Source organism: Dermacentor variabilis, chromosome 4 (assembly GCF_050947875.1).
Source record: "Dermacentor variabilis isolate Ectoservices chromosome 4, ASM5094787v1, whole genome shotgun sequence".
NCBI classification, from domain to species: Eukaryota; Metazoa; Arthropoda; class Arachnida; order Ixodida; family Ixodidae; genus Dermacentor; species Dermacentor variabilis.
The window spans coordinates 59,639,649-59,705,296 of record NC_134571.1 but is presented as its reverse complement, the minus strand read 5'-3'; the positions used below and the strand labels follow the sequence as shown (position 1 = coordinate 59,705,296).

The following is a 65,648-nucleotide window of genomic DNA, read 5'->3' as shown; positions in this document are numbered from 1 at the left end:
CAACATACTTTCCTTCGCGTTTATTTTTTTCATTACGGTGCCCCCGCTCCACAAAAGGGGAAAAAAAGAACGTTGCGGCGCAGCGAATTATCGCATGGTGAAAGTTCTATTTTGTTACTTCTTTTGCGGAAAGTAATGGGCCATGCATGGGGCGCTTCAGCTGCCGGATGCTCTTATTATATTGCTACGGCACAATATGTGCGATCACGAAAGGCGAGCAGTGTGAAGACGACGACGACGATTAGAAGCTAGCGCGGGCTGTTGCCTCTTGGCCAAGCGCAGCGTATTGCCTTGTCAATATACTTGTAAATAGCAATTACATGGACACTCTAGGCGCATTCCTGCCGTCGCCGTCGCCCTCATGTTCCGCATAAAGTCCAAGGGCGATAACACCGTGACCGTGCTCCGCATGCTGCATGTGCGAGTGAAAGCGTAGGGGCGGGGAGGGGGGGGGGAGTGCAGGGGTGAGCCGACGATGGTGGCTCAGTCTTGTGTGCGCAAGGGAGAAAAGCGGGGAGGAAGCGCGCCGCCTTCCACTGCGCGCGATACATCGGGGGGAGTGGATGGAGGGGCGGCGGGCCTTAGGATTCTGTGATCTGTGAATCTGTGATTGGCCCAAGATATTTATTTGCCTTGTTTGATGCATTATATACAGTGACTTTTTCGTGGCTACGTGGATTTTTTGGAGACTTATACATATATTTAAATATCTTGTTGTGAGGTTTTGTGTATACGTGCAGTGAACTTTGTTTCCAGTGACGCTTTTTTGCTCTTTATCAAGCTGTATTTTCGCATTTGTATATTCCATTGTATCTTCGCTTTTTTAATGTACGAGGGCGAGTCAAATGAAAGTGAGCCTACCCACCCTGCGCAATTATGGTTCTGTTCATTATCTGCAAGGCCTGCGCGTAGCACACAGGCATCTCTCATTTACAAAAGTGACCCGCAGGTGTGAGGATAAATGTTCTTTAATGCGCTCATACACTGGGTTGAAAATGGTTGCGTGACGTAATGGGCGCTCCAGAAGTTGAGCAGCGTGGTGCCGTGAGGTTTTTGACAGCTGAAGGTGTTCCCCCCCCAAAAGTTAGTCACCGTATGGCTGCCGTGTACAATGAACATTTCATTTCATTGGCCACTGTGAAGCGTTAGAACAAACGGTTCAAAGAAGGACGTGAGAGTTGCAAAAGCGATCCCAGACAGGACCAAAGCCATCGTGCAATCACCCTTAACAAAATTGCAAACGTTGATAAGCTGATGACACAAGAACAGATCATAAGCATTGATGAACTGGCAGAGCGTGTGAACATCAGTCACGGTTCGGTTCACCGTCACCGTTCACGCCACATAATTCATGAACATCTCGGTTATCGGCTCTTGTGTGCGTAATGGATGCCCCAGATTTTGAACCACCGCCAGAATACGGAGAAGTTCGGCGCTGCCTTTACTGATCTAATCCAGTATCACAATAAGGGTGACGATTTCTTGTCTGCAATTGTGATCGGGGAAGAATCATCATGCCACTACTTATGAGCCTGAAACAGGGCGGCAAAGCTTACCACGGAAACATTCGAATTCACCACCCCCAAAGAAAGCAAAGGCCGTCATTTCCGCCGGAAAGGTTTTGTTGACTTTTTCGATCGTCGAGGGCCATTGCTGACAGAATTTGCTAAATGTTGAGAGACTATCAATTGTTTCCGATATTGTGAAACGCCGGATCGGCTGCGTGTCGCAATCAAGAACAAACTACGTGAAAAATTGACGAATGGGGTCATCTTGTTCCACGACAATGCCCGTCCCCACGTCGCTGATGTGGTTAATACAAAACTGGAAAAGTTCAAGCGGGAAACGCTGCAACATCCGCCACACAGCTCAGACCTGTTGCCTTGCGACTTCCACATTTTGGGGCAACCGAAAAAACAGCTCAAGGAAACAAGATTCGTCTCGGACGATGACGTGAAAGTCAGTTGCAGACATTTTGAAGGAACAACCCAAGGAGCCTTATGAGACGGGAATTACGGGACTCGTTAGTCAATGGGACAAATGTCTAAATGCTCATGGAGGCTACTTTTAAATAAAGTACCCCGTTTGTCATATATTCTCATTGGCTCACTTTCATTTGACTCGCCCTCGTATATTCTGCAGAACTCCTGCTTGTTATACGTGCTCTCTGTTGCGACTATAATTTCGGTGCAATTACTCACGATACACGACCGGTGACAGCTGCTCATGCGTAATACATTGGAACAAATGACAGCGTCATTGAGATTTTTCACTGGCGCCGTTGCATATGTACAAGAATGTGAACAAGGATCTTGAATGACAGTTTCATTAACATATTTGTCCTAAATTTGTTCATTTCATGCCCTTTACATTTTTCATATCAGCGGCATGCACTGCTTTGCTGGTTTCGAACTGATGTAGTTCTAAAGTTCGTGTGATATTTTCTTTGCTTACTAAATAGACAAAAAACATGGAAGCATTGGCATCAGTTATGTTGGGCACAATTTTTGGCACATACGAGTATAATATTTTATGAAAAAATACATATTTTACTTGTATTGACAGTGCACAGCGTTCGAGAATTCGCTTGCAGCATCTCTGGCAATGGCAATGCAGTTATTATTCATGTATTTGATCCCCAGGCGAATAGTTTAAGAGGAAGCTTTAGCTCGGGCCCAACTCCGACGCGGCCTATTCAGATACATGTAAAACGCAGAAACGCTTTTCTGAGATAACTCCTGGATTGCTTTTAATGAAATTTGTTGCATTTGAGAGAGTAAGTTATATTCTAGTGTCTGTTGGAAGCGGAATTTATATTTAGGGCCCGAACTTTGTTTAAAATATTTTGAAAAATTCGAAACTTCGAAAAAAATAGAAGCACAAAGTTTACAAATGAATAGCTCTGCATCAAGAACAGATATCGCGGTTCTGTAAACGGCATCCAGCGGACAAATTCGATATGTCTATTTGTATCTTATGTGAATTGGTTATGTTTAAGTACAAGGGTTCTGCAAAATCCGTATTTCCATAATAATTAATTTTTTGAGACTCATGTGTAACATCAATTTTGTCCGCTGTAGATGTACTATTATGTGCAATTCACAGAATCGTGATATCAATTTTCATTGCTGATTTACAGAGTTATAAACTTCATTGTTTCGTTTTCTGAAAATTTTCGGTTTTTGCCACTTTTCAATAAAATATTGACGACCTAAATCGAAAATTCGAAACAAACAATCACTAGAATTTAAGTTTTTCTTTGAAATGCAACAAACCTCATCAAATTTGTTGAAGTGGTTGCCAAGAAAAACGAATTCTCCTTCTGCATGTATTTAGATAGGAGCATCCGACCTAATGTTTCCTCTTAGGCGGAGGCCGAGCTGCATTGTGAGACCCCCCAAACGAAATTTCTGGCTACGCCAATGGTGCCGCCGTGTAAGTAAGCTCGAAGCGCTTGTGTGAATATAACATTCAGACGAGTTTGTACTTACACGGTGTCTTTCTTTTTTTAGCTTCACAAAATTAAAAAAATTACCGACGATTACGTTACTTCCTAATGCGAAATTTGAGCGCAGCAAATAAGCTGTTTCACCTTTTCGATAGATTGAGGCAAAGAAATCGAGCAACACATGTATGCGCTATCACAGAATTTTTTTTTTTATTTTTCACACGTATTCTTTTAACAAAGACTCCACTAACAGTTCTTGACAGTCATGAAGGAAGCTTTGTGGTCGGAGAAATAGACTGATATATGTTCGACTTGGTACACCAATGCTTGATTCTCAAAGACGAGATCTATACAAGTGCCTCGCGAGGTTGTCACCGCCGTGGGACGCGTTACGAGCGAGAGGAACGGGATGTTCTCCTGCATAAGTGTTAGGAAATTGCTGTTTGTCTTTATGTCAAGCCGCCACCGATCTGGCTCTCTGATTGCCACCGCACAGGGCGAACGGCAGCGGCAATTTCGGCTCGGGCGGTGCACATATACAGATCCGCCGCCACCGATCTGGCTCTCTGATTGTCACCGCACAGGGGTTGCATTGGAGGAGGAGCGAAGAAAGGAATTAAGTTCGAGCCGGCGCTTTGACAACCGGAGACTCGCAGGAAGAGGGGGGAGGGGGGCGGCGTGTACACCCAGCGGCAAACGATGGGGGCAGAAGCGCGCGCAGCAAGCGGACAACACGATAAAGGGAGGAGGAAAGAGATAGCAGCGACTGACTGATGCCGCTGACGCCGATAGTGAGTCAACCCCAGCTGCGGAGTTGGTTTCAGGCGGCGACGGTGTTCTATGCAGTCACGTTATCTTGACTCTCTAGCGGCGTCAGCGGCATCCAGCGGTATCAGTCGGTCGCTGCTAGCGCTGGGGGGATGAAAGGGGGGCGGAGCTGGTTACGAGGCCGACGACGACGCGAAACCCAGGAACGGACGCCAAAGAGCTGCGCTCTAAAAAAAATTGCCTGTGACAGCACAATTCTAACCCTTGATATAAGTTACTCAATGAAGTGCCCATTACTTCTACAGGAAATAAAAATGCTTAATGTAGAAAGAAGTGCGAGAGAGGAGCCCGGTTGCCGCATGACGCGTTTCTCAGAGTTGGCACGCACCGGTGCACCACGCATTTCGGAGGCCACCCACTGGCTTCCCACAGTCGTGCGGACCTTGGCACTATACCAAGTGCGAACGCAAATCTAAAGCAAGGGATGCCCGGCCTTTGATGCAAAGACAGCAATGGTGAGATGACGTGTAATGCAATTCTACGCACTTTCTTTTGGGGCATAAAGGTTCTAATTTAAATCGGGCAGAAGTAATGTACTATGACTACCGAAACAACGGTTTCTTTCTTTTTACTGACTTGTTTTCCCTTTTCTCTTCTTTTCTTCATTTTTTCTTTGTTACTGCACTATCTTCGACATCTTCGCGTCAAGCTGCGCGAACGAGCCAATCACGACCGAGAAATTCCATCCGGATCAAATGTACGCCGTATGATACCCGTATTAGATCCTCGCCAAAAACTGTGTTGGCACGGCGAAGAATGATTCGCATTAAGAAAAAGCACAAATATATCTTTGTGACCATTACGCGATTCTGTCGTTATGGGCACGTTTGAGAAGGTAAATGTTGATTATTGAAGGAAAATAGTGCGCTTTGGTTGATCCTTTATGCATGGAGAAAAGAGTTTCCTTCCACCAAGCCTTTATGGCTGCGACGGCAATCACGGAGGCTCCATACTGCGTTGTATGTTGTTTCTTGCGTCTCCTTTCTCTAGAGGGCGCGCAGCTATACTTAAACTCAATCTTGTACGTTTACATCACGCTATGAAAAATATTTGTTTTCCTCTCCCCGTTCCCCGCGCTCTCCTTGACCGTGTTGTCTATGGTTGTCTGTCGCAGAGAGGACGGGGCGTAGCTGTTGCCGCACGTGTGCAAACCAGTGTTTTGGTTTGAGTTCGCCAGTTGAAATTGTCGAGAAACTAGCAACCGGACCAACTATTCATCATGGCTTACTTTACCCATTGCTGCTGCGGCTGTATGACTGTCAAGACTGGCACCAAAGTGCTGGCAATTCTGAGTGTGGTGAGTGGCTGTCGTGCATTCTGCGTTAAGTGCGCTTCGGGAGCGTCGCAGCAGTATGCGGAGGTGCAGCAGCCTCCATCTTGTATGTCGGCTGTTGGAGCTGTACTGCCTTGAAAAAAAAAGGTTTATTTCTCCCGCCATTTTGTCAAAGTTTATATCACTGATAAACATGTTAGCCTCCGACGTGATTACGCCGTGGCGGGAAACGCCTCCTCGTTCTTAAATGCGCCCAGTAATCTGGCATTGTAGTGTGAGCGTAAACATTGTAGGCGTTGCCTTGGACGCAACCTGACGCCTCTCGCTCCTCAGTGTAAACATGTATTTGCCACGCTGCCGGGTGAACCGCAGCAGCGCGCGGAGTGCTCTGCGTATTTACGGTTGATGTTTTGGTGTTTCCTCCTTTCTCAGTCTGTCTCGGCACGCGCTACGTGCAGCCTCCATGTTTTCTTTAGATAATCGCGCCTTAATGCACTCGCTTGCCTTGTATCCACAAGGAACACACCGCAGCTAGCGTCGTTCGCATTCCTAGTTCTTGGCGGCGTTCATCCCGGCGTCTCCTAACAGCTATGCACGTTCTGAGCATTTCGAACTTTGCAGCGTATTGCAAGCGCTCCCACTGTACCGCTCTCTCTGCTCGCCAGTCTGCAGTTGAAGGCCGCCACAAGTGGTTGCGCAACGGCGTGCAACGATTTTCACGAGGCGGAGCACGCTGCTCCATCCGGCTCGTCGCGCCTAGCCTTTCTTGTCTGGTAAACCGAGCTTCGGGAGGCGCGGCACGCGCGCACTATGGGCGCTGGCCGAGAAACGACGTTGTCGCTTCGTCGTCCAATCTGCTCCAAACTGTCACTAGTGCCCTGAGATATACGAACCGCACAGTTTTAGAGCGTATGTGCTGTCCAGTTAAAGCGATCAACCTATTTGTGGAGGGCGTTGATTCAACCCCATCCGTGACTCTTACCCTTCGAAGTATTGCGCACGGTTGCGTGCAGGCTGGTTTTCAGCGCGTTCACTTGGCTGATACGCGATTTTCTACTCACAAGCCTTGTACTGTGCTATGCTTCACTTCCGAGAAACATCAAGCACTTCGCGTATGAGAAAAAGCTTGTTTCTCAGAGCAATCTTTTACTTTTTTTTTTTATGGCACCAACTTAGCTATTAATGTTTTACTGCTTTGCGTGTGATGCACAGAAAATAACATGAAAACAAGGGCCTTATGTGGCTACAAAAACTTCATGTAAGGTCTTTTGTAGATTTCCTTAGTATTTGTTTGTGTGTGCAGTGGTGTTTGTGTGTTACATTCCACCAGCATGTTGTGTTTCACCCACCTGTGTATCAATCAGTAGTGCTTGGCAGTCAGCATCTTGACGCTGTCAAGGAGCTCGTTTGTTTATCTGTGCATAGTAATCGCAGTAGACCACACATGTGGCAGGACTTCTGAAGTTGTGAACAGCATTGTATGGCCACTGTTCTCGAATAGCATGTAATTGATGCATCCTGCCAGAACTAACTCATGGAGTAGAAACATGTATGATAAAGAAAAGAAACTTGTGAAGCTAAGGACTGCACAAGAGGAAGTGGCATTGATAATCAGTGGTGTAATTATAAAGCTGCAGTATGAATTAGAGAGTCAGCATAGACAGATGCTACAGGTGATATTAAGATGAACAAGCAGAGTTGACGAGTTAATATAATGCATAGAACACATAGCTGGTGCCCTATGAGAGCAGCAGAATTGGTGCTAAGGGAAAGAAAACAGTTGACAGTGGCAGTGGATTAACAGCTAATAAGATTAGAAAATTTGTAGGGCATAATCTGTAGTTGGCTAATCAAAGACCCTGGCAGAGATCTCTGGGAAAGTCCATCATGCAGTAGACATAGAATTACCATGGTGGTGGTATTCAACAGGTCTCATGTTATGGGTTCCAAAGTAGAAACAGCTCTGTATTTTTTATCAGGCCTCTTTGGAGCTGCTTCCATGAAAGAGTTCCAATTATCTGCAGCAGCCTGTGAGTTAAGGGGCTCTCATTTTATTCCCCCTCCCCCCCCTTATGTTTGCAAAGAGAGCCATAGAAAAACCTGGATTGAAAGTTTGTATTGAAGTGATTCACAGAAAACAAAGGTACTGAAAAGGTGAATGCAAGTACTTCATCAAACCAGTATTTTTTATTTGCATGCGAGCTAGCTTTAGCATACTCCACAATTACATGAGTACTTCTTTTAAACTGGTGAAGTGACTTAGTTGTGTCAGGTTGTTACAGAAGGCAAATTGTGATGCAGCTCTTATGACTGTGCAGATTAGTTGGCTTATTCTGAGCTTGTCGCACCATCACTTTTTGCGTCTGTGCATTCTCTCCTGTTCGCATTTTGCCCACTTTGGAAACGGTCCTTGTAGCTTCCTCGGGTTACACAGGGGTGCTCATTTGATTTCCAGCCTAGGTAGCTAAATTTCAATAGCCTTAGAATGCGTAAACTCCTGTGAACTTAGCCTTGCACACGGATTAAAGGCCCCAAGTGGTCATGGTTAGTCCACAGCGTTCTGCTTCAGCTTTGTGACATGAAATTGAATTGGTTATTGACTCTGTGCACCTCCTGCACTGTAAGCGAATGCAACAAATAGTAAATAATTTTGTTGTTAGCTTTTTATTGCAAGGCACTAATGTTGCAGCATGTGATTATTGTTGCTGAGTAACCTTTTTATTAGCATGCCGCTTCCAGTTGGCTTAGCAGACTCTATTGCAGGCAAATGAATATTTAAATTGTGGATAAACAAATATGCTAGCCCGTATGGATATAAGATTATGCGAAGTGGGGTTACTTGCGAAGGAAGAAAGGGGAGGTGTTTCCGTACCTAGAGCATGCGATCGAATGTGCCAATCTGCATGAGAGGCATGCTGCTGCACTGTACAACTCATGCAGTAAATTTCTTCAGAGCATAGATGGAGCATGCACCTCTTGCGGCGCCTAATCTCACTGATACATCAGTAGCTATTAACCAGAAAGCACAGAAGCTTCCAGAAGCACGGAAGGACCAGAAGCACAGAACTAGAACCAGAAGCACAGAAGGACAGGCCGCCATTGGAATCTGAACCTGGCAACATTTAACGTTAGAACGTTATCTAGTGACGCGAGTCTAGCAGTGTTATTGGAGGAATTAGAGGGTAGTAAATGGGATATAATAGGGCTCAGTGAGGTTAGGAGGACAAAAGAAGCATATACACATCTAAAACGCGGGCACGTACTGTGCTACCGGGCCTAGCGGAGAGACGAGAACTAGGAGTCGGGATTCCTGATTAATAAGAATATAGCAGGTAACATACAGGAATTCTATAGCATTAACGAGAGGGTGGCAGACCTTGTTGTGAAACTTAATAAGAGGTACAAATTGAAGGTTGTACAGGTCTACGCCCCTACATCCAGTCATGATGACCAGGAAGTCGAAAGCTTTTATGAAGACGTGGTATCGGCGATGGGTAAAGTCAAAACAAAATACACTATATTGATGGGCAACTTCAATGCCAAGGTAGGCAAGAAGCAGGCTGGAGACAAGTCAGTGGGGGAATACGGCATAGGCTCTAGGAATAGCAGGGGAGAGTTATTAGTAAAATTTGCAGAACAGAATGATATGCGGATAATGAATACCTTCTTCCGCAAGTGGGTTAGCCGAAAGTGGACGTGGAGGAGACCAAATGGCAAGACTAGAAATGAAATAGACTTCATACTCTGCGCTAACCCTGGCATCATACAAGATGTGAACGTGCTCGCAAGGTGCGCTGCAGTGACCATAGGATGGTAAGAACTCGAATTAGCCTAGACTTGAGGAGGGAACTGAAGAAACTGGTACATAAGAAGCCAATCAATGAGTTAGCGGTAAGAGGGAAACTAGAGGAATTCCGGATCAAGCTACAGAACAGGTATTCGGCTTTAACTCAGGAAGAGGACCTTAGTGTTGAAGCAATGAACGACAATCTTATGGGCATCGTTAAGGAATGTGCAATAGAAGTTGGTGGTAACTTCATTAGACAGGATACCAGTAAGCTATCGCAGGAGACGAAAGATCTGATCAAGAAACACCAATGTATGAAAGCCTCTAACCCTACAGCTAGAATAGAACTGGCAGAACTTTCTAAGTTAATCAACAAGCGTAAGACAGCTGACATAAGAAACTATAATATGGATAGAATTGAGCATGCTCTCAAGAACGGAGGAAGCCTAAAAGCAGTGAAGAAGAAACTAGGAATAGGCAAAAATCAGATGTATGCGTTAAGAGACAAAGCCGGCAATATCGTTACTAATATGGATAAGATAGTTCAAGTGGCTGATGAGTTCTATAGAGATTTATACAGTATCAGTGGTATCCTTGGGTACCACTGATATTGTATAAATCTCTATAGTAACGCCTTGGGAGCTATGCAAAGGGGGAAGGCATCTGAGGAGGATCAGGTAACAGCAGATTTGTTGAAGGATGGTGGGAACATTGTTCTAGAAAGACTGGCCACCCTATATAAACAATGCCTCAGGACCTCAAGCGTACCAGAATCTTGGAAGAACGCTAACATAATCCTAATCAATAAGAAAGGGGACGCCAAAGACTTGAGAAATTATAGACCAATCAGCTTACTGTCCGTTGCCTACAAAGTAATCGGTAATAGAATCAGGAACACCTTAGACTTCTGTCAAGCAAAGGACCAGGCAGGATTCCGTAAAGGCTACTCAACAATAGATCATATTCACACTATCAATCAGGTGATAGAGAAATATGCGGAATATAACCAACCCTTACATATAGCTTTCATTGATTACGAAAAGCGTTTGATTCAGTCGACACCTCAGCAGTCATGGAGGCTTTACAGAATCGGGGTGTAGATGAACCATATGTAAGAATACTGAAATACATCTATAGCGGCTCTACAGCCACCGTAGTCCTCCATAAAGAAAGCAACAAAATCCCAATAAAGAAAGGTGTCAGATAGGGAGATACGATCTCTCCAATGCTATTCACAGTGTGTTTACAGGAGGTATTCAGAGACCTGGAGTGGGAAGAATTGGGGATAAAAGTTAATGGAGAATACCTTAGCAACTTGCGATTCGCTGATGATATTGCCTTGCTTAGTAACTCAGGAGACCAATTGCAATGCATGCTCACTGACCTGGAGAGGCAAAGCAGAAGGGTAGTTCTGAAAATTAATCTGCAGAAAACTAAAGTAATGTTTAACAGTCTCTGAAGAGAACAGCAGTTTACGATAGGTAGCGAGGCACTGGAAGTGGTAAGGGAATACATCTACTTAGGGCAGGTAGTGACCACAGATCCGGATCATGAGACTGAAATAACCAGAAGAATAAGAATGGGCTGGGGTGCGTTCGGCAGGCATTCTCACATCATGAACAGCAGGTTACCACTATCCCTCAAGAGAAAAATGCATAACAGCTGTGTCTTACCAGTACTCGCGTATGGGGCAGAAACCTAGAGGCTTACGAAAAGGGTTCTACTTAAATTGAGGACGACGCAGCTAGCTATGGAAAGAAGAATGATGGGAGTAACGTTAAGGGATAAGAAAAGAGCAGATTGGGTGAGGGAGCAAACGCGGGTTAATGACATCTTAGTTGAAATCAAGAAAAAAAATGGGGGGGGGGGGGCATGGGCAAGACATGTAATGAGGAGGGAAGATAACCGATGGTCATTAAGGGTTATCGACTGGATTCCAAGGGAAGGGAAGCGTAGCGGGGGGTGACAGAAAGTTCGATGGGTGGATGACATTAAGAAGTTTGCAGGGATAAAATGGCCACGATTAGTGCATGACCGGGGTAGTTGAAGTATGGGAGAGGCCTTTGTCCTGCAGGGGGCGTAACCAGGCTGATGATGATGATGATGACAGATGCTACTGCTGGCTGTAAGCTCTGTAATAGAGGTGTGTGAATAGGGACTTTTGAGACTGAATTTAATACAAATCTAATAGTGACAGAAGTGAATTGAATATCGAATAGCTTTTGAATAATGAACAGCCATTATCACAATTAGTATAAAACAATGTTAGCATTCTAGTATTAAAGTTAGCAAGTTTCTGTCATTACATAGTACGTTATGAAGCATTGTTTATTAAAAGCACAAATGGAGCATTAGGAGCAAACAAGTAGTTTCTTTACATGCACAGGGCTCTTCAGAGTGTGCAAATGATCGCTGTGTAGCCTGTAAAGTATGGCCACTTAAGCATTGGGGGGCGTAGCCAGAAACTTCTTTTGGGGGCGGGGAGGCTCACGTTGCAGCTCGGTCTGCTCCTTATGGAATTTCTCGAGCGATCAAATACATGCAATAACTGCATTGCCAGCGCCAAAGTTGCTGCAAACAAATTCTTGAGCACTACGCACTGTCAAGACAAGCAAAATATGTAATTTTTCATAAGAGAATATGCTCGTATGTCCCAAAAATTGTGCTTGAAATAACTCATATCAATGCTTCCATGTTTTTTGTCTATTTAATAAGTAAAGAAAATATCACACGAACTTTAGAACTATATCAGTTTGAAACCAGCAAAATAGTGCACGCCGCTGATATGAAAAATGTAAAGCCCATTAAATGAACAAGTTGACGAATATTTTAATGAAACTGTCATTCAAGAACCTTGTTTACGTTTTTGTACATATGCAACGGCCAGGGGAAAATCTCAATGGCGTTGCCCTTTGTTCCAACGTATTGCGCAGGATCAGCTATCACCGGTCGTGTATTGTGAGTAATTGCGCTGAAATTATAGTCTCAACAGAGAGCACACATAAAAAGCAGCAGTTCTGCAAAATATATGAAGGCGAGGCAAATGACAGTGAGCCAGTGCGAATATATGACAAACGGGGCACTTTATTTAAAACTAGCCTCCATGAGCATTTAGACATTTGTCCCACCGACTAACGAGCCGTATGATTCCCGTCTCGTAAAGCTCCTTGGGTTGCTGCTCCAAGAAATCTGTAACTGACTCTTTCATGTCGTCGTTCAACACGAATCAGGTTCCCTTGAGCTGTTTTTTCAATTGCCCCAAAATGTCGAAGTCCCAAGACAAGTCAGGGCTGTATGGCGGATGTTGCATCGTTTCCCGCTTGAACTTCGCTGTGTTGACCACATCAGCTACGTTTTGACGGGCATTGTCATGGAGCAAGATGACCCCATTAGTCAATTTTCCATGTCGTTTGATCTTGATTGCAACACGCAGCCAATCCGGCACTTCAGAATACCAGAAATGATTGATATTCTCTAGGTTTAGCAAATTCGATCAGTAATGGCCCCTGACGATAGAAAAAAAAAAAAAAAAAAACTCAACAAAACCTTTCCGGCGAAAGTGAAGGCCTTTGCTTTCTTTGGGGTGGTGAATTCGAATGTTTACAATGTAAGCTTTGCCATCGTGTTTCAAGCTCGTAGTAGTGGCACCATGATTCGTCCGCGGCCACAGTTGCAGACAAGAACTCGTTACCCTTATTGTGTTACCAGATCAGATGAGTCAAGGCAGCACCAAACTTCTCCATTTTCTGGCGGTGGTTCAAAATCTTGGGCATCCATTGCGCACACAAGAGCCAGTAACCAAGATGTTCGTGAATTATGGTATGAACCAAGCCATGACTGATGTTCACACACTCTGCCAGTTTATCTGTGCTCATCCTCCGTTCTTGTCTAATCAGCTCATCAACCTCTGGAATTATGATGGGGGTGATTGCACGGTGGCTTTGGCCCGGTCTTGGATCGTCTTTGCAACTTTCACGTCCTTCTTTGAACCGTTTGCTCCAATTCTCCACAGTGGCCAATGAGATGCTATGTTCAACGTAAAAGGCAGCCATACGGCAAATAATTCCTTTTTGGGAAACACGTTCAGCTGTCAAAAACCTCACGATGCCACGCTGTTCAACTTTTGAAGCGTCCATTATGTCACGCAACTATGTTCAACCCAGTGTATGAGAGCATTAAAGAACATTTATCCTCACACCTGCATGTCACTTTTGTAATTGAGAGATGCCTGTGCGCTAAGCGAATGCCTCGCAGATAATGAACCGGACCATTGCGCAGGCTGGGTTGGCTCACTTTCATTTGACTTGCCCTCGTACATTAGAAATGCGAAGATGCAGCTTGATAAAGGGCAAAAGAGTGTCACTGGAAACAAAGTTCGCTGTACGTATACACAAAACCTCACAACAAGAAAATTGCATATACTTAAAGGTCTCCAATAAATCTAGGCATCTAAGAAAAAGTCGCTGTCTATAATGCTTCAAACAAGGCAAATAAACATGTCGTGAAATCACAGAATCATAAGGCCCACCCCGCCCCTCCCTCCACTCCCCCTGATAATCGCGGGCGACGGAAGACTGCACGCTTCGTCCCCGCTTTTCTCCCCTGCGCACACAAGACTGAGCCACCATTGTCGGCTCACCCATGCCCCCCCCCCCCCCCCGTACGCTTTCACTCGCACATACAGCATGCGGCGCGCGGTCATGATGTTATCGCCCTTGGACTTTATACAGGACATGAGGGTGATGGCAGGAACGCGCCTAGAGTGTCCACATAATTGCTATTGCAATAATATAATGAGTTTCTGGCAACTGAAGCGTCCCGTGGCCCTTTACTTTCCGTAAAAGAAGTAACAAAATCGAGCTTTCACGATGCGACAATTCGCTGCACCGCAACAATGTCTGTTTTCTTTTGTGGGTAGAGGCACCGAATTGAAAAAACGCAAAGGAAAGCATGTTGGCCACGATCAAATGCCTACTTTGGGCACCTACCGATGGAATATCGAACAAAACGTGAGACGCTTGGTCCACAGAGAAACATACGCACATTGTTCGGCATCCTACACTGACGAGACCAGACTTTCCGGAGAGGTTGCGCTCATAGTGAATGCGGTGCAATCCGTGGAGTAGCCACAGTGATGGTGGCGAGCGACCATTGTTTCATTTTCACGTCTGCTAGCCAGAAAGCATCCAAAACTCTGCCAGGCGAAAATTTACTTGGCCAGAGAAGTGCGCCGCGCAGTGGTCGGGGCAACTCGAGAAAAACACATGTGCTCTTGCTGGCTCTGGCAACCCGCGGGTAGTGAGAACAAGAACATTGAAGTGGCTCAGTGTGTCCTCGGGAATAAAAGTCAAAGGAGAAAAAAAAATAGATAAGAACGTAGTTACCTTTGCTGGCTTTAGTGTCTTCAGATGGATGCTTTGGCGCAGGTGAAAAATATGTTGATGTTCTTTTCCGTGACATGACGGCACAGATGAACCACCACAATGCTTCGTCTCATCAGACTTCGCTGGGTGCTTTGTCCACTTGTCTGATAGTGCGCTGATTTGGCTTGTCTCGTTGTATGATCGGATGTACGACTTTAGAAAACGTAATGCACCTTTGGCGTCAAATGTTTATAACAACATTAAACCCACAAAGTTCCAGAATTGAAAATCTAAAGAACGACTTTGGAAATGTCAGTGCACCTTTCGCATCATTATAGAACCTTATACCCATAAAGTTTTGGAATTGGAATCCATGAGCTCCGTAGATTCCGCGGCCTCTGCAAGATGCTGCGACGAGCCCACTCGCCATCGAAATGCCCTTGAAAAGTTTATGCTTGGATGGGGCTCCTTTCGTTATGTGACTCCCGGTGCATGGGCGTTGCCGCGAAATCCAGCCCTAGTTCGCAATGTCCACGCTGAGATGTCTTTTCGAGTGTGAAAGACACTCTAGACCAGAATAATTTCCATGGCGGCGGTTGTTTTGGCTGGCGATGCATGACAGCACGAAAAAATATCGGGGTGGGGGCTGAAGCCCCATAACTCCCCTGCCCCCCCCCCCCCCCTGCTACACTTCGGGACTTAAGCAATGCAGCCTGCTCCACTACGCCAGTTCTTATGTTTTGTCTATACTATGCCCATGGGGGCGAAAATTTACCATACTTTTGCTCCAATATTATGTTTAATTTTAGTGCAGTTGATGTTTAGAAATATTCTAAAAGTACTATGAAAATATTTGCATTTGCAAATAGTGACTATTCAATTAGGTCTTCGAATTGGATAGAACACTATTCAATTTGTTATTTGAAAGTTTCAAATATTTGTGCACCCCCCCACTGTAATATTGTTGCTGAAATATCTACAGAGAATGCTTCCGAATTCCAACCTCTTGCTCATAGAATCTGAATGCGCCTATGCTTAATATAATTAGTAGCGGGAATGTGTACTGAAAAGACTCAATTCTTGTCTGGGAATTTTTTATTGCAGATTGGTTTTGCAATTGGTTTGGTGACCTACTCAGCAGTCTGCGCAAACTTTGACAAAATCTTGGAGGTGTACGATGGGTACCCAGAGGTGCAGGATGCCGTGAAGTGTGAGTATAAATATGAAATACATTGAAGTTTAGCTTTTGAGAATTTGAAGTAGATACGTAGATCGTGGGCATTTCAGCATTGCTGGCAGTTCCTTTGTCTCCATGCCATAGTATTCTTTCTATGGGTAGCACTACAAATTTATTGAAGCCCTCGTTACCAGGAACTCTATTATTTCGAAATACTGGCCAAATTTAAATTCTTTTCTTTTCTGGCCATGGTTCTAATCCATGTTTTTATTTCTTATCTGAAAAGTTCTTGCGCAGGACTCCGGATATCTAAATCTCGACTTCGAAAATACCTGGGAAAATTTGGAAGATGCTTAAGCTTCGCCTTTATGGCGTTCAGAGATCCCTGACTGTTCCTCATAGTTGCTGGCAAATGCAGCTTATGTAACCGTAATGTTTACCGGGAAACGAGGGCGGCGAACGCTCAAAGACGAGCTTTCTGGTAGAAAGAGCTGCGATGCGGCGGAGGCGCATCGCAGCTCTGGGATGCCATGGCCATTCTGTGAAAAGTACAAATGCTGGAAAAAAGGTTTGTGTGTGTGTGTGTGTGTGTGTGTGTGTGTGTGTGTGTGTGTGTGTGTGTGTGTGTGTGTTTCTTTTTTTAGTGTTCGTGTAACAGAATTTTTTTCTCGTATATTAAAATACAATCACGCGCTATCATGTCTGTAGGTTGTGTGCAAGTTGTACTTTGTATTTTACCGTGAGGAATTAAACTAGTTCAGTAATTTCCTTGCGGCGCATGGAGGGCCTGCGTGGTTGGGTATGCGTGGTTCGAAAACGCCGACGCCGCATTTTCTACAACTCGGGGCCTTTGAGCGGAACCTTTAGCTCGGCCCCAACTCCGGCGCGGCATATTTAAATACATGTAAAATGCAAAAACGCTTTTCTGTGATATTCCCTGGACCGATTTTAATGAGATTTGTTCCATTTGAGGGAGAAAGTTAAATTCTAGTGTCTGTTGGAAGCAAAATTTCGATTTATGGCCTTATTTATGTGAAAAGAATTTTCAATAATTCGGAAGTTCAAAAAATATAGACACACAAAGTTCATAAATTAATAGCTCTGCATCAAGAACAGATATCACGGTTCTATAAACGGCATCCATTAGATCATTCGAAGCGAATAAATTTGATATGTCAATTTATATACGTGAAATTGTTACGTTGTGGACGAAGGTTCTGCAAAAGCTTTATTTCCATATTACTGATTTTTTTTTATGTTCGCGTGTAACATAATCAATTTTGTCCACTTTAGACGTACTATGATATGCAATTCACAGAATTGTGATATCATTTTTTCCTTGGTTAGTTAGAGTTGTAAACTTGATAGTTTCGTTTTCTGAAAATGTTCGATTTTTGACAATTTTTAATAAGAAATTAACCATCTACATAAAAAAATGCGACGCCAACAGTCACTAGATGTTAAGTTTTTCTCTTAAATGAAACAAACCTCCTCAAATTTAGGGTGGTGGTTGCCGAGAAAAACTAATTCTCCATTTACATGCATTTAGATAGGAACACCCAAGCTAACGCTGCCTCATAACGCTGTCGTGTTAAGGCAACGGGGCAGTCAGCAGCCTAGCCCAGGCACTCGTGTTGTACCCAGTGGCAGCTTGCTAGCCGAGCCAGACGCCGTGTCAAAGCCGCGCTTCCCGCTTATCTTTCTATCGCCGCCCGCGTGCACTTGCTCGAGCTGCTCGCTGCCTCCTTGTTGAGGCCTCACGCAGCAGTGGTAGGCTGGAAATTGGTCTTTTGATTTTTTTCCCTTGTTAAGGACGCTGTCAGTGACGCATCAATATGGTCACAGCGTGCGAATTGTGACCTTGTGCAAGTTCATCGGCACCTATGAGCAGGCGCGGCGCGATCAGCCGATGCGCTGCACCCAGAAGTAGCGAACATGCGAGCCCACAGTGTTTCAGCGAGATCGCAGCTTGATAAAGGACGCTCGCTTCATGCTCGCACCGCAGTGAAGCATAAAATGCAGTGTCACTCATAGGCGTCTGAAGGCGTTTCGGTTTTCGAAGTGAAATTGCCCGGAATTCATTACAATGCAGAAAGCAGCGGCGTCAATTTTTGAATGTCTGAAAATGGTTATGCCAGAATGACTGGCTTCAAAGCATGCTGTCTTGGCACAGTGCCAGTAATGCTGTTGGCCGTGGACACCGGCATCTCTGGTGCCGATGCACGCGAAGGTGACCGAAAATATTACTAGCCGTATTTTGGAAAGGCTCCGCAGGGTGTATGCGTGGCCAGAGAGCTTCTATTTGAGTGATTTCGCTTACCTGGAAACTCCGCTTATCTCTACATTTTTCCAAGCTTTTTGCAGCTTCAACTTAATGGGGTGTGCTACTAGGCTCCGAAAGATAGCAGGTTCGAACTGGCTGTATCTACAGCAAACTGAAGCCATAGGTGTTGTGGCAGAGCCAGCTGTAAACATAGCTTATCGTGGTGGTATGTAACTATACGTGCATTACATTCGAGACCATACATCATTCATTAGATGATGGAACAAGAAAAATCAAGGGAAAGACTGTGTACTTTGTCGCGGTCAGATCCCATCCCAAGTACATCAGGCAATGCAAAGCCCATAGGTGCCAACTACGGGGGGTGTTCCGGGGCGCTCGGGCCAGGCGATGCCAAAGGCTACCCCCCCCCTCCCCCCCGCCATTCCTTAAGTGTCATTACCAAAGTTTTGTCACCCACATCATTTCAGGTTTCTTTTGAGTTGCCTATGCCTTTTGACGTAAAATTTCATTGTGGCTAATAGCTTACTGCATCAATGTTGGCACGGACGTGCACGACTTTTAATTCATACTTTCATTTTATTTCTGCAAATCCTGAATATAGGAGGGAAAGTGCATTAGAAGCGCCAGCGGCGGCTGCCTCATCCATATTTTCTCACTTCAACATTGTTTTACATTTCTACTGTAAACATCATTTAGATCCAGAATATACTTAAGTATGTATAAGTACAGGAAAAAGTTTAATATATTTTTGAGAGGAGGTAGCCAATTAACAATAATTTATAAAGATATGGATAGCCTATGCTTTGAGAATGAATATGTTGCTGTATGTTCACCTGGCTTCAAATTGCTTTGGGTGCTTTCTTGGCCGTGAAAAAAACCTGCCGATTTCAGTGACCCTTTCGGCAGACTCTTTCATCAATGGCGTGAGAAATGCACGTGAATTATATGTGTTTCAGTATTACTTCTCTTTCCAGTAAGCAGTACTAACGATTCATTAAAAAAAACTCTTCTAATAATTTACATCTATCAGATGGAAACATCGCTACTCGCATGCAGAGGTCGCAAGTGTATACAGGGTGTTCCAACTATTGTGCACTAAGATTTTTAAAAATTGCACTTGCATTACTCGAAGAAAGCCTAGTGCGTATCGTTTCCAGTAGAGTGGAGTATCCGCCAGTAACTTTTTTGTTAATGAGATTTAATTAGGTAACTGTGATTAATTATTTAACTTGTGAAGTACTGTCCTAATTATCAAAATGTCACCAAGGAATTTGTAGGCACCCCCAAATGACGTCCAACTGCAGTATTTTCAGTGACACCCTAATTGGGTACAATTTTTTATGCCTGATAAACCCCACGAAATATGAAAAATACCATGTGATTGCGCTCCCACTCACATCATAAAGTAGCACCCTTGAACAGGCTCCCTCCAGCCAGAATAAAATAAAGGAAATAAAGAAAAACATGATCGAGCCAGTGCCTTATCTGCTGTGCCCCAGCTGAAGTGACACATCGCGTATTGTGTTGGGAACAAGCTGTAATATCTGTTGTCTTAGCATAGATAAAGTGCACGGGTGGTCCCTTTCTTTTTATGCCGCAGAACCTATCGCTACAAAAGCAAATTGACAATGTCAATGCAAAGGCTTAAGGGTGCGTTTTGTTTTGTCCCAGTCCCCATGTCTTCGTCCCCATGTCCCCATGAGCAGAAGGCAAAGATCATCCTTGCCTTGGGAGCTGCAAATGGCAGCAAGAGGAAGGCCTCATATATGTATATATGTAATGGAAGCCTGGCAGTGGACCAAACACATCGGCGATCATCAGAAATTATAAAAACATGAGACAAACCGGCAACTTCCAAAAACAGTGGCGGAAGACTCCATTTTGAGTGCTAGCCTACGCACAGATGTTCTAGCATTTATGGCCTTAAAACCTCATGCTAGCATGCGGGACGTGGCCGCCCAGGTACTTATTTCCAAGTCATCAGTTCGGACGATTCTAAATCACTGCCTTTCACCCACACCACCTTAACCAGCATTAATGCTTCGAAGATGGGCGGCTGTAGAATCTTCTAGATTTCTGGAATTGGGTCCTCACAAAAGCCAATGAGTCACCGCACTTTTTTAGCAACGTCATGTGGACAGATGAAGCAATTTTTGCAGAAACGGCCAGGTAAATTTGCATAATGCACACTTGGAGCGACTCCAATCCACACTGGGTAAAGCACACTCGGCACCAGTTCCAGCGGTCGTCCAGTGTGTGGTGCGGAATTTATGCCGGCGTTATAATCGGTCCCAACTTCTTCAATCACACACTGACTGACTGAACAGCGTGACGTGAACGAAATCCTTGGAGTGGTGGATGAGTTCCTTAGCGAAGTCCTGCTGTCACGTCTTCCACTTCTGTGGTATCTGCAAGATGTGGGGTGCCAGCACACAGTAGCAGCCGAGCACAAAACTGGTTGGATGCAACTTTTCATGTGCAATGGATTGGAAGGCATGGGCCTGTAAATTGGCCGGCTAGGTCACCTGACCTCTCCCCACTCGGTTTATTTCTTTGGGGTTAGGTAAAAGATTGTGTTTACATGATCGAGACGACGACTTCAGATGAGCTCAAGGAAAGGATAATGGATGTCTGCCGTAGAATTCCAACATTGGTCATCAAGAAAGCCACTAATGATGTGATAAAGCGGACTGAGTACTGCACATCTGCAGAAAGTCTATTCGAACACATCCTCTAGGCAGCAGCTGGCGTTCAACAGCGCTTACGAATACACAGATAGTAAGGGCGCACTGAAAGCTGATGCTTCTTTTCTGACATCCCGGTTGCCAATTTGGCACATTTATACCCATGCCACATGGGCACAGAAAGTGGCATTCAGTAGTTAGGGCCTTGAATTCCTGAATGACACTTTTTTTTGGCAGAGCTGCCACATGTCCAATTTTAATGACGTTTGACCCAATGATGCCGATAACAGCGTTTTCTGAAGCATGAAATTTTAAGGTAACAATAAAAATATAAACATGCATTTGCAAGTTTAACCTGCCTTCAAGGCTAGTGAAATGTAGAATTAAGCGTACTATAGTGCCGCTAGCTTTAGTTTGTTGCTGTCTTGCTGTGTGAATGTTGCCAACATTTAACACAGCTCCACTTGCACCAGCATCTCTTCTCGTGTTTTTTCTTTTTTTTTTTTTTGCATTATACAAAACTTGATGTGCTTGTTTGTGTGTGCTGCATGGCTTAAACACCTGAAAAATTTGTTTCCAGCTAAATAGGACGTTGTTTCAAATAATTTAAGTAAACCGCACTGAGCAAGCTATGGCCTCAAGAGTACGCATTTCTCAGTTGAATGAGTTCTGGTCTTCACTGACGAATGGCATTAAGGCAAATGCCATTTGTTTCGCTCATGTGGCACCACGCAAATGACATTAAATAATAAGGCATTAGGAAGTTTATGCCATTTTCTGTGCCCATATGGCACAGGTGTTACAAGTGGTACATTTACTTTCTTGAACGCATCGGTTTTGCCTTTTCTCTACACGTGGGTTGATTTCTGGTCTGTTTATTTCACTTTTACTATTTTTTCCATAAACCTACTTTTGCAGCGTGCATACACTCTCATGAAAAATAAAACCATCACTTTAATTTGCCTTTAGTCCAAAGCAAGTTTCTGGCACGAAATGTCGCTGCACGCGCACTCTTTTGATGCGGTGCAAGCAGAGCTGGAATTTTGAAACATTCTATTTTATTGCGTTGCTTTTTGCACTTCGTGCAGGGTCAGAGCAGCACTTCGGCTGCGTTATCAAGGGGCTTTTGGTATCAGTGTGATCAGTCTTCAGAGACGGATAATAAGTGTGACGTAGAAATGAGAGGACGGAATAGCTGTGAAGCCGGGAAACCTGCTGTTGGCGCTCCTTCTGTACCATTATCAAAGTGATGTGCTGTCTCTTCAGGTTTGTGTCACACAAAGAAGTTGCTTTCAGTCAGCTTATTTGAAGTCGCTGCTTAACAATGCGGGTGGGAGCGCACTCATATGGTATTTTTCATATTCCGCAGGGTTTCTTTACCAGTCAGAAAAAAAATATGCAATAATTATGTCAGGGAAATTACTGCATTTAATTGTCATTTGGGGGCGTCTACAAATGCCTCATTGACATTTCGATAATTAGGACTACTTCTCAACTTAAGTAATTAAATACAATTATATTAAATCTCAGTAACGAAAAAGTAACTGGAAGGTACTCCATATTGTACTGGAAACATATGCACTAGGTTTTCTTTGAGTAGCACAATTGCTTTTTTTTTTCTTTTTAAATCTTGGTGCATGATAATTGGGAAGCCCTGTATAATTCCCTCAGCAACCAAAATGAGGCCAAGCCGGTTTCACTTGAAATCAGAATCAACAGCTGTCGTGTGCAGCAGACCTTGTACTCGAACTCGCACACAAAAAAAGCACAAAAAAAAAAGAGGCTGCAGTTTCTTCAGAAAGGCAAAGGAGTGATAATGATAGTGAAGTATAAGACACTAATGTGAAAGAAGATTACACCACCGCAAGACACCTGAGTGGACTCTGGCTGTGAAATTGAACTGTGTCCTGCTATGAGGTCTTATACACATATAAGGCCGTCACTTCAGTGAACAATTCTTTGAGATCGCACAAAGTTTCTTCAAGTGCAACTGTTAATAGAGGTTATATATGTATATACATATGATTCAAAAAAGAAAGAAAAAAGACTGAACATTATGCTACGTTTTTACTGACGTTTCAGCCGGAGGTCCCGCTTTTGTTTATCTATGCAACACAACTTTTCTGACACGTTTCCAGTTGACAATCGTAGGATGTTGCCACAAGACTGCTATTTTCTTATATATATCTTATATCCATTATGATAATGGTTTGTATAGATGTCAGAATGTATATTTGTGGCTACCCCCCTGCACTGGTACAAGCAGCGAGCTCCTTGTCTTGAGTGCTTTTGCTTCTTGCTACAGGGAATGTGAGGGGCGTGATTGCTTGCTAGCAGGCAACCTGTTCCCATGAATAGTGTATGAAGTCGTGTGTGTTCCATGGTTGAGATTGTTGTATGCTTTTGTCTTGCTATGTCTTTTCAGCAACCTATGGGCTTTTCGTGGCCTATGCAGTCATCAGTGCCATTGGCTTTGTAGCAGCCTGCCTTTGCATCAGGGGAGCTTATACTGTGAGTTCTATTATTGACTGTTTTGCAGAAATTGTCAGCGTGGTGTAATTTGGTACTTTATAATTTTGTGGAACTTTATTTTGTTGCATTAATACCCATAAATACAGTCAGCATACTGTAATATTGTACTTAACTTCCTTTGGTCAAATAATACACATAAATATTACAGTAGCTTCCAGTAACGCAAAGCAACACTGAGTACACTAGCATTAGCATGCAAGTTATGTACAGTCGAATCTCTTTAATTCGAACACGCTTAATTCGAACATCCGGTTTATTCGGACTAACACCATGGTCCGTTCAAAGATATGTGTATTCTAATGGGTGAAAATGACCAGTAATTCGAACGGGCAAGCATTTGCGATGGTTAATTCGAACATACCGCGCTCCGACAATGTTCTCAGCAGCACGCCAAATCACACGGCAGCGCCTCCGACTAGCATTGCTGTGACCCCGCCAAAGAGGAAAGGCTTAGGAGAGACCCCTCAACGCCGCGTGAGAAAAAAAAAAGAAAAAAGAAAAACGTGGCGGAAATTTCACCCTCTCGAATGGCAAGGTTGCCGTTTCTGCGTTGCACCGTCATACCCCAGCCACACTAGCGGTGGCTAAACGCGCACTGCGGGAGGGATCAGTCCTGGACCAGTTTTACGGGGCTCGCTACAAATGGAGAAGACCCATAAGAGGGGCCCCTACAGTGACGTACACACAGGAGACTAGCATCATGCGGATCCGCCCAACCACTCTATTCATACTCATGCCTGCTGGACCACTTGTTTCACACTGTCGTCTGCTTGCATCAGGTCTTGCTCGCAGATGTTTTTAAAAATGTTTATTATAATTTTTTTTTAATGATGCGTCTAAACCGAGACATCCCAATGGAAAGGTTGTTGGAGACAGTGCGTCATATCCGATTCTGTATGACAATACAGACCCTGAATACAGGGACGCGAAGGCGACGCCCAATACCTCACTCTCCTTGTCTTTGGACGTGGCAACGCCGCAACAGAAGGGAGCACACCAACATGGTTATGATCAGTGGCAACGACTTTGTCATCTTAATAAGGCATGACTGGCGTTAGAACACAGGATGAAGAAGGTAAACACAGCACCGATCTGTCAGCAGACGAAGGAAAACACACGCGAACATGCAGAGGTGGAGTGTATTAGAATACGGTTTAGTGGGACAAGCGACTGGGGCAGTGCGGACTTTGCAGTGAGGCGCGCGACGATGAAAAATACTGTGGCGGCGCTGCAATCGAAGTGACTTGAGCGACATCAAGGTCTCATCATTGGAAACCGCTGGCAAAACTTCTCGGAAGGGTCATTCGTACCACTTCGCACGCTGGTATATGCATTCAGACCACTCAAACAGTGTTTATAATTGCATATGACATGTATTTGACATAGCAGTTCTGCAGAAACCCACGAAGGGGAGATTTGCAGAAACCCGTAAGGTGGATTTTTCTTCAACTCTGAGGCTTTTCTTTCGAGGAGCCCGTATGGGTTTCCTTTGTAGCAATTGCTATGAACGGGTGGATGTCTGATTTATGCCTTAAGAATAGATTTTATGCCTTAAGATATTTATGCCTTAAGATATTTAGGCCTTAAGAATAGATGCCTTCCTTTCTATTCTTTATTTCATTTTATTTTTTTTTTTTAATGCCACTCGTTGCTAGCGGGTGCATTGCGGCCGCAGCATCGGCTTTCATTCTGCTGTGTTATTGTATGGATCTCTTTGGAGAACAAACATTTTTCTTGTTCTTCAAGCAGCATGTACCCCTCGTGTGTATTTTTACGCATATAGTTTTCCATCACTTTTGAAATACAGACTGAAAAACGTGTAATCTTCCTGCTTGCTGCTTCAAACAAATAAAACATATCTGCCACATCTGGTTGGTCCCTATGTGGGAGACGCCCGCTACACGCTAAGCGCGTCCTGCAATAACATAATAAAGTTTTCCAGTCCAGTACCCAAACCGGCGCCCTGTACTCAATTTTAGGGGAAGTATTATAGAAAAAGAAAAAAACTACAGTGTAGCTTTCCATTCATGTTTCTGTCTTCCTTGCATAACAGGATGCAGAGTAAATGGTATGGGCTCTTCTATTGCAGTCGGACCTCGGGTGCTGAAAACAGTTTTAAGTAGCCATTATATAGGCTAATCTTTGGTCCGTAAGATGTGGGAACTCTTTGTCCAGTCCATGCTTAACAAAAACAAAGAAAAAAGAAAAGAAAAAAAAAACGCTCAGTGCCCTTCTGCTCCGTAGAGAAAGATGACCAGCGAAGCTGTGTATGTGGGCCCCTTAATGACGAACTGCGCCTCCACTGCGGGTTGGCTTGGTATTGCACTATCTCCAGGATTGGCCCACGTATGGCATGCTTAACGCCTGCTTCACCTCCGCCACGGCTCGGCCTGGCATTGCACTATCTTCAGTATCTCCCCACATGCTGTATTTACTCGAATCTAATACTCACTTTTTTCCCGATAAAACTGGTTCAAAAATTGCCTGCACATTAAAATAGTACACCCCTAAATTTGTTTTACCACATCGCCATTGGCATTTCAATATGGCCGCGTCGTACGTGCTTTTAGCCTAGCTGCTGAAGCTACCTCCGTGCGCTGTAGTGTGTATGCTTAGGTTAGTCCACTGTCAGTCTTCCCATTTTCTGCGTTTGCTCTTAGCATGGCAGTGTCAACTGTGAAGATATGCCAAGTGTTCATCATGATGCCACAATTGAAGGGAAAGTGATCATGTGTGCGGAGACGGGCAGAAATTGGGCCGCATCACGGGCGTTCGGAGTCCCCAAAACTTGCGTGCGGGACTGGTGCAAACAGGAGAGGTGTTCTTCTCCGGCGGCTGCTACGTAGGCACACGCGTGGGGCCCCTATTTTGAAAGTGGATCTGCAATGGAGACAGTCTACGCATCTAGATGCACCGTGCTGTGTTCCCGTTGCTTAGTTCACGTTGAAGCGAGAGGCCACACAAAGGTCAATTCGCTCACTTCCGCCACCGCACTTCCTCACTCCAGCATTCTGATAAAGTTTCTGCGGTGATTGAGTGAGATGTGTCCATGTTTGCTTGTGCGCGCGTGACAACATGCTTTTTGTTAGTTTAGTTAGTAAGCAAATGTTTAAAAGTTTATACGGCCGATAAAACTACTATCCTTACTTTTTGTATAGCTGTCTACTAATTTGCTATCGCAATCGATGCTTCGCCTTTCGGGCGAAACTACGAATTTTTTTATTTGTCGCAACTTTAATGCATTGGGAGTAAATCTTTGTTTTTCCAGATGAGTTTTATATTGTTTTTCCAAATGAGTTTTATTTCTGTATGAAATAATGAGGTGAACAGTACTGTGAAGGACTTTCTTTAGGTCACGAAACGGGTGCACATTACAATCGAAGGCACGTGAAAATCTTGTAAATAATGTATATGGAGTGCTTAACGCCTGCTTAACCTCTGTTGCGGGGCGGCCCATTATTGCACTAGCTTCGGGATTGGCCCACAAATGGGGATTGTTTCACGCCTTCTTTGCCTCCGCCGCGGGTCAGCCCGGTATTTTACTATATTCGGGATCGACCCAGGTATGGGGAGTTCTTGTGTCTACACACAATCCCGGTGGAACTGGCCCTTAACAGCTTTGCTGTGAAATTGGTTAAGTCTTCGTGCTTCTTAATGATGATGAACGTGGGAGCACTGTGCGAGCACTGTGGGAGCATGTGCGCGCGGTAGCGCCAAGGGGCGCCACCGAACCAGCTTTGAAAGAAGACGATGCTGGAGCCAGTCGTGATTATGATAGTGTTGTATTAACACACGGACATGATCCTGGGGCAAGTAGCCCTTAACTCTTTCGTTACCACGCCTATTCAAATTGATCACCGGTGATCGATGCTTTAGATCGCCGATTTTGACAAGTTGTAGCCGTTTCTTATCCACTTAAGGCCATCCACTAGTTATTACAGGCACTGAACTTTCAAAACCAGTGTAAATTTTTTCGCTTTGGCGATGTGATTTTTGGCGGACCTTTTTGTAACTAATGTGCACATGTTGTAGCGAAAAGATGCGTGGCTGTCACCTTCTGCTGCGCTCGAGAAAAAAGCATGCCACTCATGATTATGCTGCACTAGCATCAAAATTTTGTAATCAAATAACTCCCAGCAAGTCAAGAATTAAAATATATCACCGGCTTTGCCGTACATCCAACAGTGCTGAGTGGTGATAATTAACCGAAAATGACGCCAACTGTTCACTAGTGAGCTTTGGTTTGGAGTCCTAGTCGTGTTATTCTGCCAAATTGTATTTCTGAAGGTCCAGCACATGTCCAACATCTGGATCTGGCATTTTCAACCAATTTCAAAGAGTTTCGGTTTTGCTTCTCATAAATTCCAGGCAAGGGGCACTTAAGAACCACTCCTTAACACCAAAGCAGTCCTCGGTTTCTTGAAGGATGTTATCTTACATGTTATATAAGTCCATTAAATTCGTAGAGCATCCTCGTTCCAGAGGATGCCGCTGCGATAATTGTTTTGCATAGCACGTGCCCCCAGGCCCTTGTGTTTCAAGGGCTCTAACGAGGCAGTAGGGCTCTAGCCAATTTTAGAATCTGACATAATTTATGCATCGTATCATTCTTTTGCAATGCATCTTAATGCTCATAGTACACGTCATATGTCATCGCCATAATCTTATTACAGATCGATTTTATGCGCTTTATAGCGACTATTTTTAAGGCCCCTTTACAGCCACGTGACATCAACTTCATAGAACTCATAACTAGACAGCGAAGTCATTACCATGACAATGGCACTCTTTGGCCATATCTGACCCTTGCGCCAATGAACACCACATATTAATTCATTCAGGCAAGGGGCACTGCCGGTGTTGCTGCACAGTTATCAAAAGTAGCTTCCATGGCATCGTCCCGCACGACTGTGTCGCAAGAAAAGCATTGTGCTGGAAACTGCTGCACCCGCACTTCAATTTAGTGATGAGGACTCGAGTTATGATTCCGAAGAAGCAGGAAAGCAGATTCAAGCTCTGACAGCGACTGTTTTGAGTCAGCATGGGACATCCACAGCTGTTCACCGGCGAGTTTCCTTTACGGCCTTGAGCAGTCTCCTTCCTTGTGCGCGCTTATCTGCAAATCTTTTTGCACGGCCTGAGAGCTGTACTGATTATCCTCAGCGTGCATACTTCGTTTGGTTATGATGTGCTGCCATTGGCAGCAGAGAAACTTACCACCAAGAAGGCCACCAGTAGCACATCTCGGCCGAACACTACAGATCAGCGCAAGATAGTTTACAACAGCGTGGGATTTATTTCTACTCTTCTCTGCAGAGTTGTTAAAGACAATCTGCGAAAATGCAAACAGATATGCTTGGTTGCATCATCTTGTAGTTGCCCAGCTACGCTGATCGGTCCTGAAAGAGGTATATGACTCTAGATGAACTGGTGAAGTAAGTTCCTTAGACTTCTCATCAGACCATCCTCAGAAGATGCCGAAAAGGCAGAACTGCAGAATGCGCTATATTGACTGCAAAGCTGAGCAAAAACCAGACGTTTTGTGGGAAAAGTGCGGAGTTCACCTATGCTTCACGAAATCCAGGATCTGCTTCACTGCATGGCATGAGTGATGAACTGGTCTTAGTTTCTTTTTTGTATCCTAAGAATGGTGGTGTACTAGGCATTTTTTTTTTCACACTATTTCTGGGTTATTTATCTTTGAAATGTATATTCTGAATTTCCTTTGATATTAATGGTGTTGTGGCTATCATATTTTTTATTGTTGTTTTTATCAACTGGCAGCAAAAATGGCACTTTCTAGAATTTGTTTTACGCAGTAAAACTTTTTGTTTGGCAGCGTATGTTTTTGGGAAGAGCATCTCATTATGCACAATACGCTATGCTGCAATGTGTGCTGCAATATTATTTGTAGTGGTAAATAATTTTTTTCCTTGGCCTATAAAAAGCAAGCATTTTCTCGTGGCAACGAAAGAGCTAACAGCTTCGCTATAAAAAGCGAGGTGGTAGCCTAATTTGTGGCTACATAGTGGATATGGTGTTGCGCTGCTAAACTCGAGCTCACGGGTTCAAACCAGATCGCGAAATTCGATGGGAACAAAATGGAAAAACGCGTGTACTTCTGTTTAGATGGATGTTAAAGAACCGCATCTGGTGAGAACTTAACAGGGTGCCTTATAATCGTATCATCAGTCGTAAAATGCCAGAATTTGTTTCATTTAAAAAAAAATGAAGGTAGCTGCATCCTTCAGCATTCTTTAACGGTTGCAAACGAAAGAAATTATTCTCAAGTTCAATTTCTCAGAAAAACACATTATGCTTGTCTTATATTTCATACCTAAATGTAATGCCATTCCCAACTGTATGTCCACTCCACTAAGCAGCTTCTGTATTATAAATGGCTGCTTTCAGTTATCCGGTGCACTATCATGAGGACAATAATGAAGCAATTAAAAAAACGGCATACCTCGCGTTCACGTAGAGATATTTGTAGATCTGCTGTTGTGTTTGTTGAAGATAAGTGCGGTACCACATTGAGCACTCAGTTTACTAACGAGTTGCAGACATTGTGAGACTGTCGAAAAAATGTTTTCATTACCTGAATCAAGTTAGTGGATTCACAGGCTGCCCCATAACGGGGTGTTTATATTGAATGACAGCTAGGAACTTGTTCAGTAGAACCGATTAGCACCCATGCATTAATTATCTCTGAAACTGGTGCACCTATGTGCAACAACCACGACTCTCCAGCAGCACAATCATTCAGAATAGGAGTGCTCACTTGCATCGGCCCTTCACCTTCGAGATTTCAGAAGTGCTGCTATGTGCTACATTCGAATGAAAACAGTTATTTGGTAATTTTTAATAGTGATTTCTGGAGCTGGATACGATCTGAATATCAAATACCATTGGATTCGACTGTATTTTTCTACTTCATTTCTCCTGTTGGCAGGTTAGAGGAGATAGCCAGACAAGCCACAGAGATTACGTTGGTAAAGACTTCCCAGTTTCCTCAATTTGGTCTTAGTATATCTGCAGTATTTTTTCCTAACACTGTTGTTCATATTAACATCTGATAATTGCCTTGATTCCTTTACTCGGAAATTTGATTGGTTCACCTGGGGCTGGTGCAGCTTTTAAAAGAAACATGCTTGTTCCGGTTGGGAGTTCTCACTTTCTCAGTCAGTGCATATAGAATATTTGATCATTTTTCTCTTACATATATGTCGTGGATGTATATGTCTCTGTACCCTTAGATTTACCTAGCGGTGCATTGTTCATCTCCACCTCTTCACACCACGCAGTTAATAAACCTGGCTTATTTCACTCTAATATTGTTTTCTTTGATCAGTGTCCCTCATCAGTACTCCACCAACAAGAAGTGCACATAATATGACACAATATCAATAAAATTACCTTGCCTAGCTTTGTATGTTGCACATGCGGCTACTGTGGGAGAAATTATGTGTTACATTTAGAAAACAGTATTAAAAACAGCAGTTCACTTGGCTTAAAATACATTTGGTACCGGCCGACAAGAGTCACGGCCACATTAAAGCAAGTAAAACCATAAAAAATTGTACTGCACAGACTTTCAGAGAGGAAAACTGGGCCTCTGCCAGCATCCACACAATGAATGCGCGCTCCCTAGCAAACGACGCACTTGACAATGACAGCAAAACTGAAAACGTCAGGTTGTATAACCCATGCCTCAAATATGTATACATAGCATGAAGGTGTCAATAAAAAATTGCAGTTGAAATAAAGCACCATTATAAGAGTATACGCACACAATCGGTCTCAGTGGCCACAGCGAAATATTGCATTGAATATGCTGCGTAGCGTGTCTCCGTCCAATCCAGCTCGCTCGCAATGCCCTCACACAATTTTTCCAGACGCGGCACCTCAGCGGGAAAGTGTTGTTCAGCACACTCGACCATTGTCTAGCATACTCTAGCAGAGGCAAACAGCAGCGGAGGCCCAGTCCGGCCTCGGCAGCTCTGCTGCTTCGGTTTCAGTAGGCAGCAGAGGTAAGTAGCGCCATCCAGCAAGCTGGCAGGAAAGCAAATACGCTTCCCTCCCGCCCTTCCTCGCAACTCGCTCATGACTCCTTCACCTTTGATGTTCTCCATGCTGGCGCCGCCAGCCCAGCCAGCCTGGCGCCAGCTTAGCCTGCTCCTTGAACATTTGTTTTCTGCTGTTATCAGAAATCGAGCATTGGCTGTCGTGGGCAGCTTCGTGGTTCTCGCTCACTGTGTGCTCGCGCGTTGTGATATTTCACAACTCGCACCATTCGTGCATCATGCTATGGTGCATGAATACTGAAGAACAAGTCCTCCTTTTAATTTTAAAAGGTTTTGCGACCCCTTCAAGTTGTAATTATCAAGATTCGACTTTATAAAGGTATGCCCTGTGTGCATGCATGCAGAAGTTATTCTTAAATTGTCTCCTGCATCATTTGGCCGAGGTCACAAATCACTGTTCTTAAAGGTCAACTTTGGGAATCCTAGTAGTGCATTGAGTTAATTGGCATCATCAATGCCCTAGAGCTATGCATAATACTGAACTAAACAAGCTGAATGTTTGACTACCACATATTAGCTGTGCCTTTGCTATTCACATGCAGTTTTCTCAACTCATGCCCTGAAGCATGCAGGCTGCAGGCTGTGCAGGTGTACTTAAAGGAACACTAGAGGCAAATATTAAGCCAAGCTAAAGTGACAGATTAGTGCTTGAGAATAAGGCATCAATATTATCGCATACAGAGCCTTAGTAACCGAGAAATTGAGGTAAATGCAGGAGACGATTAAAGATTCCCCTGGCACACTCAAGTACTTGCCCAGTGATGAAGGCGCTGCTCATTTAAATTTTGTCATTAGTATCCAACCACTCATAGAAACATCATTGTATTGCATTATAAGACTAAAGAAAATGCTACTTGGCCAGTTCTATTTCACTTTTATATAAAAGAACTCGTTGACATTAACCTTGGCAATGACGAGGGCAGTCGAAAGGTTTTGTTTTTGCTCAACTCTGCGCTTGTGCATTTCAGTAGCATTGTTATCACGTGGTGCTGCACTGGTTTTGCTGCCTCGCAAAACTTGCACAAACTTCCATGTGATGTTGCGGAATGCCTGAACGGTCCACACCACTTAACTAAAAGCAGCTGCAGCAGCGAACCTGCTGCTCTGTCTTGGCTAGGTTTCTCCATGGTCTCTAGTTTGCATTTTTCGCAAGAAACTGTACCACCGTCTGTCGGGCGCCTTGTTACTCGGACAGCAGCAAAGGGCGGTGATGGCCTGTGCAATGTCACCACTCCCCAGTTGGGTGGAGAGAGAATTGAATTGCTCCAAAGGTATTTGGACCCTTCAGATGCAATTTTCTTGTTAACTAAATGTTGGCATGAAACAAGCATCACGAGGTTTCTGGAATGGTATTTAAACTATCCGCGTCCGTCTACTTAGTATTTGCCTTTACTGTCGCTTTAATCAGTTCAATGCTCTCAAGTCCGCTACTGCAGTGATTATTTAGTGATGTTTTGTGCTTTGAATGTCTTGTGAGCTATTTGATTATCTTTGCAGGACCAACGACACCTGCTGCTCCCATACTTGGTGTTTGAAGGACTGTTGATGCTCGTCCAGGCCGTGACTATCATCATTGTCATTATTGCAATTGTCGCCAGTGTGAGTGCACATTCCCTTGTCAGAGAACATGCTTTGGTTTATTATGTGAAAACAGTCGCACCTCGATATAACGAGCACTGGTATAAGAAATTACCGGATGTAACAAAATAAATCTAATATGTTTATAGCCAATATCTTCATGTAACAAATAATATATAACAAGGTTCGACTGCGGACTATTCTTTTGCTCGCATTAGGCTAAGTGACTGAGACGCTAAGAGTAACAATGTATCAGGTTCGTCTGGTAATCTTTCCTTTGGCACTCATGCATTCATTCGGCAGAAAAGTATTGTTTAGCCGCAGAAAAAATTAAGACCAAGCTTTCTAATTAAATTTTTCATGCAAACTGCATCGCCATTATGTACAGTCAGACCTACTTATAACGATCCTATATATAACAATTTATTCATTATAACGACCACATTTCAGCACATTTAATGTTCTTTTTTACCCTAGCTATTGAGACACCATCCATGTATATAACATACACTGTTTTAAAGCACGTGAATGCTTCAAAGTTAGTCTCAGTAAAGAGAGGGGGCCCACAAAGTGAGAAAAGTATTGTAATAGACTTTACGAAGTACAAGAAGGCGACTGAACTGGGCGTGTAGAGGCATGCACCCAGCTCCAGTCCAACCGCAATGAAGATATGACCTCTAGGATGAGTGAGCGAGTCTTGCGCTTGGGTTTGAGAAGCCATTAAGTATTCATATCCTCCGAAATTGGGTTGTTTATGGTCTGCCCAATCTTGGAGACCATGAGGAAGGCATAGAAGAAGGTAGTGGCTTATTTTTATGCAGCTCCCCATCCGGCAAACATGGAAGTTTCTCAAGCTTGGTTCGCTTTGCTTCACTACTGTGCAAATGTGCAAAATGTTGAGAGTTAACTACACTGTTATTCGGAAATCACGGTTCTTCACTTTTAATGTACAGTGTTGCTAATATGGTTCATGACGATATTCTACCTTTCACTTTTTCGGGCAAGTGACACAGAACGTAGCTTTTCGGCTGTCAGCGTGCTCAGTGTCACGTGGCTGATGTCCGCAGCCGTAACAGGCAGACCTTTGCGAAGTGGTGATATGCTGCAGTACAGTAGTACTTTGCACTTCCTACTGACTAGAATGCTTCACTCTCATATCCAGAATCCACTCAAGTCCCACTGATTGTAATATATGGTAGAACATATGAGGTCTGTCCAGAAAGTTTGTGCAGTGAGTCAGCAGAAAAATGGGAGAGTGCAGCAGCACCGCTTTTTTGCTTGCTCCACTTGGAAGGACCTGGTTTACCTCTCTACGAGCCAGGCTGCTTTGTGACAAGGCAGTATTTTGTTTGTGCATATGTGCAACCCATATTTATTTGTTGAAATGGAGATCAAGAAAAAGATGAAACAAAGGATAAATATTAAATTTCTCGTGAAGTTGGGCAAGAATAGGGTAGAAATTAATCAATTCAAAATGCCTATCGAAGGGACGCACTAAAGAAAAGAAACTGCATTGAAGTGCATACAGTGTTTTCAGGAAGGCTGTGAAGACCCCAAGGTCAGCAAGCCACAAGTATGAAAATATTAATCATATGCACTCTGATTCTCAGTCACTGCTAAAGGACTGTCAAAATGATGTCTTAAGCACTTGGTTTGGGGAAGTTCCCACTCACTGAATTTTCGCTGAAAATTTGGAAATGAAAAAGGTTTATGCCAAGATGGTGCTGGAAGCACTGACTCCTGAGCAAAAGTTGTGATGAAAAAAAGTTGGATTGATTGGAAAAAGTCGGCAGTTTTACCCGAAAGGGGAAGCACTGATTGTGATAGCAAATTAGTAGACAGCTATACAAAGCAAGGATAGTAGTTTTATTGCCCATATAAACTTGGAAACATTTCAAGACGTGAAGATAATTCAAAAGGAAACATCACTGCTAAAGTGTTAACAGGAGAGGACTTCCAAGGGTGCTTCAAGCAATGGAATAAGAGGTGGAACCAGTGTATTGTTTAATGGGGGAGTATTTTGAATATGACCACATTGGTATATCTGAAAGTTTTTAAAATGAACATTTAACATACTGCACATACTTTTGGGACAGGCTTTGTACAACAAGCTCTTGAAGAAAAGAAATGGCAGCAGCTGCCCCCACAGGTTCGACATGACAGTTGATTGAAACCGGGTGCCATTTTAAACAGCTACAATGCCGGATTATGCTCTTTAGATTGGCATTGTGTATAAATTGGGCATAAAAAAAAAACTTTTTAATTTGTTTGGAGCTAGGTGCAGGAAGGTGCCGTAAACAAAAATAAAGACACTGAAAATCCAGTTTTCAAACTGAAGTGGTGTCGAATTGTAACCAAAGGACTATTCACACTGGTCATGAAGGTGAGGCCAAAATACATGCAGGAACTGATCGCTATTCCCAAAGAGTTCTTACGTGCGAATGCAGTGCAGCTACATTTCGTGGGGCAATACACAAGTTCATGAAATTGTGCATCCATTGTACCACTCATGGGAATATTGCTGTATGTACAGACAATGAATCTAGAACATAGAAAATTTTGGTCATGCTCTGTTTGCTTCTATCCGTGAACAATAATGAGTGCGAAACTGTGTCGATCTTCAGTTAATTTTGCCTTTCATGGAAGTGCATGCTGAAATGGTATTACTGTGTTTGACACTGTAACGTTGCCAGAAGTTTGTCATGTATGGGCGTAAAAGTTCTTGCAATATGTATGGTAACTATTTTTTCCACCAAAAATTGATGTGCATAACAGTACGCCATTCCGAAAAAGCCACAGTTGAGCAGTCTGCCCCATGAGATATAGATGACACTGAGGTGCCCCCACAAGCCGCCATTAGAGGACATGGGAAAAATCCCCCATGTACAGTATGTAGCACAGTAACAGAAATTCCACAAAATTGTGGAACTTGTGTTATTGGGCTACATACCGTATTTACTTGCATGATGATTGCACTTTTTTGTCACAAGAATGATGCAAATTCAGGGGTGCGATCATTATGTGGGATAAATTTTCTGCGAAAAGAAAAAAAAAATTTTTCATCCCGCATTTGCTGCGGGATGACAACAAGTCAACAAACAGGCAGCTGCCGCTGTAACAGCGTGGGACACCAAAATAAAAATGGCGGCCAGCGGAGCAAGCCGAACGTGCTGAATGCAATTTTTTTTTCTTCTCGTGAGTACGTTATGTGCATTAAAACAGTTTCTTCCGTATCAGTAATAAATAATATCGGCAAGTTTGCGGCAATGGCATAGCCATGTCCACTTTGAGGGGACAGAAACAGAGATGGCCGCGCTTGGCTGCCAGTGACATAAACACATTGCGGGCATGCTGCGAAAACTGTGGCATTTGTCTTCACTACTATCCTAATATGGCACGTCTCCGCTAAGGGTGGGCAAATATCTTAGCTGTGTTACAAGTGTCGGCGTGTGAATAGGGTACACTTCTAATGTGTCGGTGCAAATGTGACTACTATCGTTGCCGCTTGCGATTTGTTGCGTGCCCATGAGTGCAGACGAGAAGAATCGAAAGGCGCCTTTTTTGTTGCTGTTGTCATTGAGCACAACCATTATAAAGCCTACAAATAATAAAGCCAAAACAAGTTTGGTTGTAGCTCTTTTTTTTTTCATGGAAGTGCGGAAAGTGATGAAAGGAATGAAATGGGGCATCTGCTTAGAATGTTTGGTGCGTACAGACCGCTTGGTATGTCTTGAAGAGTCGTTCGCGTAGCATTAGACAGCATTCGACAGATGGTAAGCACGGTCATCATTAGCTAGACTTGGCACACAACATATCGCTGCGGCAAGCTCAAGGGGCGATCATTACACGGGAAAGAACAAAAATCTAATTTTGATGACAAAATTCAGGGGTGCGATGAAGTAAATAAGGTATATCTTACTGTAGCTGCTGACATCAATCTTGACATTCATTTTTTTCACTTTCTAAAGGGCAAGTCTACATATATCAAATTATTTATATAATGACCACCTTCCACGAAACTCACAATCGTTCGGAAAGGAGTTCGGCTGTATTTTCTAGTGTTTTAGTTAGTTTTTTTATGAAGAAATCTGAAAAAAACTGTTGGTTCAGTCCTTGGCCTTATTAAGAATGCAATGAAATCGTTGTCTATAAACTGTTAGCTAGTCCTGAGCAGATACTGTCAAATATAGGACATCATGAGAAGCTAGTGCGAGGCGCCTTTGCTTGCCATGTCTCGTTTATGGATCGTTTCTGGCTCGTCAAGTCTCTTGCACAAAGTACTGCCATTTTTCTTGGATAGGGGGTGTGTCAGGGTGGTGTTTCAGCAGTGACTGACTCTCATCATTGAAAATGCCATTTGAGGCAAGAAGATAATGTTTTGTGGCCCAGGATTTCATCACTAATTGGTATCAGAATTTGTGTTACTATTGTCAATAAGATGACTCAATAATTTTTATTAAATAATACCTGACACAATGCACGGGCCCGTCCGTAGTGCTTGGTCAGCAACAGTTGCCTTGTCTTGAATCGAGTATTTTTGTTAATTAGAGACTAATTGTCACTGAATCATCTAGTACGTAAAATTAGATTTTTTTTAGTAGCCTCTGAAATGGTACAAGTGTCACTGCTAATCAGAGCCCACTGTAGACTTCACAAAACTATCTAATAACTAATGAGTAGTTACTGTTTCTAGAAACCAGGTACCCATTATTGCATTACCCACTTTCAGCAGTGCATATACAGAAGCTTGTAACAGCCCTTGTATAGTTCTGGCAATCTAAAGAGCCAACACTTATGTCATAGCATAACTTGCTGTTTGCTGACATCTGCTTTGATGATTGATTGATTGATTGCTATGAAATTTGATGTGATACACAAGCACTGTATGCTTTCTTGGCACCTTGTGCCTAACGCTGTATTCTTGGTACAGATGCTCATGATATTGGGGTGACCTTCCTTTTGTCCTTGGCTTCTTTTTCAGGGTGCCACTCAGTTCCTTGTACTCCTCTGCTCACTCATGCTTTCCCTGGCCTTGCAGGTAAGGCTGGTTTGCAGCATATGCAAAGCGTGCATATCTGTCTCTCTTCCATTTTTTTTTTTTTTTTGACCGATCACAGAGCCATTCAAGTACATGTTTGGGGGCTTTTTCAGTCACAGTTATGCAGAGAGAAAGTCGTGCTTTTGTTCAGCAAGCTGAATGCTTTCTGAGCAAATTGTGCAAAGTGTAGCTGCTCGAGGCCTGCTTGCCCATTGGAGCAAAACATATTGTGCATGGTGTCTGGAAGCTATGAAAAAAAAAAAATAGGAACCTAATTATTTCTTCCATGATGTTTCATTCTTGCCTTACAAGACAGCAGCATTAAGACAACAAAGTGCCATGTTGCAGTAGCTTACAGGGACAACAGGATACATTGATACTAGCATTCTGCAGTAGGCACTTTGTGTTCCTAGTATAAAAGGGAAAGGGGCCATAAAGTTCTATATTTACACATGCTGGAGCACGTTTTTGTCTTATTGCATTTTCAGCACTATTCTGCTTAAGTAATAAGTAACACAGTGAAGAGCCTTATATGCGTTGCCCTATTTAGCCCTTGTCATAGTCACCTTGACCTGTTGAATACTTTTCCTCATTTTCTCAAAAGAGAATTCATGATGTTGCTGTTTTGGGGTGGCAATTTCTCTCGTTCTGCGTACACTATCGCAGTAATTCATTTTTGTTAGAAAGGTAGATAAAAACAAGTTACAAAGTAGGCCTAAAATAGAAAGTCAACTCTCATTACAACGGATCCGGATAATCCGACAAAAGCCCCTTTTATCCGAAGTACATAATATCCGAAACGCCTTGCTTCTCAAACTTTCATCACGATGTCTAACAACTTTATTACAGAAAGTGAGTGGCGAACGTCCAAAGTAAAAAAAAAAAAAAAAAAAAAAGTCGCAGTTGTGGGGTTCTCACCCATGCTCTTGGGACAAAGGAATGACACCGCAGTAGTGCAAACAATTACAAGGGCATTTATTGCACCGTTCATAGATCAATGTGTGCTAGCCGAGTTGCTATCCACAAAACATACTGATGGGTGCGCGCCAAATCGCGAAAGTCCGACTCTCCGCGACCTGATAGCGAGCGAATATGTTCGCCCCATGCTAGACACCAACGCCTGGTTGTTCGAACGAAGCCTCGCAAGACGGTCTCGCAAAGCACGGATCGGTGCACACACAAGACGTCCGCGCCACTTGCAAACTCCAATCCAAAGAGGAAGCGCCATCTCTTGTACTGCGCTTCAACCACACTGACCGCCGCGGGCACCAGGCCACGCTGCGAAGCCAGATTACAGGAGACGGGAAATATGCGGGAAAACAACGTATCAGGGGAAATCTTGAAGGGGCAGCGCAAAAAGACGATGACAGAAGGCAGGAACACGCAGGACAGCGCTGAACTCACAACTAACTTTATTCGAAGGCATACACACACTTATGTACATAACCCATAGCCACGTGCTCTCCTATCTATGGCGTCATTATCAGTGCGCAGACAAGAAACACTCAAAACCATTTAATCTAATGTTACGCTATGAAGCGGCTTAAAAATTCAAATTCACTATCATGCAAATTTAACGATGGCATGCTTACACAACGTGACCCTTTTTTCCTGATATAGAAGGCCTCAATAATCTCCCTCGTAGTCTGATTTTTACGCGCGGAAAGTATTGTGGTGTTTTTATATATTGGAGTGCACCCATGCTCAGAGTAATGCCACACGACATGCGAGTAGGCATTACCCGTTAGTGAGCGCCTATGTTCAGACAATCTAATATTGATGCAACGACCTGTTTGACCGATGTATACGTGACCGCAGGAAAATGGAAGCTCGTAAACAACTCCCATTCTACAGTGCAAAGACGGGGAAGTGTGCTTAACAGTACAGCCTTTCCCAGCATGAGTGGAGGCAGCCTGGGCTAATTTCCTATCGATCTTACCACAAATTTTCATCAACTTGTTAGGGGCAGAAAAAACAACCTTTATATCAAGGCTATGGGTTATGTACATAAGTGTGTGTATGCCTTCGAATAAAGTTATTTGTGAGTTCAGCGCTGTCCTGTGTGTTCCTGCCTTCTATCATCGTCTTTTTGCACTGCCCCTTGAAGATGTTCAACCAGTACCAACTCGCCCAAATGTCGATCCTTCTACAGTATATTTCTATTACATCGAGCTCTTTTACTCGTCCTAACAACTATGACCTACATAACCCAAGTAAGCTTGCGTCTATGATGGAAGTATGCGTTTGCAAAAGCAGGATTCTTTCATGGTACGCTCGATACGCCTTGTGCCCCCAAGAAGTGCAGTCGTTGAGCGGCTACCTACAACCATCCACTGGTCATACCAAAAGGATTTGCAGACTCCTGCGCGCAGAATGAATCAAGCCCGATACCTCAAATATTGTCTCTGCACAGCCTGCTGGCAGGAAAAAGACAAAGGCAAGAGCAGAAGGGATTTCCTGGAGTGGCGTAAGACATCCTATCATGTAACCGATTGGCTGTGGAACAGCGCTTGGCCCACCCTTCCAAAACCACAAAAGAAGAAGCTGCCCGAAGCAAAAATATTGGTTCTTGGCGACGAGACTACCAGAAGACCACAGAAGAACCCTTGGTCTCGGCCCGAAATTTGCCCATGAGCCAAGCCTCACCCCGGCGAAGGTCACTATGGCTAGGACAGTCACCCACCGGGGGACTGACGAAGAAAGACCACGCTTTATAGCGGAGTGTGTGGATGTGCTGGGACGATCAGGAGAGAGGCGCTCGAAGAATAAGACTGTAAACACTTGTGTAGATTATGCTGTGAGTAGAAACCTTCATATTTTGACCTCTGATAAGGAAGGCTTCTTTGTTGTAGTACCAGAGAATATCTTCTAAAAGGGAAGAGTACAAATTTCCAACATATGGTTCATAATGTACTTCAAGTATTCCACAAATGTGGCTCAGGGTTAGTTTTCACACATGTAGTGCCAGATAAGAACGAACTACAATTTTTAGATACGAGGCTCAAATTAACTGATATGTATGTGTGCTGGATGTATTGCCCAAGGTCAAAAAAACCAATTTTGAATTTTCACTCCACATTCCAAGGTGGTAAAAAACGGCATTGCGTTTTCGGCTCTATTTTCCGCACTTTCGAAATCGTGTTTTCACAAGACGTCTGAGAGTTTCTTAAATCAACTGGAGCATTTGAGAGTGGCAGGTTTTCAAGAGGATGCTATCCGCATGACAGTACAGAAGCTTGTTAAGCATGTAAAATTAGGAGCACCCACAAGAATGAACAATCCAGAGCCTGCCGACAAGAAGAAAAAACTGCTTGTAATTCCATATGTGCATAAACTATCACACAATCTCAGGAATGTAGCAGGCAGATTTGATGTAAAGGTTGTTTTTTCTGCCCCTAACAAGTTGATCAAAATTTGTGGTAAGATCGATAGGAAATTGGCCTAGGCTGCATCCACTCATGCTGGGAAAGGCTGTACTGTTAAGCACACTTCCCCGTTTGTGCACTGTAGAATGGGAGTTGTTTACGAGCTTCCATTTTCCTGCGGTCACGTATACATCGGTCAAACAGGTCGTTGCATCAATATTAGATTATCTGAACATAGGCGCTCACTAACGGGTAATGCCTACTCGCATGTCACGCAGCATTGCTCTGAGCATGGGTGCACTCCAATATATAAAAACACCAGAATACTTTCCGTGCATAAAAATCAGACTACGAGGGAGATTATTGAGGACTTCTATATCAAGAAAAAAGGGTCACATTGTGTAAGCATGCCATCGTTAAATTTGCATGATAGTGAATTTGAATTTTTAAGCCGCTTCATAGCGTAGCATTAGATTAAATGGTTTTGCGTGTTTTTTGCCTGCACACTGATAATGACACCATAGATAGGATAGCACGTGGCTATGGGTTATGTACATAAGTGTGTGTATGCCTTCGAATAAAGTTAGTTGCGAGTTCAGCGCTGTCCTGTGTGTTCCTTGCCTTCTGTCATCGTCTTTTTGCGCTGCCCCTTCAAGATGTTCAACCAGTACCAACTTACCCAAATGTCGATCCTTCTACAGTATCAGAGGACGCGTGAGAGTTGCGCATCCCCACGCAGTTTTGCCCGAAAGGCGAAGCAACGATTACGATAGCAAATTAAGCAAAATAAGCGCCGCGGCAGCAGCGAACAAATTGACCTTCGTGCTGTTGCTCGCTCCAGTGCGAATGTCGAAAGCACAGCGCATACGAAGCAAAGCGGCACTGGGTTCACTTTGTCCACATCGCACATCGATTTCGAGATACAGTAGCCATGCTGTAAGCAGCAGCAGCCAGAGTATAACCTCCTCTCTCTCACCTGCCCCCCCCCCCCCCCACTGTATCGAGTCTTAAAGGCGGTGCATTTCCGCCCCGCCCTCCTCCCTCACGCGTGATACTGATACTGATCGTCAGCTGACCCTCGCAACTCAGTTGTCGGTTTGTGTCAACACAGTAAAGGTACATTTTATGCACCAGATATTGAAGCAAATTGCCGCTAATTTCGACCGCTGTAGCCGATAGTCCATTGTAAGGTGGTCCACTAAAAGTGAACATCTTTGCCTTAATAGGTAGAACAATCTAGTGCTGACATATGGTCCGTTAGATACGAAAGTCTGTTGTACGCGGGTCCGTTGTAACGAGCGTAGACTGCATCACAGAAATTTTGAAGAAGTAATAATTTGTCCTGGGTGTTACCATGGGTTCTTACTTTTAAAAGGTTTGACTTAATGTAACTTTGGGCCAAAACGTCTAAAACATTTATTCTTGCAACACTTCAAAGTCTGATCATTTAATATCTTATTGAAATGCCAGCCTTCTTCATAACGAGAATTTGATACTGAGCTCACCTTTAAGGTAGCCCACACAATTTGCGTAAATTTCTTAATAGTTTAAAAGCGATGTATTATACAGGAAAATCAGTTGCATAAGTGAAATAGTGTCAAAATACACAGGTGGTGCATTTGATCAAAAGGAGCCCATAAATAAAATATGTTGTTTTAAAGTGGAGTGGCCCCCTAAAGACGGCAATCTTTTCCATGCCAAATCATTTACATATATACATTTGCGCCCTTATTTTTACAGATCTACTTTTTCATGGTGGTGCTGTCATTCTACAAGCAGTTGGCCTTTCTCAGCCAGAACCCAGGACAGGGGGGTATGATGACCCCAGGTGCCGTTTTGGTTCCCAGTGGTTATGTGGCACAGCCAGGATACCCCGACGCCCCGCCACAGTACCAGCCACAGTACCAACCATCTGCACCTGATGGCAAGATGGGCATGGTGTAAAAGGGCAACTTCGAACAGTGGCAGTGATTTACTGGTTGTTGTAGTGCTAGCTGCAAGCCTGCACAGCTAGCTGCTGTGTGGCCATGTGACTGCTTGCAGACATTTTTTCTGCAGTGCTGAAGTTGTACCTGCTGCACTTACCAAAGGCAGTTTTTGTTGCCATTGGTTATTATTTTTTCTTTGTTTTGACCTCACTCGGTGTATATCCGGTGCATCTTCATTCGCTTCTAGTCTGGTTTGGAAGCTGTTGAAGTTTGAGCGGCGGATGCAGGAAAATTCTGGGTAGCCAACGACTTTTTTTATGAATTCCAGTGAAAGCTGCAATAATGTAACTATATTTTAAAACTCTTTTCTCTCTTTTCTCAGTGTAAGAAAAAAGTGTATGGTACTCGTTCTGCCGCTTACTCGGTGAAAATAAGAATGTGCAATTTGCAAACAGGTTGAACCGAACTTGCACATTCCAGAGAATCGTAAACTGGGTCCATTCAAATTTGTTGCTGCGCTGTATAACAGAGCATATATTTCCCACTGCACAGAGTACAAGTTCAGGTTTGCCCCTGACATTGTTTTGGTTTTCCTTTTATTTTAGCCTCTTGGGTTGAGGGGATCACTTTGTTACTTGTTTTAGCCTTTTTTTTATTTGGGAAATTGTTTAGGCAGTGTTGCCTTGACTCAATTTGAATCTCCACTTTATGCTTATTATCATGCAACTATCTTTGCAACAGCTCTTGACATCTGTGACAGGACCTTCAATCTTACATTTCAAAACGTCCTGTTTGTCTTAATTTGTGCTATATTTACATGTAGATTCTACATAATTTGAATTTAAAGTGCTTATTTGGTATTACATTAGGCAATGTTGCATTGCCTGAAATTTGAATCTCCACTTTATGCTTATCATCATGTAACTATAATCTGCAACAGCTTTTGAAATTTGTGACGTGACCTTGAATCTGTCACTTCAAAACCTACTTTTTCTCATAATTTAAGAACGAGAAGAAAGGGGATTCTCATAATATGTTTTCTCATAATTTGTGCTATATTTGCTCGTAGATTGTGCATAATTTAAATTTAATGTGCTTATTTGGTATCGTATTACATTTGAGTGCAGCAGGCGACAACTTGCATGTCACACTTCTCATTGCTTGAAACATCAAGTGTACTTACGCCTACTCTGCCGCAGCACTTTTTTGCGCTTGTATTTCTGCGATTTTCTAGTCTTTCATGAGAGTTCTTGGATTTCTTCCACTTCTTTGGCATCGTTCAAGAATTTTGTAAGCTCCCAAATATAATGGGAGCTCCATTTACATAAGCGACGTGCCTTGCAATGTCCAGCTTACAGCAGTTACAGCGTACTTGTATTGCAACATATAACAGCCTATGAAATGTTACACCAAGCTTTTCCAGTGGTACTTGTTGAATTGTGAAGCCACTGTTGAGGCATCAAGCCTGTTCTCCATGTGCATTTCTTTCTTTTTTTGAGTTGTAAATGCAAGTCTGTTGCCTTGTTGTCTCTTCTTTCATGAAGGCGCTCATGACCCTGTTCTATTTTTCTTGTGCATTTTGCTCTCTGCAACCTTTGAGGTTGCCTTTTTATGCGTTTTTGTGTGGTGCAGTTGCCACAACTTATTTTTACAAAGCAGTTCTTTGTTAAGCACGAAGATTGTGCTTTGTTTGCATTTATTTGATACATTAATAAAATGGAAATCTGTTTCCCAAATCTTTTTGTCTTCATAGCGGCTAGATAATTTTTTTTCTGGTGCATTTCTAGCATTCGGAATTTGCTTTGCGTCACACAAAAAATAGTTTGAATGCTTTTTGGTGCACATCTGGAGCCAAATTTAGCTACCAGTCCCATAGCGGAGAAAAGTTGGAGAAAAGTTTTAAGCATCAGCTTTGTATCGGCAATCCGATTGTTCAGCACATGGTCAGGTCTGTCTGTAGCAGTGCAAGGGTGGAACAGCTGCATGCATATCGGAGAGAAGCGAGAGGGGAAAATTTAGCGCCTCCAGTTGCGCTTGCCACTGGTGGAGCCATAACGGTAGGCTTTCGTCAATTTGACTGGTTAATTAGATCCCGGCTCTTGCTCGTGCATTTCTATGGGACCAAACATTTGTTGTATCAATCCTTAAATTAGCTTTTGCCGGATAATTGAAACTTGACCAGTCGGCGTGCACACGCCTGTCCCCTATGGTGACCCCTTTAGTGGCAGCATGTGCCTCCGTGTAGCTTAGGGCACAATGCCAGGGTGTCTACCTACCGGGAAAACCGAGAATTCTCGGGGATATTGAGTAGTCTGGGAATACTAAAGGAAATTGTGCTCCTATCAAGGAAAACTGCCTATAATTTTATTGAAGGATAACTGAAGTCACGGTAATGCTGGCTCGAGTAACAGACAGGAATCGTAACGAATCGTCTTTGGCGCCCTGTCGTCGGCTGGAGGAGTTGCCAGTGTACAGACAACGACCGACTTTCCGGATATCCGATAATTCGGACAGCTTCTCGACACCATCACGTACCCATAGTCAATGTATCGGAACGTCTGAAATTTCGGACGCAAGAACCCTTCACCATCCGATTTTCCGGGCCTTTTGCCATGGCCGCAAGTCCAAAACGGCATTAGTCAAAGCCATTCACCACTGCTACCGTTTTGATTACCGCACCGTCTCGAACCGGCGCTCTCGCACGCAGATCCGCAGGCGGCCGTCGGCATCACTGTGGCAACGTTAGGCCTAGCTGCTTTGATGTTCGTTATTAAGCTTCTTGCCCTTGGGTACTGGGTTTTTCATTGAAAGAATTCGCTCAGCAGTGGCAGTGATTTCGCCTTTGTGGTCCTCACGATTGGCTTCGAAGCTCGGAAAGCATGGTGTGTTGCGTAATTCCAGTTCCCGAAAGTCAGTTTCGCTTCTGTACAGAAATGTTACTTGGTGAAGCATATGCAAAAGTATTGCGGTGAAGCACAACAAACGTGGGAAGGGACTATTGCCACGAGACAGTATGTATTCCCTAATTATACACACCTGCACCCGGTATCTGCATGCTGTCACAGTACGAGCACCGATATGCCTAATGCGTGTGCCGACAGGTCTTTAGAGCGTTTTCGAATGTGCCTGTGGCGGTTTGAGCCGTCAAAGGCAGTAAAAGACATGCATTCATTTTTTCCAACTGGCCGATTTTTCGGACGTTTTCGCTGCCCCTAGGGAGTTCGAAAAATCGGATGTTGACTGTGCAACTGACCAAGAAGGGGCTTCAAATGATCCATGGGGCGAACGAGCGACGGAAGGAAGACGAGAACAGAAAGGACCTACGCATTGAGGAATGAACGGGAAAGGAAGCGTGCTGCCGCCGTTTTGAAGGAGCTTGAGCTCAAAAAATGAAGTGTTGGCTGACGCCGAGATGCAGGTGTACCTCATCCAAACCAAAATAAACTCTTTAAAGCAGTTAAACACAGTGAGGCGTTGTGCACGGGCTGGGAGTAAGTCTGGATAGTTCAGGTTGACTTACAAGCTGTTGAGAGAGAATGTCAATTGTGACAAAGTTTCATACCACTGAGCTTGCTATCAGTTGATAGAAATAGCTCATATTCGAAAATATTTGCTTTTGTGTGCATCATCCTTTTTATCGTATTTGAGAATGTCCGACTGGATTTGCAATTTTTTTCGAAGACATTTTATTTGCTGTGCATTTTACTGACCCCTCCCTTCTATTCTCTTTTTGAATAGCATAACCACAGCTCCTTAGTATTCAAATTGTAATCAAAGTGGACTAAGTCTTTTTTTCTTCACATGCTTACTAGAGAGTGACAGCCCAGGTAGCACAAAAGAGATACGTAACGTTTTCGTAGCGTTTATCCAAGACGATAAAAACGGGTTAAAGAAGACACGAATGAGAGAACTTCGGCGGGAAAACGTCGAATATCTCTGCTAATGTCCGGCTTAATTGCTTTCTTGAGACGATCTAGAACAGGTCTGCAAGACGTATTCGAAAAGCTGGTCTAGAAATAGGATTGGGAAAGACACAAGTAATCCCTTTGCCAAAACTATTCGTAACCAATTTCTAAACGTTTTTAGGACGTTATCAAAAAGCTGGTCTAGAAGCGGTCTTGAAAGGTTTACGATCATCTGAAGCTAATTTTCGCGGGTGACGGGCGCGATGAGACATCGTTGTTCAAAACACGCGTTTAGTTTCGCCTCACGCGACTGGCCTATGCCGCGCAGATGTCGTCAGCCGCACCCGTTGGCACGGCCTAGGCCAATTGCGTTAGGTGAAACTGATCGGGTGTTTCGAACAACGATCTCCAATCGCGCCCCAGATGAGTAGAAGCGTCCGTGTTGACTGTAAGAGCCATGGCGCAGTGCCAAGCACTGTTTCCCGCATGGCCGGCGCATCGTCTACCAAGTCGCACGAAAATGAGCCTGTTAGGAATAATAAATCCTTAATACCGCCTTTAGTAAGCTACGATGCTTACAACCACAATGGGAATGACATCCTGCAAAGAACAAATGGCCACGTCTTGGCAGGTGGCCAGACCAAGCCCTTCATGCCAAGAGTGCATGAAATGAGAACATTGTGACAAAGCAAGAACACTTTATTAAAATGTAATGCTTATGCAAGGTTCGAACAAACTGTGTGAGAAATGCAAATAGAAATAAAAGTACATCAACAATGACAAAAGTCGCAGAAAGGATTCGTAATGAACTCGAAAGTGAACATTCACTAGCACATAAACAAAATTCCAAGTACACATACAAAAATGAACAGAAAAACCTGGAGTGTACTAAAGTGTCTAATTTATCGTGCGCGTGCTATTAGATGGACTAGAGTTATGCAGAAGTGACATCGGAGCGAATGGAAGAAGTAGACTGAAAAATGCAAGAGTATGCATTGGATGGTAACTGCCTCCAAGCAATGTTACCAATCATCTAGAAGCTTGAAAAGAGCACAAAAAGAAATACCACCGCATACCATCATAAAACAATCCTGTGACAGAAATAAAAAAAAAATGGGAACAATGCAAAATTGGAAATACTGCCTTTAGGATATATCAAAAGGTAATGGCGAGAAAAAAATAACCATACAACAAAAAAGCAATCAAGTGAAATTAGTACAGAGTACTTAAACGGGGGATTCAGTGTAACAATTAAGTGAACACTACTGTAGTACAGCGAACGATGAGACAGTAATGCTGCATCTTGCCACTCCAGAACGTGAGAAATGAATATGCAAGCCTCATATTAGAAACTTACATAAACATGGAAATAAACTGGAATGCACTGGAAGCTGCATTTGTGTAACAAAGGAAGCAATGGTCATAATAAATAGTAAGTGTTTTATCTAAAAAGCCCTTTACAAGAGGCAAAGTTGTACCTCTCTGGCAAAAACAAAGTTGCAACGAATAATTTGCAAGCCAGCAAATACAATAATTAGCACACTGACATGTCCCACTTTGCGCACATCTCCAGTCTCCTAAAGTAAAAAAAAGCACTCTGAATGAGAAAAACGTTTAACACATGTAGCCCAGAGCAAATTCTTTGCCAGTTCACTCACACTTTCACATCCAAAAACATTTGCCACAAAGTCCAGGCACAGTTCCTCTGATGTTTACCAATTCACCCCCACTATCACGTCCAAAAATATTTGGCACACAGTCCAGGCAGAGTTTCATAGATAAACAGCTCGAGAGCACCCTACTGATTATTGTGCAGTCCCGCTGCTGGAAATAGAACTGCCGCACATGCTGGTAGTGGTTTCAATCTAGACACACTTGCTGCCCTGGACAGGTATGTTCAGATATCTGCACTGGTGCTCTATTTTGTCTAAGTAGACACACTGATGCACTACGCTGGTAATTGAAATGTTTTGAATGCACAAGTATTGGCTTCACCAGAAAGACTTGCCCACATACCACCACTGGCATACATATGCACTTGCTCTTCTCTCAGTAGCATTGAACTTAAAGTGTTCCCTGTGTGGGAGCCATGTGTAAAACCGGTGTCACACGACCACTCTCGATCGCGATCAAGCCCGATCCGGATCGAAATTATCGATGCGACTGGCTCACTCTCGTAGCTTGCGCAGAGGAGCCATCACGACCGAGAAATTCGATTTGTAACGGACTGGATAGCGGCTAAAAGAGCCCCGGTACCAAATAATGCACAGACGTACGCTAGGAAAATGTGTTGCACAAGGACAAAGAACTGCGACATGCCCTGTTGTGCGAAGCGCGAACAGAACAAATGTATATATATATTAAAAAAAACTGCGAGAGCGCTTCGCGAACTCCATGCGCACACATGGCACCCGCACGAACTCGGCAGGCCGCCGTAAAGCGCGAAGGGCGCACAGCGTACATTCCGACACATTTCCCAAACTGCGAACAATCGTACTACCTAAAGCATACAAGTTATTTTATACCAAGGGCATACTCGACTCACGTATGCAGTATGCACAAGCGAGTTATGCAGCGTACATGCTGTATCCATTCGCCAAATAGTAAAATTGATAACAAGCACAAAGCTACAAGGGACTCAATACATCACTACCATTTGAGGCGTCAAATAAAATCGAATTTGGCCGTTTCATATATTGGACACAATATATGGACACATGTGATACACGGTAATACCATGAAATACCCATCACGTGGGTAAAGGGGGCGAAAACACAATCGAGAACCTGAAGCGCAAACGATAAAAGCACGGTATGGTGCACGCAAAATTCTGTCAGTGCGCTGTAGCGCGAGGGAAGAAAATAGGGTGAGCACTTGACCTCACCTTTTGGGATACCGCACTAGTAGTGAATCATTAAAAAAAAGCCTGTTTGAACCAGTTCCCTTGTCTGCAACACTCTTGCTAAACGGGAGACTAAAATACCACGATGATGGCTCTATTGCGGAGATCGGCAAGGTGCGCACAGACAAAAATTTTGCCGCCTTTCTTCGCATTCTGCAAAATGCTTTCTTGTTAGGATCACGCATAGCGGCCGACCCCGACGCTAGGGACACACAGGCACGATTTCGTCCCTCTAACTTTCGTCCTTATACTGCCCTTAACGCCTTAATTACAGCGTCAGTGAAAAGGCGCCTCACATAACATGACAGTGAACTTGAAGAGCTGATTAGTGCCCTCCACTCCGCGCCCTCCAATTGAAAACACCACTAATTTCCAAATTAATCTACACAAACAGATCGCACAACCCAAACTAATCACAGAACGTCGTTTTCTTGACGGCAAAACCCTGCAACACTTACATGACAAAGGACAGCGGCAGCACATTCAGAACAGCCGCTATCATACCACAGCGCAATGCAAGTGCGATAATGTTATTATGCCCGGCTACAACAGATCGCACAACCCAAACTAATCACAGAATGTCGTTTTCTTGACAGCAAAGCACTGCAACACTTACATGACAAAGGGCAGCGGCAGCACATTCAGAACAGTCGCAAACAGACCATAGTGCCATGCGAGTGCGATAACGTAACTATGCCCGGCTGCACGAATAACGTGGCCGCCTTGATCAAATAACAATTGAAAACACTACTGATTTCCAAATTAAAACCACACAAACATATCGCACAACCCAAACTGATCACAGAATATCGTTTTCTTGACAGCAAAACACTGCAACACTTACACAGCAAAGGGCAGCGGCAGCACGTTCAGAAAAGCCGCAAACACACCACAGCGCAATGCGAGTGCGGTGCGGTGACGACGCCATGACGACGCGACTATGCCCCGGCTCGCCCGGCTGCCCGGCATCACGAATCACGTGGCCACCTTGGTCACATGATTTGACGACGGTATCGCCACCTTGCGCAAGGTTGGATCGCGTTGATGGGTTGTTGAATATTGTAGAAGCCGCTAAAGAGGCTGACGCGCCGTGGCGTGGCGTTTTGAGTCGTTTGCAAAACGTATTCACCCCTCGTTTTTAAGCTGTCTGGCTTCCAACGTTATCAAAACGTATTCACCCCTCGTTTTTAAGCTATCTTGTTTGGAACGTCTTTGATGCGTCGATTTTGGTCAAAAATCCTTTTCAGACGTTGAATCCCTTAATACGACGTTTTCAAGACTTTGTGTGCTACCTGGGAGCATAGGATGACATGGTTTCAGCCCGTCTTCACATGAAACATAGTCCTGCATCACCCTGGAAATTTTGCAGACGCACTCGGGGAAAACCTGGAAAACTCGGGGAATTTGGAAATATCAACTTGGTAGACACCCTGAATGAATGCGTTTGACATGTACTATGTCCCGAAAAAAAGCAGAAAGCTCCCATTTTAGGCATGCCCTAGGAAGCTTTTCAAGCAATAGACATAGCTCACGTCTGATCAGGATGTCTACCTGATTTTAAAGCGCGCCTGTGTTTTTTGGGGAAAATAGGCCGGAAATTGCCTGCACGGTGCAATCTGACACAAAACCGCCTTCGCGGCGTTCGTATGCTTTACCGCATAGCAGGAATGTTGACAGAACACGGCACAACTGTGTGGTGAAGCTGACTTTATTAAACTGGCCGCCAATGTTCAATACATATTAGATCCTTGCCCAGTTTCTTGCTGAAACATCGGATGTTCGTTACATTTTTTACTTTGTTTGAGAGTATTAATGTAACTTCTACATTTGTTTTCTCATTTGGACGCGTAGTAAGTGGGCAAGCATTTGATTTAAAGGTGTATTAGAATGGAACACGTACTGCCAAATGAATCTGCGATGTGTTTTGGCATTTTTTTCTGAATCTTCTTTATTTCAGCCTGCCGGATAACTCAATCAATTTCGTCGGTCCTGTTCAGGTCAAATTAATGGATGTCGACTGTATAACATAAGGAAGAGTGCACACCTGACAGGGCAGTGCATCAGTTGGTGCGCGTCACTTCGTATCGTGCCAAACTCGTGTGCACAGTTGCCGGGGATCTACCGCACTAACTCAATTCCTCTTGCTTTGACATACAAGTCACTGTGTATCATGCGACTATCTTCCTGTATGTGTTACCCACTTTGTTTTGTCCTTTAGATGGTTTATATAAAATGCTGCATAAGTGGCCTGTGGAACTTACTAAGCAGCTTCTTGACGAAGGACTGCACATATTGAATTAAAGGTGCTGTGTGCCACACCGTGCACTTAATATATATATATATATATATATATATATATATATATATATATATATATATATATATATATATATATATATATATATATATATATACTGCTACCCAAGACGCTTCTGCTCTGCCAAGATTGAGAAGTTGCATGCCGAAGTCGCAACGCGCCGGAATTCCAGGTTATTTTGAAGAAGCCAGCGCTGTCTAACAATCATTATCGGTGGTTTCTACGGGAATTTTTGTCATTTCTTTTACTCATGCAGGCTTAAAAGGTTGATTCCAGTACAAATCCATAATCAAAAATTGTATTTGCATGATTATAACTTGAATTTTTTTTGTGGTTCCTATATAGTTACTACAGCCATTCGCACTTTGTGTGAGCGTCCTGCAAGGGCTGATTAAGATTGTGTTCCTCTCATGATTGTGAAGGTGCCTTATATATGGAGTCCATTCTACAATATTCACCACTGTCGAACCATTTATTGTACAGTGGACCGTCATTTACCAGTCAGAACAAAGAGAAGTCCAAGTGACATCTAATTCAACCTGTTATTAAAGCTGTCCTTAACAAATGCCTACACTCAGCAAAGATGCAAATTGCACATGTCAGCTACGTTTGTGCAGTGTTTTCTTTTTTGAGGCTTCATCTACAATGTAGCCCCAGATAAAATCAAAGCCTTATGTACGCACTATAATACACACTTTACTGCAAGAACCAGTCAAAAGGTGGATTCTGTGGAGGTGAGCTGTTTACAGTACAGAACCCCAACCTTCGAGGATGACATGAACATGCAAGACATGCTATGCACCCTTGTGCTATGCTAAAAAACTGGGTCTGTTCTGCTGGCCTCCGTCAAAAGTGACTGTTACACCCTTTGTGCATGGTGGGCACTCCACTCTCCTACCTCTCCGACTGAAAGTGAAAAAAAAAATATCTGTTGTGAGAACGGCATTTTCTTACCAGATGTTTACCATTTTCTAAATAAAGTTCAGTTTTACTCGCAAAATAAACTGTGCATGAAAGAGTTACAGATGTCATCACAGAAAAGTGCAATGTCTAGGTGCAACTAAGTATAAAATGTTGACAAAATGTCCAGTGTCCTTGTGCATTAATGCACCAGAGTATTTGGGACATTGCCTGCTGACATCATTTATGAGGACCACTTGTTTATGGAGATCCTGGGCAGTGTTGTAATTGCTAAATCGGCTTGCAAATGCATTGTAGAGGGCCTCCTCTATGCTTCCGTGGTATCATCCCTGCGTGAATTCAGATCATCGCTGGCACTGCCATAGTTTGTACCACCAGCTTTTGCCGGAGCGAGGGGTCAGCCAGGGCTTCTCTCTGTGCTGAGTAGCAGAATGAAGCTTTACCTTTGGAACTCCTTTATATATACATACGTGGGAATGGGGAAACCATTTTGCTCGGCATCCACTGCACTGAATTTGGAGAGGTTTGTTGCACTTGAAAAAGTCTTGTAATTTTAGGAAGCAAATTTTTAAGCTGTTTTTTACAAGATTGATGTAATATATATATATATATATATATATATATATATATATATATATATATATATATATATATATATATATACTCTGCTCTCAAATGTACCCCTTAATTTGAGTACAGCTTTCATGAAACCCTCATAAGCGTTGTAACAATTTCTGTAAACTTGTATATTGAATTGGTCCACTTTAGATGCTCCAACAGATGCAGTGTACAGAACTGCCATATCTGTCTTTGGTGTAGTTACAAATTTGAAAACATTGTGCTTCGTTTTTTAATGTACTATTATTGGGGGTGTCAAAGCAGAAATGTGTGTGCGTATGTGTGTGTGTGGTGCAACTGACAGTTGCACTTCGCTCCTAGGAGAGGACGTGTGTCCTGTGAGCTCTTAAACAACTTTGCAACGGGACCTGAAAGAGGTGCTATGTAAATTGCCAGTGAATTTTTTAAAGCTTACCTATTTTGCCAATTCTTGTAAAAAGTATGTGGTCCTAAATAAAAATTCTGTTTCCTACAGTTTCTAGAATTGAACTGTCTCTCTCCGATGCAACAAATTCAAGTCGGTCCAACGATTGTCTCAAGCATTTCTGCGCTTTACATTCATTTGAGTAGGCAAATCGAAGTTGGCGCTGAGCTAATTCCACTTGCAAGTGGCGTTCAATGAAGATTTCCCCTGATGCACTTCCGGTGGGCTGAGGAGCACGAAAGTTGGGGCATATTTATTTATTTATTTATTTATTTATTTGCTATGTAGCTGCACCAATGAGAGCCTCACACTTCTGTCATTGTTTTACGCAGCTGCAGATACCAACCTTGTTGATTGGCCTTGGAGCCATGACTTGATTTTGGCGATGAACGTGTCATCATCAGAAAACTACCTGCTTTAAAATAACTTCATAGATGGAAAGAAGTGGAAATTTTAAGGCACAAAGTTGGGCTATAAGCATGGGGTACGGCGAAGAATTTAATATTTACAGAAGCTTGCTTCCTTTTGTGCAACATGCAGGTTGTGAGCAGGAACATTGTCTTGAAATAGAAGCAGGTTGCCTTTGACAGCATGCCAGTGCACCTGCTGATTTTGTTGGGATCTCCTAATTTTGTCAGCAAGTTATCGAAATAGGTCTCCATTACGTTGGCACCTTGCAACAGGAAATCTGTCATCGCCACTCATTGCTGATCCCAAAAACGGTCGCATCGCATTGCTAGCTGTAGTTTGCATGTGTGTCTTTTAGGGTGGTGAGTTGTAGTGCTATCGTTGTATAGACTCAGATTTAGTCTCTGGGTCATAATGTTGAGCCCATGTTTCATCCAGTGCAATTAATTTTTCGTAAACTCCATCTTGTTTTCACAGAATACTTGAGTTGACGGACCTGACGGACAAAAAAGATGGCGGCACAGCATGGTCTCGTAGGGGGTGTATCTGAGCTGGCTAACCTCCGGAAAGTGAACCAGAAAGATAGCGGCGCGAGCGCCGAATAGGGAAGAACGAACGATAATGCAGCCGAGAAGAAAGGACACACAATTTCACCACGCGCCGCACCTGCGGAGTGGGCGGGTGTGCACCCTCGCTGGCCGCCGTTGCTTCCCCCCTGCGTCTGTTGTCGTCTTCCCTCAGTACAACGGCGCGGTAGTTGTGGCGGGAAAACACGGGGATGTGCGCCACGGTAGCCGCCGCGCTGTGTAAGAACCGGATTGTGTATTGCAGAGATTGACCACAAAAACAGTTACAACTCCCAACAAAAGTGGGAAAAGTGGGAAGACACATTGTGTGCACGGCCGAACAAGCCGAATTCGAGGAGAGGCGTCGACAGCAGAGACGCGACTACAACCAACAACGTACCCGTGCGAAAGCGGATAATGCGGCCAGTGAATTTACCTCCAAATAACGTCAGCGAAAGCAGATGCGAGAGTCTAATCGTCGGCGTCGAGCGCTATTAGCTACCGATAAAGATCGCGCACTGGAGGCCGTTCGTAAGCGTCAGGTTAGGTCGTTCGAGTCTGCGTCCAAGCGGCAGAATGGTGAGTTGCCACCTCCTTCGAGTTTCATCGGGGCGAATTCCAAATTCAACAGAATGTTTCTGGAGCTGGAGTTTGGCCATAGTTGCTCGGTCTGCGATCGACAGCTTCGCTGGCTAATCCGCCACCATATGAATAGTTCGGCCCAAAATCTTTTAAGGCATGTGGTCAAAGGTTCATTGCTACAGCTAGGTCACTCGGCCGAATATTTGTGATAACATGATTAGGCAAGCGAGGAAACCACCCCACCGAACACACATTGGTCCATTAGCCATCTACAATATGTCTTGGCTCAAGATCAAGATCAATATGTCTTGGCTCAAGATCACCAAGACAAGTCTTGAAAATCATAAACGTTTATAAGACATCTTCAACGTCTTGACAAGATACTTAAGACATCTTGAAGACGTCTTACTAAAACTTTGTAGAATGCCTTAAAACGTCTTGTAGCCGTCGTGAAGACCGTGTAATGCACCGCCAAATAAGGGATATAAGTCGTTTTGCAGTACATCTTGTAGCCGTTTTAAAAACAAGTATGACGTTTTGCGAGACGTTTTGTAGCCGTTTTAGAAACATTTATGAGATGTCTTGCGATACGTCATATAGCCGTTTTAAAAACGGCTGTAAGAAATTTTTCGAGACATTGTGTGGCCGTTTAAAAATGCTTTCCTGAATAAACAGATTTTTTATTAGCAAGGTACGACACCTAGTGAATATTTGTGTCATGTAGCCCTACAATTTAGTAAAGCAATTTGTTGAGTAACAGGTCATTTAGGGCCCAAGGTGAGGTACGTACAAACCACCCAAAGCTCTTTAAAAAGTGGCGGCACTCCTAGGCAGGAACACTCATTGCAAGCGTCAGCATCTTAAAACTGTATCGAAATGCACTTGTTCAATGGGCCAGGGATTAGTTGCAAAAATGACAGCAAGATGTCCAAGCCTGCCGATTTACAGCGGGAACACTACTGTCAGAAGAAGCACTAGCACAAAGATAACATTTAAGTAGTCTCTAGACGCTAAAATTTAGTCATAACATTGCAATCCAGAGTGTCTCTTTCCATATCAACTGTCCAACTAAATGTTACTGAGCCTCAGTGATCTGGCTAGAAACGGCATACACTACACATATGCGATAGTCTGGGAAGACCCAAGATCATTTTCCTTACCTAGTTAACATTGTTCGAGATTTGCGGATGGAATATCAAGGATTCCAGAAAAACTACCACGGAAGCTTTTCTTACATGGATGTCTGGCACACATGAATTTAGGAACACCATACACCCTTCCACAGTATCATTCCACAGTATAAAGGAATGTCTCCTGATACTTGCTAGATGGACAAATGGGAATGTTCCTAATTCTCACAACGTTGAGAAAAATGGCTGTACCCGCAGCACCAATGCCTATGGCCCATTCTTACAACCCACCATAGCACCACTGAAATATTGGCAAGGCCACAAAAGTGATAACACATGTTAAAGCCACGCTTAACATAAAGCATGATTAATCACGAAAGTGAAGCGCTAAAGTGGCCAATGGTTTCAAAGAACTTTTAATAAATCAAATCAACACCACTACATAAGCAAAATGTTTCTAATGCACCTTCTAGAGATTTGCTTTCTGACTTTTATCACACATTGATCACTTTATGATTCAGGGAGGGGGCTTAGACAGTTTGGCAGCCTGATGCACCCGCAAACAGTGTAGCTTGTTCCTAATGTTGCTTGACCTCAGATTTGGCGCCTGTAATTAGAAGGTAAGACAAGATATTGTTACGGGGATGTTGGGAGTATAGAAGATTGTATTTACAATAAATATATACAAAATGAGTCAGAGTAAAGATGTCTGACCACCAACAACACGCAGCAGCCAGCGTCCCGCGATCTTCTTCTTCCTTTCTTCTTTCATCCTTCCGTAACAGGACCCCCGGGTGGTGAAGCGCCATCTCGGCGCATGCCACATGGTATGCGAAGAATTGAGAGCGAAGTGTGGCTTCAGCCGCGAAACATGCACGACGTCAACAGGCATCTGATTTGCGGATGCATCAAACTGTAGCGGCGAAATCTCGTAATTTACGTCGTTAACTTGACGTAGGACTTCATATAAGGCCCTGTGTAGCTTTTGGGAGAGAAGCTTCTGGGAGAGGCCAACCCGACGACATGGTGATTAAAGGAGCACCCAAGCACCAGGCGCGAACTTAACATAGCGATGGCACCGATCATAACGCTCATTTTTGCATATCCTGCGAGGCTAATAAACGAGATCGGGTGATTTGACGTGCCATGTGAGCGCGATAGGTGACTTCACGAGCGTGCTCAGTTGCAATACGTGGCACAGAAGGGAGGATGGTGTCAAACGGCAATGTGGGGTCGCGACCATACAAGAGATAAAAGGGTGAATGTCCTGCGGTGTCATGTCGGGACGAGTTATGCGCGAACGTCACGTAGGCCAGCGTGGCGTCCCAGTCGCGGTGATCGTTGGAGACGTACATCGACAGCACCTCTGTGATTGTTTGGTTGAGACGTTCCGTAAGACCATTCGTTTGTGGGTGGTAGGCGGTGGACAGCTTGTGCTTAGTGGCACAAGAGCGGAGGGGGTCGTCGACAACTCGGGATAAGAACGAGCGGCCGCGGTCTGCAAGTAACTGCCGAGGTGCACCGCGGTGGAGAATGACGTCGTGGAGGAGAAAATCGGTGACGTCGGTTGCGCAACTAGTCGGCAACGCTTTTGCTATCGCGTAGCGTGTCGCGTAATCAGTAGCGACGGCGATCCACTTATTACCTCTAGTTGTCGTCGGAAACGGGCCAAGCAGGTCAAGGCCTACGCGAAAGAACGGTTCAGAGGGAACTTCAATTGGATGGAGTCGTCCGACAAGTGGCAGGGGAGGTTTGTTCCGGCGCTGACACAATTCGCAAGTTGACATAACGGCGTACAGAGCGATAGAGACCCGGCCAGAAGAACCGGCGTCGTACGCGGTCGTATGTACGCAAAAGGCCAAGGTGTCCCGCCGTCGGTGCGTCGTGAAGTTGTTCGAGAGCGACGGATCACAGATGACAATTAAGGAAGGACAAGGAGCAACTTAGGGCCGTCAGGGTTGATATTGCGCCGGTAGAGGATGCCATCGCGCAGCACGAACATGCGGCACGTGGCGTCAGTGCTGCCAGATTGCACTCCGGCGATGATGGACTGTAAGCATTCGTCGCGTTGTTCAGAGCGCATGTCGGTCATATCAGTAAAAGCCATCACGCAGGTCACCGGATCATGCGCAGCAAGATCAGGGGGATCCACGGGGTGACGAGAGAGTCAGTCAGCGTCCTTGTGGAGGCGTCCAGCCTTGTAAATGACAATAAATGAAAATTCCTGGAGTCGCAAAGCCCTGACCAAGCCGTCCAGTCGGGTCCCGAAGGGAAGACGGCCAGCAGAGTGCGTGGTGGTCTGTAACGACCGAAAACGTGCAACCGTACAAATATGGCCGGAACTTGACGACAGCCCAAACTAAAGCCAAGCACTTCCGCTCAGTGATGGAGTAATTTCTCTCGGCAGGTGACAGCAGGTGGTTGACGTAAGCTGTCACGCACTCGGTACCATTCTGTTAATTGTTGGACAAGAACATGCAGCGCCGATGCCATGGCCGCTTGCGTCAGTGTGGACTTCGGTCGGTGCAGATAGATCAAAGTGGGCAACTATATGGGAGGGGTCGTCAGAAACCCGGTGACAGCGGCGAACGCGTGAGCCTGCTCCGGGCCCCATGAGAATGGCGAGTTCTTCTTTAGAAGATCTGTCAAAGGCCGAACAACATCGGCGAAGTTTTTGACGAAACGGCGAAAGTAAGAACACAGCTAGGCCGACGAAGCAGCGCACGTCAGAAGCAGAACGTGGCACAGGGAAACTGCGTACGGCGCGAAGTTTTCTGGATCTGTTTGGACACAGGATGCGTCAACGAGGTGTCCCAACACGGTAATCTGACGGCGCCCGAGCTGACACTTCATCGAATTCGGTTGAAGGCCGGCTTTTCGGAAGACCGCAATAATAGCAGCGAGTCAGGTAAGTTGGCTGCCGAACGTGGGAGAAAAAACAATAACGTCGTCAAGGTAACAAAGACAGGTGGTCCATTAATTGTAGCCTCGCCGAAGAGAGTCCACCATACGTGCAAATGTCGCAGCAGCATTGCATAGGCCAAAGGGCATGACTTTGAACTCCTGTAAGCCATCCGGCGCGCTAAAGGCCGTCTTATCGCGGTTCATTTCATCAACTGAAATCTGCCAGTAGCCGGATCGAAGATCGATGGACGAGAAGTATTTAGCTCCGTGCAAGCAGTCCAAGGCGTCATCGATGCGTGGTAGTGGGGACGTCTTCTCGCGGGATCTTGTTTTGGTGGCGATAATCGACGCAAAAACGCCAGGTACCATCGTTCTTTTTCGCAAGGACGACAGGGAAGCCGAAGGGCTGGCTGATGGCTCGGTAACCCCTTTGCGGAGCATTTTGTCCACTTTTGATTGGATGACTCGAAGTTCAGCATGCGATACACGATAGCGACGCCGACGAATATGATTCGTGTTTCCAGTGTTTATACGGTGGTGAACAACAGCTAGATGTTTGGCCTAATGGCCTGTCGCCGAAATCAGAGGTGTAACTGTACGATTCAAGCAGGAAACTTATGTCTGTGGCCTGTGCATAGGTGAGGTCAGGTGCAATCATTTTCGCGAAATCATCCGTTAAGGAACCAGAGCTGCGAGCTGCAATTGGCGCTAATAAACCGCTCTCGGTATTCAGACTCTCACTGTCAAATTCGGAACCACTAGAAACGCTAGAACCACTAGAAACGACCGACGCCGGCGTCGGTCGTCTGCTGTTCGGTACTCCGTGGCTATGGTGACCATACCATGGCCAAACCATGGCGGTACCAAGAATAACCTCCTTGCGGGTAGGGCCTCTCCTCCGTTTCCTTCCTCAATAATGCTGTATTGGCGGCGAGGAGTTACGGAGTCGCCATCTATCGGAAGCGCCTCGCTGGCGTAGTATGAGGGATCACGCGGCGCGCTCCTCATAGGTTTTGCTGTCAGAGCTCACTGAAAACACCACGCGCGAGCTCTCCCGGACATTTCTGTAAGTACTTTCGAAACGAGAGAAGTTTTTTTTACTCTCTAAATCATAATCTTGGGCAAACTGAACGCACACAATCGCTTACAGACGCTATCTCTTTACCGAATACGTACAGTGAACGCCACTGCGCGCGGTCGCCGCGATGGAGTCTCCCGAACCGGCTTCTTGCGTGAAAGGTAGGTAAACGCTGAGAGCAAACTATGTGAAATATGTTCTTATAGTATTTGTATAACTAAATGGAGCATAATAGAAGGAAGCCTCAATGAAGCGATCGCGCAGATTCGCAGCGTCCGACTGCGCGTCTGCATGCTTGTCCGCGCACTGTTTCGCTTTCCCCGCGCGCGCATTTTCGCACCTTGCCATGAGCTTCAGGCCGCAGAATATGAGCATTTTATAGTATACAAGCAACCATTGTTGCGTGGGCGCTATCAGAGGTGTTCAAAAATAATTTCATTGTAGAAACTTCGACGCCTACTGGGACTGTGATGTGCCGTCGCCACGATTCAATCTTTTTTTTTCTTCTAAATTCTTTGACCTTTCAATATTATTTCTCGAGTTGCGTCGCACTGTATGTTTATCGGTGTTCTCAGCGTGCAATTTCCCGCTGCTCCTTTTTTGTAATCCAGTGCATTAATTCATAACACAAATATGACCATATGCCATGCTTTTTCTAAATGTGCTTCTTACCGCTGCCTTTCCACTCCACTGAACTTGCCTGTATCTATAGCATCGACAAGTTCATAGACCAAACCGTCATGACATTAGTCGGGCAGCGGACTTGGGCGAGCGTCTCAGTGCGCGTTTTGCGAACATCGCAGACATGGTGCCGTAGCAGAAATCTTCCTAGTGTCTGTGCTTGCTGCATACCCGAGTTGTAGCTGATGACTGTTTGCCGGTTTTATGTTTCGCGAGCCAAGCTTCACGCAGCTTCTTGTCCTGCGGCTACGTGTGAATAAGACTGACACCGGCCTCCGTTACGTGCATCCGGCCCTGCGGCACCGAGCAGTAGCCTACCATGTTGCGCGCCTTCAAAGGCAGCCACTACCTATTGTAGTGCTTTCAAGCGTTGTAAAGGAGACACTCGAAGTGGGAAAACTTCGCCACTAAATGAGGACCGCAGCGTACGAGGGAATTTAAACTAGTTTTCAGCTCGCTTCGGCGCTCCCGAAGCAGCCGACGCGGCCGCTATGTCCACGTGATCCCTCCTAGCACGTCACGCCGACGGTGGCGCCAGTTTTTCCAGTGGTGGAGCTCGAGGCCAATATGCTACCAAAAGTCGGTACCCCTCGCAAACGCCATTACGCTTTCAATACACATTTAACTTTCGAAGCATCTGGAAATTATTCAGACGTAGCCTATCATTTTTAAATTTAGATAGTATATGAATAATATTCAAAACATTATCTACTATAATCAGGTAAAAATTTTTCTGGTATCAGTGCAACCACCGTTAGACTCCAGGTGGTGCTAGCGTCGGCTGCGATACTCGGTCCCATTGGTCCTGACAACGCCTCCTATAATGTACTACATAGAGTTAGTAGAACAACTCTAGAGGAAAAGCTGGGCCGGAAAAGTGGGAACCTCTAGGGCGCCGCCCTGTTGCTACTGGTCAATGTGGCCAGCGCAATTACTATTGAAAGAGCTGAAAGCAAGCTTATGCTTTCTCATCTAAAAACGCATACCTGATGGCTTTATGAAGGTGGTACGTTAATATTAAGCTTATAGAAAGCGATCGCTAAGTCCGAGACTTATGTAAATCACGATGTACGCATTCTTGCAATAAAGGATGACGCGAATTTCGGTTTCGAATCTGTTTTTTTGGATGCGTAGTAGTTTCGTAGGTTTGACATGCGATCGCGCGTCGACATCGGACGCTATGGCACACACACTCGTGCCTTGTGTGCCACCGAAGCCCCGAAGTGCTCTGGCATATACCTTCACATGTAAGTAAACAAATGTATCTCCTTGTTGAGAATATCACGCGAATAGGCAGCTCTTGTGGTGCATCACCATCGTTTGAGAAGCGTCACAGTAGAGCATTTTTCTGCATGCGGAGCGGTGTTTTTATTTGCAGGTTTCCCTTCAGTAGGAAATTGCTGCACAGGCGGACCAGCGCACCGGAATTGTACTGGCGAAGCCGCAAGCAACTCAAAAAATCTGTTTAATTGTTGCACTTTGAACAATCATGCTTCTACAAAGGTCACAGCAGACAAACAGCCTGATGCCGAGTATTTCTGTGCCACGAAGTAATCAAGAGGCGAATGCCTAATGCGGACGAAATCGAGTGCATCGAGACTTAGAACGGCAGAAAGCTCAGCTACTTGGTAAGGATTCATTATGCAAAACAGAGGACAGGACACAAGAGTAGAGATGTGGGCGGCGCTCGTGTTGTTTGCTTGTAAATACTCTACTCTTGTGTCCTGTCTGCACGCCTCACCTCCGTTTTGCATAACGAGTGCATCAACCCACATATTAATAGCGTAGGCGTTTTATTAACTGTGTAATATTTTCAACACTTCCTTGCATGCCATTTCATGTGGAATATCTTTTCTGGTCACAAATTTGTGCAGCGAATCTATTTGCATGATTGACTCCGGGCCTGCGGGAACGTTCACTTGCACTTGATGCTGAGTCTTTTACATGTATCCATAAACTGAAGATATGCACTTCAGATCCTTGCGAGCATTTTCAAAATTCAATTATTTTAGACAACAGGCACATATGCAATACTGACATAATCTCAAATACCACTAAGCAGCTGGGACACATTTTTGTTGACCATACTCGCAGGTAAAATAAATAGATTATGTGGACAGCTCCAGCTCATTTTCCTTAAATCAGTGTGTACAAGGGGTATGGAAAAATAATTTTTTTCTCGCGCACCGATTATTTTGCTGTATAAGCAAGAGAACCCACCACGTTAGTGTAACGTATCTTGCACATCACACTAATGTGTGCTTTAATTTACCAAGTGAAATGAGTTACTTTTATGGCTCATTCAGTCATATCACACTGCAAGCTGCATTCATCAATCTTCAATTGGATTTTGCAAATGTTTAATGAAACATGTTTCCCTTTTATGCAGATATGCAATGGCAAGCCCTTCCGTGTGTTCCAAAGGTAAAATTTAAGCTCTAAATTAAAAAAAGACATTTTTAGTCAGAAACAAGCATAAATGGTGAATGTAGAGTATCGAAGCCCAAGGTACAGAAATTATGAGAAGTGTCGAATGATTTTAAGGAAAGAGTCGTATTTGAAAATGCAAGACTCCTTAGTGGAGGTCAAGCAAGTCAATATAGGTAGAATACTCTGCAAAATTATGCGAGTGAGGGGATGTCAAACAATGGGTCAGGAAATGCGTTGTTTTTCTGCAAAACAAAAGCTGATTGCCATTACATAAGTCATTTTAGCATTATGAGACTGGTGCTTGATAAATTCAGAAATAAACCAAAGAACAAGACAAGCAAAAATAAAAAAAACAATTTAATGATGCTGTCTCCACACTGGGATAAATAAAAACAAACACATCACATCTAATGTGGACATATCAGATGCCTTGTGAAACACTAAAGGAAAAATTCAGTTTCGAGCTATGGAACTTGCCGCATAGATGTGGGGGGCCTTGCATTAATAGTGATAGTTACCACTGCATTTAGAAATTGAAAGCATTCGTGCAGACAAGGATGATTCTTTATATTTTTGGCTACCACTTCAAATGCCTCCACCAAGTGTTACAATGCTGCACGCAGCCATACTGAGGATCTCGCAGCAACACCTGCAGGTAAAAAGCAAAAGCAGTCAAAGTCCTGGTGTGTACTGGACACTATGTTTGAAAATTTTTGGGCAAGAAGAGTGCAAGAAGCAGACATAACTGCATTGATTTCAATAATTTCCCATTTGAATGGCCTTTTCTTTTTGCTTAGACAATGCCTACACCTAGTCACAGCAGCTCCCTCATACAGACTCTGCAAGCCAAGAGGCCATGGAGGCAAACGCAGGTAAGAGGCAAGAAGCAATAGCACTGGTATCGACATTCATCTAATTTCTTTCTTTTCCTTTCGTTTACGCAGCCAGCACACCTCGAACAGCCACCTTGACTGCGGGTGTGTCACCCTAGTCGCCAAGGAAACATTTGAGGGAAAGCGGCAGGCAATGTGAACAGCCACTTCTCCATGTAAACGATACTCTTTCTCTCGGATGACTCCTACGCCTCGCCACGCCAGCACACTTGTGCACAAAGATGCCGTGGAGGCACGTGCAGGTCAGAGGCAAGAAGCAGTGGCACTGGTATCGACATTCACCCAATTTCTTTTTCTTACACTGAGGCAGCCAGCACACCTCGGAACAGCCACCTTGACTGCGGGTGTGTCAGTAGATTCCTGTTGTACATATGCTCATTATAAACTTCAGTAAACTTGAACTTGATAATAAACTTGAAGGCAAATGGGACATTGATGCATTGTATTTTTGAACATTTATTGCACACATACAATATATGTTACACTTTGCAGTGCTACAGAGCATATTTTGAAGCTTCCC

The 65,648-nt window shown here is 44.1% G+C and overlaps 1 protein-coding gene across 1 annotated transcript; it reads left to right on the top strand.

Moving 5' to 3' along the window:
• Positions 1 to 5,360: 5,360 nt before the first annotated feature.
• Positions 5,361 to 45,098, top strand: LOC142579224 (uncharacterized). The gene is made up of 6 exons (XM_075689217.1): positions 5,361 to 5,573; positions 15,804 to 15,909; positions 23,270 to 23,355; positions 32,958 to 33,059; positions 38,020 to 38,076; positions 43,182 to 45,098. Exons 1-6 carry the CDS (start codon positions 5,496 to 5,498, stop codon positions 43,383 to 43,385), a joined length of 633 nt encoding a protein of 210 aa, XP_075545332.1. The 5' UTR covers positions 5,361 to 5,495; the 3' UTR covers positions 43,386 to 45,098.
• The last annotated feature ends 20,550 nt before the right edge of the window (positions 45,099 to 65,648 follow it).

Bases quoted from the DNA above. Each gene is read 5' to 3' on its own strand.
- LOC142579224 (XM_075689217.1), top strand. From the start codon at position 5,496: ATGGCTTACTTTACCCATTGCTGCTGCGGCTGTATGACTGTCAAGACT. The intron at 5,574-15,803 runs GTGAGTGGCTGT...TTTTTATTGCAG, and splicing joins TGCTGGCAATTCTGAGTGTG to ATTGGTTTTGCAATTGGTTT. The intron at 15,910-23,269 runs GTGAGTATAAAT...ATGTCTTTTCAG, and splicing joins GGTGCAGGATGCCGTGAAGT to CAACCTATGGGCTTTTCGTG.